General features: G+C 40.5%; 2 protein-coding genes, 2 long non-coding RNA genes and 1 pseudogene across 10 annotated transcripts in view; 2 read left to right on the forward strand and 3 right to left on the reverse strand.

Moving 5' to 3' along the window:
* Positions 1-2,616: 2,616 nt before the first annotated feature.
* On the forward strand, positions 2,617-34,783 carry TFAP2B (transcription factor AP-2 beta). 7 transcript variants are annotated; one of them, XM_054557623.2, is made up of 9 exons: positions 2,617-2,726; positions 3,154-3,290; positions 7,702-8,160; positions 12,893-12,953; positions 20,328-20,547; positions 22,234-22,352; positions 24,414-24,555; positions 27,345-27,604; positions 28,651-29,009. In XM_054557623.2, the coding sequence occupies exons 2-9, from the start codon at positions 3,210-3,212 to the stop codon at positions 28,710-28,712; spliced, it is 1,404 nt and encodes a 467-aa protein (XP_054413598.1). In that variant the 5' UTR covers positions 2,617-2,726; positions 3,154-3,209; the 3' UTR covers positions 28,713-29,009. The 7 variants fall into 7 exon arrangements, with proteins under 7 accessions (XP_054413598.1, XP_054413599.1, XP_054413600.1 ...); XM_054557624.2 differs by lacking the exon at positions 2,617-2,726 and adding an exon at positions 29,959-34,783 and having other exon boundaries at positions 2,802-3,290; positions 28,651-28,713; XM_054557627.2 differs by lacking the exons at positions 2,617-2,726; positions 3,154-3,290 and adding exons at positions 4,195-5,770; positions 6,426-6,452.
* LOC129059954 (uncharacterized) lies at positions 6,280-28,407 on the reverse strand. The gene is made up of 3 exons (XR_008526205.2): positions 28,278-28,407; positions 18,811-18,859; positions 6,280-6,667 (listed from the first exon to the last, which is right to left on the reverse strand). It is a non-coding gene; the product is annotated as an uncharacterized LOC129059954 (long non-coding RNA).
* Positions 34,784-41,420: 6,637 nt separating the features above from the next.
* Positions 41,421-41,855, reverse strand: LOC100440322 (small ribosomal subunit protein eS17-like). Its single transcript, XM_024249012.3, has one exon. It carries the CDS (start codon positions 41,853-41,855, stop codon positions 41,484-41,486), a length of 372 nt encoding a protein of 123 aa, XP_024104780.2. The 3' UTR covers positions 41,421-41,483.
* Positions 41,856-58,821: 16,966 nt separating this feature from the next.
* LOC134761521 (uncharacterized) overlaps positions 58,822-71,686 on the forward strand; it is a 379,933-nt gene continuing 367,068 nt past the window's right edge. The window contains exon 1 of the long non-coding RNA XR_010140221.1: positions 58,822-58,959. This is a non-coding gene — a long non-coding RNA (uncharacterized LOC134761521). The remainder of the gene's footprint in view (positions 58,960-71,686) is intronic.
* The window catches only part of LOC100440690 (transportin-3-like), a 22,004-nt pseudogene continuing 10,133 nt past the window's right edge, over positions 59,816-71,686 (reverse strand).

The following is a 71,686-nucleotide window of genomic DNA, read 5'->3' on the forward strand; positions in this document are numbered from 1 at the left end:
TATTCCCTCTATTTGAGGCTGAAAAAAAAAAAAAAAGAGGGTGTGAATAATTCTTTTCTTTGCTGTTTTAAACTGAAATAAATGCAAATGAAAGAGGAAAGTACGAGTGTTAACTATCTGGGACGTCTCAAGTGCGATTCCACCTAGGATAGCATGTGCGTATACTGAAAAAGAAATATGGACATAAGGCAAGATAAAATAACGAGGAAAATGCATATTTCACTCGTTTAATTTCCTTCATATCCAGAGTTTGTTTTGCCTTTGTGTTTCCATTTATTGAGTTCTTGCGGGAATATTTTCCCTACGTCATGAGATTGAGTGATAACGCGAAAGGCAATAGAAAGTAAAAGCAAGAGAGGTACGTTCAAGTTATGAAAATGTTTCTCCGTAGCGGCTGAGCTTTTATTGTGCGTTTCTTCGGACGTTTGAACTTTTTAGATGCTGGAACGATCGTTTCTAAAATTAGTAAATATCATAAGAAGTGAACTTTAAAAATGTTCCTCTCAGTAACAGGTTTTCAAGAACAGAAAGAAACCTTTGCCGAAAAAGAAATCAAAGAGCCTTGCAGGGTTTGCGTCCATAAAATTCCGACAGAGGGCGCTGTTGCCCGTTCAATAACAGGGAACGCTCCGTGGGAACGGTTTACCTTGCAATGTCTAGGACTTTTCGAATAACGCCCACGTTAAAAAAATTAACTAGGATTTTAATTATGGTTATGTATTTTGAAGGTATTTCTCTATATATATGTGTATATTTTTAGGTTTATGCTTCATTCTTAATAAAACCAGATTTGTTATTTTTCAGGTTTCCTAAAGAACTTAAATTTTAACCAAATATCTCAAGATATTTCCACTTTAAAAAATACCTAATACTAGCATAAAATAAAATTACATATAAAAAGTTTGAAATTATTCATATATAAGGCTATAAAATAGTTATACTAACACAATACATTATATTATTTTAATTTATGTGTAAAATTATCTCTTGCAGGTTTTGTTTTGTTCAATCTCAGAGTTTATTTTAGACTAGGCAATAATATACCAAAAAGATATTAAAAGATGTTAAAAGCATTTAGAGAAAAGAAACTAAGATTTTTCCAAATGCATTTTATTTGGGTTGTAATGATCTTTAGGTAGTAACAATGATAGAATTATTGATTTGAAAGGGAGAAAACAATTATTTCCATTAATTAAATGTCTTGTGTCTGGAGAATCTGAATTTCCAAGTCTATAATATTTATATTTCAGATTATTGATCTGGCACTGATTTTAGTTCTAGAAGTCAGGGGGTGTGAAACCTGTTTCAAGTCCCACCACACAATAAGATTAAGAAAAATCCCTTCTCATCTCCTAACTAGCTCTGGAAGCAAAGAAGAAAATCTTTGCTGATGCTCCTAGTGAAAAATCTGCATAGATTGTGTATGATTTAAGGTTAACATTTAAAGGGGAAGAAAGGAATGGAGAGAGAAAGGAAGGAAGGAAAAGGGAAATGAAGGAAAGAAAAAAGGAAAACAAAAAGGAGGAAGAGGAGAAAAAGACAAAACATAAAAAACCCCACCGGAAATAAAGGGTTTATTTCTGAAGTTCCTTCTGAAGCACCTTCTTTGTGTTCTTTTCCTTTGACTTATCTTTAAAAATTAAATTAAAAATCTGCAGAATTGTTTATTCTGCAGTTCATGAAGCTTCTCCTTGGTTTTGATTGAATCGACGTCCAACACAGTTGTCCGGAGCCCTGTACTCAAACAGCGTCCATCCCTGTTCGCGCAGAGCTGCACACAGCAGTCCTGGATTTAAAGACAATCACCCTTTGCAGATTCACTCTCACCAGGCTTAATAACTTCCACCCCAAATTGCCCCATCCCTCCTTGGTCCCTCCTGGCATTTCTCTTCTGTCCCAGGGGCAGAGATCCTCTTCTGGGCATCTGTTCCGGCTATGAGAAGCTCTCCGCACCCTGAAAGGGAGTAGAAAAACAGAAGGGATGGGAAAAGGGGGAACAGGGGAACAGATGAGTATCCATTTCATGATAAAATTCAGAATCCCTGCGCCTTAAATGGTGCCCATTTTCTAAGTCTGGTTAATATTGTTCTTGTTGCTGATGATGTTTTCCTTTTTAAAAAACTATATGAATCACCGTATTAAGAAAAATTATACAAAAAAAAGAAGAAACTCCACATGCACTAAAATATTTTTCACTATCTCTTTGAAGACATTCTGCTTAAACCTTTTCAAAGATTCGGGTGGCCCTTTCTTGACTCTCCATGATTAAAACCACTTACAAGTCATACACAACAGATGCAAATATAAAATGTCCTTGGCCTCTGCAAAGAAGGCTCAAAATTAACCTTGTCTGAACGTGTGGGTACGTTGCTTCCAACATCTGAAAAAAACTTGATAAAATGGAGACTCCAGCCAAGAGGAATGGTGCATGGAATCCGTTGAAAATGCACACAAACAACACCTAAAATAACAAGCAGCACAAACTGAGGTGTATTTAAGTTTCCAAAGGTTTTAGGCAAAATGACCAGAAAATATTAGAAATGGCCACCAATGGTGGCTAGCTTTTTTGTTCTATGGTGACAGAGATAAAGTTAAAAAAAAAAAAAAAGTTGTGTAGCCATCAACACAGAGAGATAGTCCTTTAAATCCCCCATATCCAGCCTTTCAAAATACTCTCTTCCGGAACATACATGAATAGGAGGGAGCTTTTGCGTTTAAAAATCTTGGTAAGGGTCCCCCTTTAAAATCTACATAGAAAATAGGGGACTGATGGCCCCTGGTTTCTCATTATGAATTGCAAAAGACTTCAGTTAGTGGCTACAATGATTTGTCATTTTCGATACAGAGGTTTTAAAATGTGTATATTATATTAATCACCGTGAACAACTCTTTGTTAAATGCACATTTGGAGTCTGCAGACTGTGTGACCCAGAGGTGCTTATATAACTATATGTGGGTGTCTGGGTGTAAATACGGGTTTATGATTTTTATAATATATATGTCTGTGGGTTGCATCTAACTCCTGTGTGTGCAATAATGTTTTTTCTCTTTGCTGAGGCTTACTTGTCCAGCCTATTGTTTGAGACAACAGATATAAGTTGCGATGGGAGAGGAGCGTCGGATTTGGTGTGTATCCCCCATTTCCAATTATAGATGGATCATTACAGACAGCGGAGTCCTGAGAAGCCAGACATCTGCTCCTCACATGAATGCACTCACCTCCTAGAGACCAGGCTGCCATCATGCTCTGGAAGCTCGTGGAGAATGTCAAGTACGAAGATATCTATGAGGTGAGTCGACACCCCCAGATGCATCTTAGAGCTTTGCAGATAGAGAATTTGAGCTTCTTGATACCCCAACTGATATATATTTTTAAGCTATTTACTCGATTTCCGGTCGGTTTTCTCAGCTTTCTTTAACTTTTAGAAAAGCTGGCTAGGGAAGACTTCGCTGCTCTGAAAAGGGACTTTAAGGTTGAAATCTGACAACTTTAATTTAGGAATGTTTTTATTTATTTTATTTTTCTTTCTCTTTTCCTCGCCTCCCCCCACCCCGCCCCACCCTTTTAAGCGCTGATGGGGAATGTGGTGCTACTGAATGTGGGCACGCTGTCAGAGAAAAGCGAGATTCTGATAAAGGCAGGGGCTTTTCTCGTTTTAAGTGTGGAAGAGAATTGGGTTTTCAAGCCTCATTTGTAACAGACTCGGGCTTTTAATTTTTATTTTCAATAAAATTTCTGAAATTGATAACAAATGGTTCCAGGTAGAGGACAGAGAATTAGCGGGAAAGAGGTAGATGGATGGAGATATGGATGGATAGAGCAAAATCGAAGAAGTCGTAGCAGTTTATTATTTTGTTTTCTTGTGTTTTGCTTCCTTGAGGGTCACTGCGTCTGAACAGAAATCGCAGCCGCCCCCTGTGTGGGCATCTTTCACGGAAATTTCTGCCCACGTTCAATGCGCAGGGGTCTCTAGCACTGAGGCTAGCTCAACTCTTCGGGGCAGGAGAAGTTGCGCCCAGCCCGGAGGACGCCAGCCACCTCCGGGGCCGGGACCGCGCTAGCCAAAGCCCTTTTCCGGTTCGGGCGAGGGCTGACGCGGAGGCCAGGCGGCTCCGCTGCTCGCGGGCGAGGCGGACGAGGCAAGCGAGGCGGGCGAGGCGGGCGAGGCGGGCGAGGCGGGCGAGGCGGGCGAGGCGCGGGGTGCGCGGCGGGCCGGGCTGGGGACCGGGAAGCCCGCGGAGCCTCGCTCTTAAGCGGAATGGTCTGGGACAGCCCCAGGTAGTTGCCAGGGGAAGGGAGGAAGGGAAGGTTCTGCTGAGACGTCGAGGGAGGAAATAAAAACTTCGGAAAGGCGACGCGGAGTTAGAAAAGGGAGGAAGTCGAGGCGGGCGAAGCGGGCCATGGAGACTGCTAAGAGGAAAAGTTGGAGAGAAAAGGAAGGAAGAGAAGCAGACTCCCGGGTGGCGGGCGCGGGCCGCTAGGTCAGATGAAAGGTGGAGGGATGCAGAGGCTCCCCAAAGAGCCGAGAAAGACACGCGACCCCTCCGCATCGGAACAGCTCCTGAAAGCCCGGCGGGGAGCCGCCTCGAAGATCCTAAAAGTGGGCGACTCACAGGCGCGGCCGGCAAGCTCCTGGGGGACTCGGGCTCCGACGAGCGCCCACAGGCAGCGCCTGGCGTCCACACCTCCTGCCCGCCCCGAATCCTAATGTTGGGCTGTGTGTATGTGTGGAGGTGTGTAGGAGAGAGGAGGAGGAGAGAAGAGAGGAGAAGGAGAAAAGCAAGAGAGAGCGCGAGAGCGCAGAGATGAGAGAGATTCGTCTTGTTGCTGAATGATGCTTGGCGTTTTCCTTTCCTCTTTGTGGTTGTGTATCGACTGTAACGAAGAGCCGCGCCTACGCGCCTCGTGGGGATTGTTTCGGTTCGGCCTCCTTTTCTTTCCTTAACAGGCGGGATAATGGTAAAGTCGAAGGCGCTAGAACTGTCCTAAGGAATATTAGCGCCCAAAGTGGGCATGACATTAGCAAGCATGGGGCCATGGTGAAAACAGCTCAAGGTATATGCATGCAGAGGCATTTCAGTGGGTTCTAAAAAGTAACCAGGGTAACACTCGTTCTTTACAGAAAGTAAAGTAGATAAATGGAAAAGGAAGGAGGGAGAGAAGAAAAGAGGGAGGGAGAGAGGAAGAGGGAGGGGTGGAGTGGAAGGGAGGGAAGAGAGAAGAGAAAAGCGGGGAAGGAGAGAGAGAAAGAAACAGGGAGAGAGAGGGAATATTACAGGTGGTCCTGTCTGCCTAAATTTTCTGCTCAAAAAACAGAATCCGCTGCTCGGTGGAAGGAGCGTATTTAAGTCTGCACTAAGGTTGAACTTTAACAGAAATGGCAGTCAGGCCAGTTGAACGGGTTCCTGAAACATCCAAAAAGGTTTTCTGTTGCCCCTGGCTTTGCCTGGAAAGGATAAGTTTAGTGTATTTGAAGATTGATGGCGTATGTTTTAAATTGAGGTAAAAATCGCAAACTATGTGAGCACTAAACAGGAAAATGCTGCACAAGAAATGAAAAGCCTCCATCTCGCTTCTGTCCTTTAACAAATGAGCATAATCTTCCACATTTAGCAAAAGTCTGCAAAAGTCACTGTAAATAACCAGGCCCACCAATTTGCTTTTCTCTCGCCTCCAAATGATGAAGCAACCCTTTTTATTTTGTTTTTGTAATCCTCACACAAAGCACCCAGGGCGACCAAGTCCTCCGGATTAGGAAAGTCTCTCCAGGTAGGAGGACACCTCCATTCTATACAACCTCCCAGCACTGTTCTCCCTCACTGCCTTATCCAAAGGAGCAGAGGCTGCTTTACTCGTGTCCCCGGCACAGTTAATTGAAGTTCTGCCTCTTTCCTGCTAAACTTTTTCCCCAGTCTGCTTTTGCCAGCCCCCTCGTCTGATTACATCTAGTAATTCTCCACTGAATGAACGTCATTTACAATAGTAGGGGAGCTCTGCGCTCGCTGCTGCTTCACGCTCCATTTGTCCTCCATTCTCCCTTTAAAGTACTCGTGTAATATTAATAGTCATGAATATCAATTATTATGAGGCGGTGTAGGCAAGCGGAGGGAGGAAGGGGCGCCGGAGCAGTCTGAGCCCAGCTTCGGGTGGAAGAGGACTGCATCTGGAGCCCCGAAGAACGGCAGAAGAAAAGAGGCCAAAAAGACAGCAAAGAGACAGATGAATAGTTCTGTCTGTGTGTGACAGGCATCGCCAATCTTGTTGGGGTGGGGGGGGCGGGTGTAATTTTTTTTTTTTTTTTGATGGCTTGTCCTGGAAACACATCAAGCTCAACTCCTGTGTCCAGCTCGCTTCTCTGCTGGACTCCTTGATTTTTTTTTAATCATTGTTTGATTTTGAGCAGTAACCAGGCTTTTTTTTCCAGATGTTAGTCCACACCTATTCATCCATGGTGAGTTTGGATTCACGTGTTACCAGAATTGCATGCTCCCTCCTCTCACTGTCTCTCTGTCTCTGCGTCTCTGTGTGTGTGTGTGTCTCACACTGTCTGTCTCTCTCTGTCTTCCTTTGAGCGCCTTTGGCTTGGTAATTTAGCACCATAATTGGACGAGGCTGCAGCTGCTTCTCTCTGCATTGTGTGTTCTCCGTCTGAGCTCCATGAGTCAGCTGGGAGGGGAGAGGCGGAAAAGAAAAACTTTTTATTTGCCATTGCTGTTTGGAAATTTAGGTGACTATTTCTGCAAAAAGAACCATGGGGAGTTTACCCATGGTGTTTCCAGAGAAGAGAGGGAGAAACAAAGTCCACCTCCCTCGTATACACACCTTCCCCTTCTTCTTTCACTTAGTTCACACTCCAGATAGGACCAGGAATAAGTTGTCTGGGCTTTTATTTCCCCCCACCCCAACTTTAGTTCCTTCATTTTCACACCCTGAGTATAACAGCATTAGATATAGAAAAACAGTCTTAGAAATAACTCCTGTGAACCACAACTCAACTTAATTCAACACTGGCTTAGGATATGATTTCGAATGAGATCCATTTCAATGAAACACTATTTAAGTTATTTAATTTCTCCTGGAGAGGGAGAAGTGACTGGGAACTCAGACCAGGCGGATTCCTTGGAGCTCTTGGAATGATCAGGTTGTGTGGAAAGCGCCTCCTAATCAGCCAGCTGCATTTCCAGCAAAGGCAGAACTTGGTTTTTAATCAGGGGGAGCAGCACAGCAAATACTGTGAAGTTTTATTTGTTGTGATTTGTACCTCTGGAAGAGTTAGAAAAAAGTAGTTAAAAACACCCAGAGGAGCAAACACCATATGTAAGACTCCTACAATTTTAATTAAGGCATTTAGAATCTCCCTCCATACACACTGTTCCTGTACCCCTGCCTTTTGCCTGCTTTGCACTCCCCAAAAGGTGGCTAAAATGTTATAGTTAAGTGGGTGATTCCTTTCCCATTTTCTCCCCAAGCCTGGGGTTTGAAATTGCTGAAATCATGTGGCCCTCTGAGTCAACTTGGAGGTCTAAGTTTCAGATCCTTGCTTCCCTTGTCTCGGGAAGAGCGTACAAAAGCAGGGCTTCTCCATTTGTCACTTGTATTTTTTTTTTCTTCCTCTCTGTACTCTCTGTCTCTCTCTGCCTCTGTCTCTCTTTCTCTGTCTCCTTCTCTGGCTCTCTGTCCCTTCCTCTCTCCGCTCCCAGGACCGGCACGATGGTGTCCCGAGCCACAGCTCGCGGCTCTCCCAGCTGGGCTCGGTCTCCCAAGGACCCTACTCGAGCGCCCCGCCGCTGTCCCACACCCCGTCGTCGGACTTCCAGCCGCCCTACTTCCCACCCCCCTACCAGCCGCTCCCCTACCACCAGAGCCAGGACCCCTACTCCCACGTCAACGACCCCTACTCCCTGAACCCACTGCACCAGCCCCAGCAACATCCCTGGGGGCAACGGCAGCGGCAAGAAGTGGGTTCGGAAGCCGGCTCTCTCCTGCCCCAGCCTCGGGCCGCCTTGCCCCAGCTCTCGGGCCTTGACCCCCGGAGGGACTACCACTCGGTCCGCCGGCCGGACGTGCTGCTGCATTCGGCGCACCACGGCCTGGACGCGGGCATGGGTGACAGCCTCTCACTGCACGGCCTCGGCCATCCCGGAATGGAAGACGTCCAGGTAACCACAAACAAACAAACAAACAAAAAAGACCACGAATAAGGAATGCTTCTGGAGGGGGGGAGGGCAGGAGAGGGCAGCTCTGTCTCTTTTTGGGGAGTTTGTTCCCATGTTTAGAACAGGACTAGACAGTCATATAGAACTGTTTATGTGTGTCTGTACGTATGGCTCTATAGTGGCGATTTCCAGAGGACTAATTATGATAATCCAAACCACGAGAAATTAAATCTTGAAGAAGAAAAATAGGTATTTGCTTTGATACCTTAAGATTATTAGAATAAAGGTGAATGCTTTTGTCCTGCCTCAGCTACCATCTCCTGCATATTCTCTAATGCTTTGTGGAAGCAAGCTTGGTACCCCTTCTTTACCAACACACACGCCCCATAGTGGGGCTATCCTGCTGACTTGGCAGGTGAAGAACTGGCTGCCTAGAGGCCAGAGCTTCAGCATGAAGGTCCAGAGGCCTCTGTATGCTCCAGAGGTTGCTGCTGGATTTGCAAAGATTTTGCTAAGCATGACAATGAGCTATGATCATCTAAGCCACGTCTTGCTTTGAATGTCTCATAAGCCACAGAGTTTTTTCCAAGATAGAGTTGCAGTCCTCATCTGAGAAATAGAATATATGTGAAGGAGAAACTCAGAACGCCATAATTCGGGAGTCCATGATGGTAGATACCATTTTGGAAATTCTTTTCACTTTTTGGTTCATTAAGTGACTGTAGTGTAATATTCTCCACCTCCCTCTCCTGGCCTCCGCCTATATTAACACTCTTCTCTCCCCACTGCCATCATCCCAGTTGAGAGGCATCACGTGTTTATTTCTTAAAACAAAAGGCTCAAAACACTCCCCCTACCCACCCACTATCCCATCTGCAGTCTACACAATGGAGCCTGGTTTGGTTGAGAATACTTGGTTAAACTAAACAAAGAAACATCAAAGAAATGATTCCTAAAAACTGTTTGGGTGATTCTGAGCAGGTCTGCTTTTTCACCCTAAGTTAAATAGTCGGCAGAAAAGATAAATATAGTTTACAGGTATGTAATTGACACTTCAGTTTCATTGGCATAGTTGTATTTATTATGCATCATTTGACATACCTCTGAAGCAAAAGAAAATAAAATGGGAAAGAGAAGATGGTGCAGGAGTCATTCTTCTGTACCTTGCTGAAAAAAAAAATAGTTTTAAACAGTTAAAATGTGGTGACAGCATCAAATGCTGTCTGTGTGTGGTCTATGATTGTTTATTGTTTTAAAAGAAATTCAGTTATTTATTTTTTTAAAAAAGACGGAATTACCTGATTTGTGCCTGGATTTACTGATAGTAATAAGAGTGATGATGGTTTTGTTGATTTAACTGAGCTTGACTGTTCCTGTATAGAGATATTGCTCATTTCTGAATATCATATGAGAAAGGAAGTATTTAATAGTTTTTTTTTTAATGCATTGGGGTAATATGTGTCTCGGGGGGAAAAGTTTTTAAATTAACCTTTCTGAGTATGGTTAAAAGTGCTGGATAATGAAAGTGGATCAACTCATCACCGTTACTGTTGGTGATGCTAATGCCGGCCCTGTCACCACCACCCTACAGGCCAAGTGACTCTAGCGAAGGAACTCAGAAATGTTTACCCCGAAAGAAGGAGCAGATTTCTTTAGTTAAATGTTTTTAAAGAAATAATTGAGAGAGTCTTTTTGGGTTTGGTGAAATGCAGTCTGAGAGAAAAACAGGGCCAGATCAGTGCACATTTGGGAGAATAGTCTTGTCAAAGCGTCGGAAAGGATTTAGTGTTTGTGTGAACAGAGCACCTCGGGGCCAAGTTGTTGCTGTCGGGAATACAGACCACAGAGGTGGAGAGCTGAAAGGAGAAAAGCAGCAGGCAGCACAGTGGAGCCACTTGCAGGCTTTCCACTCACCTGACCCCCACCCTGTTCCTCCCCTGCTTTATCTCATTTCATCACCTGCCGGGAGGCCCACGGGACCTTCTTGGGACGACCCCTATAGTGCAAGGGACACACCCTGCTCCTGTCCCTAGAGGGAAACAGCAAAGACAGGGATGGTCTCTGCCTCCGCGGTGATGACAGACCTCCTGAGGCCAGGGTGAAGTTGACTGATGCAGGGCAGGTGACAAAGACCAGGGGTTATGTTTCCAGGACCACAGCCTCGAATCCAAAGGCTTCCAATCATCTGCTCAACACAGAAGGATCCACTTCCGAGTTAGGGATCTGGGGTGCACGGGCTAAAGTTACACAAGCAGGTTGGGATTTCAACGCTCTCCCTGCAGCTATCGAATGGGTGGCCTGCACTGGTCCAGTCTTTAAAAGGACCAGAGAGTATCTAGGCCTGGACCTTAAAGTCACTTGTTCCGATCTCAAGGACCTCGTATGTGTTCCAGATCCCCCTGAGCCAGGGAGCTGGCAGACCCTGAGGGTGCTGCCCTGCCTATGGGTCGAGGGTTTTGTTGTGTGACCCAGATGCACCACACTCAGGGCCACAGCCCCCACCATGAAAGAAGAGAAAGAGGAGAGCTAATTAACCAAATGCTTCTAATATTTTTTTTAAATGAAACTATAAAACCCTGTCAATTTCTATTTCAATTTACTCACAGGGGCTATTAAACTAGCAAATCGCTGTTTGGGTTCTGGGTATGCTACATTTCACCCATTGTGCATGCGCGCGCGTGTGTGTGTGTGTGTGTGTGTGTGTCTGTGTCTGTGTGTCTGGTTGGGGAGGGGGCTACAAGTGTTAAAAACTCAGGAAAACACCTACAGAGAGAGAGACAGAGGGAGTGAAATGACACCTAGTTTGGGATTTGTTTAGTTGCCATGTACACCTCTTTTCTTCTTCCCACCTTTGCTCTTTTACCTCCCATCACCTCTACCACCCATGAATATAAACATATAAGGATGTTAAGTCAATGCCCCCCAAACACATACACACACTCAAACACACCCGAGTGTCTTAAAGCAACCCCTGGTATCACTTTTAACTAAAGAAGTCTAGTAATTACGAGTCTGAGTTGTTTTTCTGCGCTTCCGCATGCAGTCCTAATTAAATCTTTACGATCCTCCCTGTGACGATTAAGCGCCAGCATGCTGCGTGAATATCCTGTACAAAAACCCAGCAGGCAGCCGTAATTAGATAGAAAATCAGACAAGAGCCTTCTCATTAACTACCACAACTACCCCATGTAGCTGATGAGGCGTTTATACACATTTACGTACAACAGTGAGGGTAAGGTGTGAGGGCTCCCGGGTCCAGGCCAGTGTAAGTCAGGGTCTGGCTGCCCAAGGCACAGGAGAATATTTCTGTCCTGCCTGGACACATTGTCACTGTATACACATGACCACAGAAAGGTGTGAATCGTGTGTGTTTGTGTGTGGCAGGGTCCCCTGAGGAGTTATGAAAAAGTTACATGAAATATTTTTAAAACACCTTTTTACTGTTTCTTAAGATGTGCATGGCATGTTGCAGCAAGGATAACAATTCCTATGGAGAATAACAATTTTGCTCACCTTTCTGAGAACAAAAGAGTGACTATTAAAAATGAAAAGAAACAAATTAACGTGCCCCCCTGTATGATTAGATCATCTCATTTCTAAAGTTTTGCTTGTTTGGGGTAGACAGTCTTTCTCTTGTGATGAACTCACACTGTGAGGATGCAGCATGAGTCGGTGTGAATGCTGTGAAAACAGCTCCTCACTCTCAAGCCCTTTGCTTTTTACTTCTCGGTAAAGTGGGTAACAATTTGGTCTCAACTTAGGTTTTGAAGGGTTAAGAAAGCAGTTGTAGATTTTAGAAAGACCGAGCATTTATTTTCTTGGTGGGGAGAGAAAGGGAATCTACTGCTTTTGGACGCCCTGGGATGCACAGCCAGAACTGTTCATGTGTATTCTGACAGTAAGAAACTTGCTTCAACAGCTATTTCCTCTCAGAAGTGCTACCAGTGCTCAGAGTTGAAACTTTCCTTCTCTGGAATGAAACTGTGGCACAGAAGATGAACATTCCTTGCGATTACCTAAGTGCTGACTGGGAGGATCTAGACCTTTGTGTGTGTCTGCTTGTCTGTAGTTACTGCCTTCCTAACAGGTGTGCTCCTTGCTGGGAAGCAGCATCAGCAGGACTGGGAGGAAGGGTAAATTGTGAAGGTTCCTCCAAGATACTGTCATTGTGCAGCAAGAAGCTCATAGTTTACAGGAACGTGTATGGGCTGTAATGGGTGTGCAGTCCTAGAGGCTTGCAAACATGTTCCTATGTGTTGCTGTTCGCATTCCATTCCAAATTGCTCAGACTTTAATTAAAATCCCACAATGTAAACTATTATGTATTTGTAAAATGGCTCTGGGGTTAAGATGCACTGGGATAGAATGGAAAACACAAATTGCTCTTACTAATATTGGTGAAAATCTGTCAGCTGTTGCCAAATTTTTACAATTCATAAGAGCAAATAATATAAAGGTTTATCTGTCTAATATCTATGTTTTATATAATAACTAAACCAATGTTGCATCCCAGATGTCTCTCAAAGTTTTCTTTCTCCACTTCTTCCATTGGAAAAATTTATAATTTGAGTAAATTTCATTTCTATGTCGATTTGGAGGTAGTAATAATAATAAAACAGCCCTTTGTGAATTAATATAAATGGAAATAACAAACTCCAGTTTGGAATAACATGATTTATGTGTGCAATTCTTTAATGTCCTGTCAATTTGAATAGTGATGTTTTTATATTCACAGTCAGTTGAAGATGCCAATAACAGCGGCATGAATCTATTGGACCAGTCTGTCATTAAAAAAGGTATGGATAATTCCCCCAAAAAGTAAGCAAAGTTTTCTCATGCATTAACGTCTTTATGATGAGTTTTCACTTTGGGGGAATTCATTATTTGACAAGACATAAATGTTTGTTCACAATCATAGGACAATGGCTGTCAGATTAGGGGAAGGGCATGTTGGGAAGACGGAAGTTGAGCAAGGGAGAATGAAAACCTCAGACACAAATTCAGACGAGTGAGACAGACTGTTGCAATTTTTCTCATGGCATATTTGGTAGCCATTCTCGATACATCTTAAATAATTGAGCTATCATCATGTGTGGAATTGGCTGGTAAACACTGATTTCAAGAAGGTGCTACAATTATTTCAATGATAACTGGAGTTTGCTGAGTTAAATCCTATGTTGTTGAGATAGCTCTTTCTTCGTTTTGTATTTGATTTTTTTGGTGATAATTTTGTTCCCAGTTCTCTATGTTTTATGAGTTGTTTTTACTGTCTTTATTTATTTTTTCATTGTGCCAAATGTGTTGCTAAATATGCGCATCCTGAGAAGCTGAGACAGCCTATGCACATTTCTAAATCTTCCTACATATGCATTCATGATTTAGTGTGACTGTGGAATCACCCCATACTGTTAAAGGGCATGTGATATTAACAAATGTTTGCAGTCTCTTGTACAGCTGTAAGCAAAATAATTAACTAATTAAACTAATTAAATGTAATTACAATAACTCATTTTGGGCGTATTGCAGCTGCTTAATTTTTTCTCCTTTTCTCTGACAGTCACTAAGAGAATGCCTGGCGATTAGTGTAGCTGCTGAAAGGCCTGAATGTCACTCACATGCCACAAATTTAGGAGCTTAAATGTGTAAACAGTGCAATCTTTAATTATCACAGGAACTGGCATTTGAAGATACAATTTTAATACTGTAACCCTTTCTTATGGATGTTGAAGAAATTCTGTCCCTATATTTAGTGTCAACAATCCCCAGCTTTCAATCATTTATGATTCACTTGAGCCACTTGACATTCAACACAAACAATTAAAAGAAAAAATGCTTTGGGAAGTAATTCATCCAGACTCAAATGGGATAGTAGGAGGGTTGTGGAATAAGGATTCCAAACAGGGTGAGGTATTCTAAATTGTCTTATTTTACAAAGGCAGGAAGAGTAGCTTTGAAAGGTGGGTGGGGGAAGCTGTACTTGCAATGATGCCATTTGGTCTTGGAATGAATATCCTAAAGTATAGTAAGGTTTGGGGCATAACTATTTATTTTAGTGGTTGCTTCAAACATCTCTCTCTCTCTCGTCTTTAAATAATATTGTTTTGGCTTTTAATGCCAGCTTTTGGGTTTGCTAGGATACCCAGGCTTGGTGCTTAAATTTGCAACTACGCTGACTGACAGCTCACTTTTCCCGTTTTCTCTTGGGTCTCCTCTTTTGGTTAATTGCTGGTTGATTAGGGTGGGGTCGGGGAGGAGCTTCTCCATTGGCTTTTTTCGGTTTGTTTTAGTTCCTCCTCCCTTTTCATGGAAAGCTAGAACCACTTAGCTCAGGGTTCTGTATCCTAGCAACATCATTTGGGCTGGCAGGGGAACATGCCCAACAGATGACCAATCAGAAATGTTATTAATAGCCGGTCCAATAAAAATATTTGTAACTTAGCTTGCCTAGCAAAACAGAGCTGAAGATTTTCTTAGATGTGGGATGCTTTGGTTTCAGAGCTTGTATATGTTTGTCAGCGAAATGTGAATATTTATGTGCAAGGTTGTCTCCAGGAATAAGAAAAGGAGAATAATGACTAAAGTTGATGGTTCTGTTTTTGGAAACAGAAGAGTACATTTTATGTCCCCCCAAATGTACAGCTTTTTTAAAAATGTGCTGCTTAAAATATTTAAGTAGCATCCCAGTTACTTTAATTGATTCAGGGGGTGTGGTATGAATATGATGAAATGGTAGATCAATTGCATTATTTAGTGTTTGACATATTTGCTTTATTACATGAAGAACAGATCCTATGTCTTTTTTCTTTAGAGAGCCATAGGCAAAATAAGAATACGAGGTTGATTTACTTTTCTAACTCACTATAAGCCACTTAAAGTTGTGGTGGGTTCATTAGCCCCTTCCCTGCACCCTAGTCTCTTTGTCACCATCTCCCCAATTATGAGAGATGTTTCCAAGAGATTAATTTTGTAAAAGAGGTGAGAAAGTCTTGTGAACTAAATATTCTAAATTTCAACACCTGGAAGAAGGCTTAGTTTCTTAATATATTTTCTAATGGGCTTTTAGGCAGATAAAAAAAATTCTACCTCATTAGTAAAAGATTGGGAAGTGGTCTAGGTTTGGGGGTCTCTGACTCTGTGTTTATGAAGCTAGAAGACTTAGGCATAAATGATACATGTCTCTATCTCTATGTCTCTTTCTCCAGTTACGGTAAGGCCCCTTCTAAAATTTAACCAGTCTAATTTTTCACCTGTGTTTATGTCACCCCATAGATTATGGGCTCCCTCTCTTGTTATGTTTGCTATCTGGGCTTAGCTGACATTTCTGAAGTAATTTAGTTAAGAGGAAATGAGTTGTTCCCAGTAGAGAGAGCAAATGAGTGGAGTGAAGGTAGCCAGCGTGATAAATGGCTCTTTCATTTGAAGATCTCCAGAGCTCGTTTACGGCTAATTTTCTGTATTGGCCCCCTTTGAGCTATTAATGCAATCGGCAGGGACCGTGGCCCCTCTCCTCTTAGCTGCCCCATTAGAGCTCCCATTAAGCTGCCTAGTCTCAACTCCATGGCGGGGGTGGGCGGGGGGAGTAATGAAAGGTGCTTTTTAAACTCTCCTAATCTAAACCGGCAGAGGGTGGTTAATACGATTTGAAGGGGGCTGGTCAATGAGCAATCAATAAAGTAATAATGAGAAGGATTCGGTACATTAACAGTCTAAAAATCCAACGAGACATTAAAAAATCATTCTTAACTCTCAGTTCCACTAAGATTAGAAATCTGGGGGGAGGAAGAGGGTGTATCCAGCTAATGAAAATGATCACTGCCACCATCATGTTGCTTAACTCAAAAAAAGGCTCACCTAAACTTTAAGAAAAAGTTTTTGGTGCAATAAGAGGGCAATATGCAATCTGTTTAACACCTTAGACAGCAGAAAATATGCTGGGATTTCTTGGAAAGGCTAGCGTGGCTGGAATCCAAGGTTCAAATGTTGTGACTGTGGGGCATTTTCATTGGTCTTAGGGATATCCTGTTTGGTTAGTTTCAGTTCAATCTCCATTCTCTCCCATTTTCTTTCTCGTTAGTTCTGGCCCCTTCCCCACATAAACACTTTGATTGGTGTGGATTTTCTTTCACGGGAAATAAAGAAATTGCCAAATTTCTATTACAATTGATTCTGTTGGGATTCTTCTGACCTAGAAGGTAAAATGCTCTGAAAGTCTGTCAGAGTCTCTGAACAGTATGAGTTTCCTCTCAAAAGGAAGAAGTTCCCATTTCCAGGTTGGACTTGGATCCCAATAGCTATTTATCAACTAGAGACCCTGAGAAACACTGCAGCCACTCTTTCAAAGTCAGGCAGGTTAGACATTCTTCTTCAACACTCCAAGTGCTGAAACTGAGAGAGACAATAAATGACTTTCTTAAGGTCCTATACACCATGTAAGTGATGAGACCCAACTCAGTTTCCAGCCTTTTAGCCTTTTAGACTCTGTCCCTATAAGATGCCAATACTGGATGTTTGAGTTTTTTAATATCCCTGCTTTATTTGTGGAAATTATTTAATTTTTTTTCCCACAATTTCAGTCCCCACACTTATACATGCACTATAGTTGTGGAATAAAATTTTACACTCAGGTACATGAGGAAGTGTTTAGATCTGAGGAAAGAGTGCTTTGCTGGTGCGAAAAAGAGTGCTAACTTTTAGGGGCCACTTTGAGTCAATGCTAAGCCTCCTGGTTGTTTCCCAATATCATTTACATCTTTAGGTCAAGAGTGCCTTTCGAAGGGACTTACCCCATGAATCTATAAGATAGGTTCATTTCTTCCATTCTCCTCACCAGCAGATTGAATCAAACACAAAGTTCTCAAAACTATAATTTCACACTTAAGTTTAAAGAGTAGAGATTAAAAGCTAGCCTATTAACACTTTAGCTCTTCTATAGTCCACTAATGAATAATATTTTCTCTAATCATTTTTCTTTCCTCTCTCTTAAATAAAACTCCAGCCATGTTAATGAAATATTGATCTGTTTTTAGCCTTTTTTTTTTACTTCTCCTCAGCATAATGCAGCAAAAAAGAGAGGAGAATGAGTTTTGTGGGTGTTACATCCAGAACTTGGCCTTGACACCCAACTGGGAACTGAAGAGGAAAAAAACACTTTTAATGTATGCACAGAAAATTGTAAACATGTAAAGAACTGAAAGCTTCATGCTGAGTTTTGCCATGCCCCATTTCCTTACTATTTCCTGCTGTCGTTTTAAACCTATCTCAGTCATCTCTGGGTTCCATGAGCAGGAACAGTGTGCTCATAATTACTAACAAATCAACCAGGCCCTGTTGAGCTCTGGGTTTACTGATAAACTGGAAGAAAGCAGAAGGGAAAAGACAAAGAAAGTAAAATATGGGGTTAATCAGGTGAGCTAAGCAGGTGTGAAAGTGGAAGGGAAAGTAGATGATGATGGAGTTATGGACCTAAAGGAAAGTTGGGACAAGAAATGTGTCAGATCTAGTCTAGTGGACCAATACTAAGGAGAGAGGTTTAGAACATGAGGATAGGAGGCTGGGAACACAATTGTGATACTTAAATTAGAAAATGGAAATATAGTCCGAAGCACATCTTCTGACATTGTCCATGCTTTGACTGGAGGGGGTAAAAACAAAAACAAAAACAGAAACCTTCCCAGAGAGGGCAGTATACTGACAGAAGCTGATTGGATTGGGGGTACGCAGGTGATGATGTATATGCAGAAAGGTACTCAACCCATGGCAGGGAGCAATATACATTCCTCAAAGGAAATAGCTGTCGGGTGAATCAGGCAATTAACAATAGTGAAATTACAGGGTGGTTTATAACATTTCTTTAAAGGCCTGGCTTTTCCAGAGGTTTAGCTTCTGGGACAGGGAGAAGCAGGTAAGATTCCAATACTCAGTGGGTATTTGGTTATCCACGGTAGGAAGCAGGAACTGAATTTAGTACTTTCAGCTTAGTGGAGTTGGTTGTTATTTAAAAAAATATTCTAAATAGTATTTAGAGATAAATATGTTGCTGAGTATAGAGGTGAGATTTTTATATAATTTATTTCTATAATTCATATCATGTTAAAATTACAAAGGGCCATCTATATTTTGGAAAATAAGTTTTTCCAAGTTTTCATAATGCCAACCCCCATGATTGTCAATTATTTGTTTATAATGCCTTCACTATGAGTCTGAATTATGGAAATCAGCACTGTTGTGAAGAATAAGATAGATTGAAATAGATGCCCCCACCAATCACCTGTCTATTAAGTGACTTTAACTTCACATCTTACTCAAATCTGATTAACATTCACACTTCAATTTTTCATTGATTCATTCTTAAATGGGAAGCAGATTCACTGATGAGAAAATGAGGGAAATCAAAAAGAAGGAACACTTCTCTATATCCCCTGTCCCCACCCCATGACAGTGCAGAATATTTACTCTGTTGCCAACATCATTCATCCATCTGGGACAAGGTCTTGGGCTCTGTGGACAGATCCATAGATCCTAAAATGCTTACCAGGTAGTAGCAGAAGGGAATGCTTTAGTCTCCTCATCCACTCTTGTAATAAAGCTCTTTTCCACAAGGTGTTTGTAAAGGATCTAATGAAATTCATAGTAAATAAAAGATTTGGGACCCACCTGGTTTTTAGGAGTCTCTAAACAACTATGGAGGTTTGTATACTGGAATCTGTGGTAGAGAGAATAAACTGTTAGAGAAATACACAGTATTGGTTAGTCTGTTCCACAGAAGGGAGGTTACGCATCTTGTTTGATATATAGGGTTCTAGGCTCCAGATGACAGAAACAGCATATCTTTCCCCCAAAACAATTACAAAGTGAGATAGACTTTATCAAATAGGTAGGGTTGGAAACCTCTTTTTTCACACCAGATGCATGTTTCCATAGATTTTTTGGACTGGTGATCGACGAATACCATGAAGATTTGGAGGCCTCATATCCCAGTGGAAGAAGCAGAGTTATAGGGGAAGTCAGGAGGTATAGTCACCTGTTCAGGGGCCTGTAAAACCTATGTAAAGAAAATGGGCTTAAGCAGTGAAGTCCAAGGGACAATACTGCCAGGGAACTGGGAGATTGACTGTTCCTCATTCCCAGCCTTCTGGTTCCACTGAGCCTAGCCTCTTTCTGACATGCGGATGACACTGAAACACAATTAAGCAGAAACACAGGCTGGAAAGGCTGAATGCACCAGGGTAGCAATGGCAACCAGCTGTCAACTCTTATTAACTTCCGCATAAAACATACCTTGAGTGCGGTTTGTTATCAATTACTTGCCGAAAAGAAACAACTGGGGCAAGGCAAGACTGCCGCTCATATGAATTAGAGTGATTGGTTGATTGATCAGGGCACCTGTTGTAAATCATAACTGTTCCAAACAATCACTAGCCGGTGCTTTAATTTGTAAACAAAATTCATGTCACTGCAGAATTGCTTTCACTGAAGATGAGCATTTGGGTTCCTTTCTAAATGAATCTGTTGTTATTATGTAGGGAAGAATGGGGCCCACTTTAAAGAGATGAGCAGCTCTTTTGGGCCCAGCTCCCCAGCTCAATGGTATTATTTGTCTGTTCTTGGGCATAGTATCTGATGGGGTCCACCCTCATTATCCTTTCTAGTGATGACCATAGATCTGGGTCCAATAGGAAAGGAGGAAGGGGTTTCCATTGGAATTACCATTTTATATCACTGCATGGTGATAATCACCGTCAGGCTTCAGCACCAAATGAGATAGGCATTATTATCCTCAGGAGACAGATAAGGAAACTGAGGAGGTTCAGACAGAGTCAATCAGGTGTCTAAGGTCACAGAGTTAGCACACGATGGAATAAGATTTGCCTGGTTCCCAGCACAGTCCAAACTCTGGGTTGTTTGATTTCTTGATTTGGGTAGTGAGCAGGACTGTAGCAAATGACACTTATATGTCTACAGACGAAGTACGTTTCCAGAGGAGGTATGGCTTTGCCGTCTGTTTGTTTACAGCGCTCTGAACGCACTGCAGCCCCACTGGAACAAACACTTCCTCCCTCAGCTTTCCACTTGGTGTCTGTCCTGTGGCCTCACACAGAGACACATTCTATCAGCCGGTCACTAGGATCGAAACTTGGTCACCTTTATGGCAATTTTTTCTCTCTTTCTAGTTCCAGTTCCTCCCAAATCGGTGACTTCTCTAATGATGAATAAAGACGGCTTCCTGGGAGGCATGTCTGTCAACACCGGCGAGGTGTTTTGCTCTGTCCCAGGCCGTTTGTCTCTGCTCAGTTCAACTTCGAAGTACAAAGTAACTGTGGGAGAAGTTCAGAGACGGCTGTCGCCCCCTGAATGCCTCAATGCATCTCTCCTCGGCGGAGTCCTCAGAAGGTAACCCCACCACGAAAAACAAAAACAAAACAAAAAACAAAAACCCACCAGTTTTTATTTATTGGACAGTGAGGAGAAGGTTCCAGCAAAACCCAATCTGCAGTCTGACACAGTTGCCTAGCAACCGGGTGGCCCGAGAATTGCTTTCGCGAAGCTCTTGCCAGGATCCCCGTCCGCCACGTGCTCGTCCACAAACTCTGGTGCCCTTGCACCCAGGCCTGCCCGCACCGCGCACGTCCTACCGCAGATTTTGCCGCCCTGGGAATCTTTCACTTTCCTGGCCCTGCCCCTGGCGCCTCTCTTCCTCTCATCCCTAGAACATCTCAGGGGGCATTCTCCAGCCTGAGTACAACGAGGAACTAATACCCCCCGCCCCCCCCCAAAAAAAACCCATAAGTTTCATGAAGCAACTCTCTTCATACCTTCAGTGTACTCTTTCTCTTTTATTGCATGTTTTAAATGCAGTTGGCACCCAGTGAAATTGGTCTTTCAACCTGCTGATGCACTGTAACCCAGTTTGATAAAGTCTTTTTCTAAATTTGTGACATCCCTCCTTCAATAACACCACCACCAATAATAGCAATAATACCACTTTAGAAGTATTTATAGGTATTCCTGGGAGCCATTCAGGTGCTTCACAGTATTCCACAGCCCAGAGACTGACTTCTCCTCGTGGAAATGGGAGAGAATGTGGCCTTTATCTTAAGATGCAATGCCTCCCTTGAAGTCCCTGCCAATGCCTGAACACTTTGGCAGTGTCCCTGATATGAAAGTGACTTTGTATGAGACAAAACTTTCCAAGATAACCGGTTTTGGGGGTTGACAGTCCTTTTCTTTCCTAAAAGTGACTGTATGAATTGTACAGCAAAAGAGATTACAGTAACTGAGGATTTTTACTTGTACTTTTGTCCATACTTTAGCACATACAAGGAGAATCTTGGGAGAAATTAAGGGTGTGACCCAGGAACTTTCTCATTTTGAATCCTCTTGCTCTGCCCTCCTTTGATTCAGTTTTCAAGTGAGTGCTTTGAGCCTTAGCGTGTGGAAGTATTCAATCACCCCCTGAACATTAAGCCTGTATATATAAATTTGCTGAGATGAAGTAAAATAATCAATATAAAGTGCTTATCACATAACTACACTTCCAAAAGTGTTAGTTTTACTGTTATTATGATCATCACCATTTCTATTTCAGTCTGCCCTCTCCTTTTAACATAACACCATATACAGCAACTCTTGACCCCTTCCTCACAAAGCCCACCTGTTGCAGCAAGTGCGCTCTCCTCTCTAAGCCACCTGGCTCTTTCCCTCTTTCCAGCAAGGTTGTGCTTGCTCAGTTTCTGCTCACCTCACTGACTCCATGACAAAGAAGGAACATGCACGTGTGTGTGCAGCTACTACCTTCTCTAGACCCATAACCTACACCTAATTGTTCCCATCTGGTATCCTTTTTTTTTCTTTTCTCACAAGATAAAAAAAGAAAACTCAGTTAAAAAAATTCTCTGTATTGCAGAAATTAAGCAAACCTCAGCAAACTATCAGCAAATAACCAAAAGGAAGGGGGAAAAATGTGCTAACCTCAAATTAAAACCTCTTCAAGCTCCACTGGGCTTTAGATTGCTAAGTCTAAACTTTGTTTCAGGAACACTCTAAGGTTAATCAGAATGTTAATTCTTGCAATTTCAGAGCCAAATCGAAAAATGGGGGGAGATCTTTGCGAGAAAGGCTAGAAAAAATCGGTTTGAATTTACCCGCGGGCAGGCGCAAAGCAGCAAATGTCACGTTACTCACCTCCCTGGTGGAAGGTAAGCAAGACGTGTGGCCATTTCACGAAGTGGCTGAGCTTAACTGTCGGCTGGAGGCTGACATTTTACACATTTCATGATTAACTGGAAATCATTGTGATTGTTGTGCTCTTATGAGCTGGATGTCAAGCGGCTGCTTGAGAGAGGTTCAAAGGTCCTTTTACTTAGAGGAAGCCAGCAGTTGTAGACAGGGCAAGGGAAGTATTCGAGGGTTCCTATGCTCTGAAAAGTGCTCTGGTCCAGCCTCCAAGACAAAGCAGGGGTCACTTCTGCTGTCACGTGCAGGACATCCTCTATGTGAACTCTTGCAAGAGTAATTCTTTAAGCAATAATTCATTCTATACCCCTTCACCTTGCCAGATTTGAATTGTCAGTAGTAGAAAACACATTGCATTCATGACCCCTAATGGTTATTTTAAAACTTTTGTCACTCCTAGGGCCAAATCTGCAGATTACCTGGGACATGTTCTTATTGAAATATTGATAGCTTAGTAAGGCCAATGATAGCTAGGGGAAGATTGGGAAGGAGGGGTGAAGAAATACGTAGGGGAGTCCGGTATTATCTTCAATGTGGATTCATCAATTGTGAATTAAAGGGTGATAATTGCAATAAGCACCTTATAATTTGCTCATCAGTTTGGGTTTGGGGATGATATTTACGGTATGTAATAAACAAAATCATCTACACAGTCTAGAACAAGAGGACCTGCAGTTGAATTTGTGGGAAATAATATGAAATACAGTCAGATGGTCCTAATGGAGGAAGATGCAGAATTTTCTCTAGTATCTAGCTTGTAGGTCTTGTGTTTTAATTCCATTTGTATGGGTGTAATATTATGATGCTCCTGTAGAGAGTTGGTTTTAGAAGATGGACTATTAAAATATTTAAGCAGCAACCATTAATCATCACAGTTACAGACCTTACACTTGGCCATTTTTAAGGCAAACTTGCTTGGCCCGAACACCCTCCAGAGGCAGGAATCACTAAAATTTCCAGACCACACTTACTAGTGGTTGACTCTCAGCCTGGAAGTTTCACATTTTACCCTTCAGGGAATTGCCAATATCGTAGTCCTCATTTTGAAAAGCAATCAGGGTAACCTTAGCTCAAGACAGGGATTTTAGTGGAGAAGGGAGGAAACTGGAAACCCCACTAAAATTCCAATATTTGTTTGGCAGTTTTTGATTTTGTGACTCCTTGTAAGCACCATGCCCGAAGTCTTTTGTTGTTATGATAATAATGATTAAAAGTAAGTCATCCTCCTTAAAAATAATGTAGCTATGGGGTATTTCAACATATCTGTTTTTCATGTATGGAATCTTTCCTTGAACCCCAAAAGGTTGTATTTAAAGGGTAATAATGCTTTACTTGAAAGGGGCTTTCACATAAGCTGAGTAATACCTTAGATACCCCAGTTTTCTGTAGCTGCTGTGTCATCTTTGTACAGTGAAAAGTCCTGAAGTAGGAGGATGATGACAGGAACCTCTGAAGGGGAGAAATCTGAAACTTGACCAGCAGGAAAAGTGACAAGGAGAACTATTATTTCATTGCAGATAGAAATACCCTTTCCATATACATTTTACATGTAGTCTTTAATATATGTGGACATATATACAATGGGCTTGTTTTTATATATTTGTTGGAATACAATTGTAGCAAGATGATGGTGACTTTTAATTTTTTTTTAAAGCAAGTGTGACAGATGCTTTAAAAAGAAAGAGGAATCTGGCTTAAATGTCCAGCCAAATGTCCAAATTCAATTATAAGGTGGCTCTTGACAAAAAGATTAGGGTGTAGGAGACCCCGTAGCTATTCAGGAGATGTCTAGCTAGGAGTTGGCTCAGGGAGAGGCAGGAAAAAGAGACAGCAGCAAAGTTGGTCCCACCAATTTTAATTATAGCTTGAGAATCATTTTTCCTTTAGGCATCTCTCACCTTTGCTTTTGGCTCCAACAGCTGGCCTTCTCTGGAAATACTAACAAAGCTGACAAGGGAATGTCTGCGCCTTGAGATATTTAGGGCCTGGGTGCTGATTATTACCTTTACTGCTGTCTTTTTCAGGAGAAGCTGTTCACTTAGCTCGGGATTTTGGGTACATTTGCGAAACGGAGTTTCCCGCCAAAGCCGTCTCTGAGTATTTGAACCGGCAGCACACAGACCCGAGTGACCTGCACTCCCGAAAGAATATGCTGTTGGCCACCAAGTGAGTTTATTAGACTCTGGGCCCTCATCTCACTCCCAGCTGGCTAGACCGCCCGACTTTGGAGTAGGTGGTGGGGAGGGCAAAGAAAGAATCCAGAGGGTTGTCTAGAAGTAGCATTGGCAGCCTCTGGCAAGCAAGGTGCGCAGAGTTGATGGGCTATAGGTTTATCTCAGGTGTCCTCTCTGGGGAAAATGGCTTTGTTAATCCGAATCCAGGCTTCTTACAATTCTCTTCTATCACTCTGGGGATGTCAGGCAGATCTTTTCTGAGTGAGTTCTTGTTCCAGCTCTTCCCTGGATCCGAAGGTGCATATTTCTGCCTGAGTTTCACATCTATCTCTCTGTCGTAGCCACATAGCCATGTGTGCTCGCTCAGGGTGTCTATAAAACCCAAGTGTACCCATCTCTACCCACAGCTCTAATTACTCCGTTTCCAACGTTGCTGTTTGTCATCTTCCACAGACTTGTAAAATTTACTACAACTCCAGAGGGGAAAATAGTAAATCTCTGTCTAAATTTAGGTCTAGAGCTCATTTGAACTTTTACAGTGGGTTTTCTATTTATTTGATTTACTCCTGTCTTTGGCTTCGGTGTTATATTGTTGGTGTTTTATGGTCGGCTTAGGCCTGCAGTGGGCGGCGCTGCGTGCGCCCGCACGTTTCTCTTGCAGGCGCGGCCCAAACAGCGGCGCTCATTTATTTAGTGCTGGAGGACGCGGTTTGTCCCGTTGACAGCGTAATTTAAAGAAATATATGGAAGGCTGAAAAATCATTTGCTCAAATTTGTCCAGATGTTTTTGAGACGTGATTGGAATTTGATTGCCCCTTTCCGCAGGGTCAAAAAATATTAATGTCCCAGAACTTTAATTGCTTACAGACCCTAGTTTGGGCTTTGAAGATTTAAAATGTTTGACTCTAAGCATTTGTTCTCCCCAGTTCAGAATATCTTTTTTGGCACTTTGGTAATGAGTACAAACTTAAGGAAAGACTTTACCCATCTCTCCCAATGATCAAAACCTGGCATCCACCCTCTTTTTTGAAGGTTTTCATCTGCTGTATCAACCAGCAGTATAATAGATATTTGTCAGTAGATTGCCCTCCTACCACTTGCGCTGGTGTCTGGTGAAGCGTGGGGTGTTGGGGGGGATCAGTTGTGCTTTATAAAAGAGGAAGGGTACTTTAGGGAAAAGAATAAAACCAAACTGTATAAATCAGATAGGACCCACAAATGACTCTCATTTTTCTAAGGTATGCATCTAACTACCCCCTGTCCAAGCACTGTGGCTTCTCTTAGGCCAGCACTTCTGAACCTAGGGTATCAGAATCAGCTGGTGAGCTTTTTCAAGATATTTCTGTATGGGGCTATCCTCAAATCTTCTAAATTGGAATTACTGGCGGTGGGGGCCTGGGAGTGTGTGTTTAAACCCCACAGGTGTTTCTAAGGTGTAACACTTAAGAGATTAAAAACTGCCCCACTTTGGTCAGAACCCTTATCTATTTCTTCCTGGTTGTGAGGATGTATGTGTGTATTTCAAAGGGAGAATCAAGGGTGTCTGTTAGTGTTCTCTATCCACCCACCTTAAAACCAGCAACTGTTTAGCTTCTGTGACTGGGTGGTATTCCTCATCAGATTTAGCCACTATCCCAAAGTGGCAGCACCCTAGGAAAGGATGCCCCAGGATTCTTTGAGTCCAATCACCTGCCCTGTTTACCTGTTGGCTAGGCCAGGTGTGGCCAGGTATCTGTCAGTCGGACCAACCCATTGTGTGTCTAGGACTGGAGTGCTGTAGGTTTGTTTTTTTTCTAAACCCCACAGACCCATAGGCTGGGTACAGGCAGGTGGACATGAGAAATCTGCCCATCTGTGAAAAGCTGTGGCCTTTGGGATGCTGTGTGTCTGCCTGCCAGCCATTTGACCTTCAGGGCTAGAACCATCCCATCCAGCTCCTATATTAAAATTTCTCAAATAAGCTCAATCCATAGGTAGGCACGCAGGATTTCTAAGGCTGGGAGATTCCTCTAAATTGTAGGTGGCTTGAGGAAATAAAAACCTTCAACAAATAAAAATCTATCCTCCCTAGTGTCTTAACGGCCTACCTTTAGGTTTTATTTAAACTATATGGGAATCCTTTTTTATTGACAACAGTCTGGTTATACAAAGATTTTCAGTGCCCTACACTTAGAAGAAAGAAAGCGGGGAAAGGCAGAAACTATCTCCCTCCCCCAATACTGCAGGTAAACAGGTTTTTGCTTTGAATGGAATCAGCATTCTCTAGAATAAACAGTTTCTTGCCCTGGGCCATGGAAGGCTCCAGCAATCTGCTTCAGTGCCAGGGACAGGCTTGTGGCCGAGGGGCCTAAATCTTTCAGGGCTTTTTGCGCCTGATCACCAAGAGGTTGGAGAGGTGGGAGGGGCGCGGGGGAAATAGCTCAAAAGAAATGCCAGGTAAGAGCTCAACATTATGAAGCATTCAAAATCAACCGCTAAAGCCTAGCGAATGTCCCAAAGCAGAGTCCACGGGGTCCTGGAATGGAGGGGAAGAAGGCTGAAGTCGGGGGAAGGCAAGGCTTTGGGGTGGAAGGGGTGCATTACCTCCCTACTCCCGCTTTCCTTTCAGTCCCAGCTGCTCGAGAAGGGAGAGCGCTGGGAAAGGAAACAGAGCGGAATCGCCCACATTAGCCTCGCTCTTCGGTGACCCGGCGCCTCTGGGCTTGTGTGAGCGTCTCCTTTCTAATGCCAATGACAACGACACTGAGGGTGATTTTCTGTGCCTCGCCCACCCCTTTGCAGGCAACTTTGTAAAGAATTCACGGATCTACTGGCGCAGGACCGGACACCGATAGGGAACAGCCGACCCAGCCCCATCCTGGAGCCGGGGATCCAGAGCTGCCTCACGCACTTCAGCCTCATCACGCACGGCTTCGGCGCCCCGGCCATTTGCGCCGCGCTCACGGCCCTGCAGAACTATCTCACCGAGGCGCTCAAAGGCATGGACAAGATGTTCTTGAACAACACCACCACTAACAGGCACACGTCTGGGGAAGGCCCAGGTAGTAAAACTGGCGACAAGGAGGAGAAACACAGGAAATGAAAAATTTTTAAAAAAAGAAGGAAAAATGTTTTAAATACAAAAGGAAAAACAGACAAAAATTTAATTTTAGCTTTAAAATATTGGATTGGCTTTGGAAGAATTATATTAGGTAGAATACACATACAATCAAAATTTTAAAAAAGAGCTAAATAACTTTAAAAAAAACTGAGGCGTACAACGGAGCAACAATATCGGTTCTCAGTGTCTATTTCAAGATACACTTGGAGACAACCGTCCGGATTTTCCACTTCGGTTCTTTCGAGTTTAGTAATACTGATAATAAAAGAAAACCATGATTTCCCCTTCCCTTTGGAAAATAAACATAAGACTAAACATGAGAAAAACGCTAACTTATTGGAAGAAAATCGGAGAAACGTTGGTGTCAATGCTTTGAGAGCTGGTTGACTGAGACGCACGAACTTTTTAATTTTAAATATATTTTTAGGAAACTCTCTCGCAGTCCCCGCCCTCCATCTCACCTCACCCGTCTCCCAACCACCCTTTTCCATGTTACCCTCCCTTCCTCACATTGTTACGGAAATCTTCTGGGATGAAAATGAGTGTGGTTGGCCCTTTTGCGTTGTTTCAGTCCTCTGGGTACCCCCCCGCCCAGCCCTGCGATCTTAACTCACCGGGCCCGGCTCCCCGGCCGCTTGCATAATTAGGGAGGGCGAGGGCGGGGCGGGAGGCCTGCGGAGACCAGGCGGAGGCTGCAGTTTTTGGTGCCGGCCGGCAGAGCAGGTTCTGGCGGCTGAGGAAAATCCGGACCAATAAGTTGATTCAGACTCATCATCAGTTCCTTTCAGAAATGTTACTAGCTCCCAGCCTTGCCAGCATCTGCATAGAGAGAATCTCACATTTATTATATTTGTGTCATCTACTAATTTTATGAACTATAGTAAACACACACACACACACACACACACACACAATATGAATACGTTGATTAGTATGTAATTCCTTCGGAGGGGTATGTACCATTTCATTCTCTTCTGTTTTCCAAAGCTTTGCCCGCATGGTTTATGAGCTTCTTCAAAGAGGACTTGGGCTTCCTACACAATCTATAAGGTACAGAGAAAAAAAAAATCCGATCCCTTTTTAATCAAAGCCTGTGTGTCAGAATTCTGCAGGTGCACTTCTTTAAAGAAGCTCAAAGGGAATAATTTAGAAAGTGGCCAATATGATGGAAGCAGCTTTGAATCTACGTGCTAACATTCCTCAACACTCCAATTCCGGTGGAGGTGGCAGGGGAGGGGGTCTGCAAAATGACTTTTAAGGGAAAAGAGTAAGGATTCTTAGAGCCCTATATTCTAATAGTATTGCCCTGCATTTAAAATTGATTTGATTTCCCTGGGTTCTTTGGTGATTGCTGTTTAAGCGAGGAAAGAAGCAGATTTACGAGTGGAGGTGGGGAGGAGGGCGGCACAAGCGCCCACATTTCTGTAACAATTGCTTTCTTACAAGATGCTTTATGAATGAGGCATTTTCCCCCCCAGACGTGCACTTGTTTTGGCATATAATGGCAAAATAATGCAAAGTGAAGGGAGATGTATTTCAGCTTTGATTTTTACCGTCTGGATACATTGGGACTATTCCCAGTGGATAAAGTTTCATGCATTTAATATTTCTCACTTCTGGCAGCCCAGCTCCCTTCTTGGGCTCCATCTTAGCATTATCATGAAATAAGATCTGGAATCCATTGTCTGCACCTCCGCAAAAGCAGTGAGAAATTATCCCGGGATAGGGGTGAATGAGAGAGGTCTCTAAATATAGTGTAGATACACTCACCTATTTAACAAAGTAGACAAGATCGTTTCAATACCCCTTAAAGATAACGATATAGATGTTGTTCTGCAGGATTTATAGTTAGGACCCACTCAATTTTCCAGGACTCCCGGTTTTGCGCCCCTCCAGGTTTGCCTTTGTGGGGTGGGGATTGGGGGGGTGGGGATTGGGTTGGGGTTTTAGGAACCTGCTGAGAGCTTTGCCCATTTTTATTAAAAGAGGAAGGGGAAGTTAGGAAGCTGATCTCAGGTCACCAAAAGGGCCCAAGCAACTGTTAGGGCCACACTGCAGCCCATCTCCAACCCCTAGCTTCGTTTAGCACTTCTGATCTTCAGGGCCCAGCCCTAGAACTGTTGAGAGGAATACAATGGCCAAGAACCAGACGTTACAGAGAGTGTAGTCACTCTCTTTTCCCAGCTCAGAGGCCTGCGCCTTCGTCCGAGAGCCTGGCCTATCGCATTAGATGTGTTCTGATTGCACAAGGCCAGGAGAGACCACACTGAAAACGATCGTCTCCTTTCCTTGCAGGGCAACGCGCCCCACGCGTGTGACGTGCGAGAGACGCGATGGACGCGCCTTGCTCTTACTGTGCAGGTCCTGAGAGCGTGTGGGCCACAGGCGCCCAGTCGTGTTGAGGACATAGAATCAGCCGCTGGAGGGGCTGCCGACTGCGCGGGCCCTTCCCGCTCTCGGTCTCACCCTAAGGGCTAAGGCGACCGAGAAAGCCCCATTCTCCAGTAGGTAATGGGGAGGCGCCCGGTGGGCTGCAGGTGGGGAGGGCTCCCAGCGCCGCCAGCGGCCACCCGGGGCGCCCGCTCCTGGAGGGAGAGTGGCCTAGAAATATCCAAGGAATCCGAAGCTTCCCCTCCTCCACGTCTGCCAGTACGGAAACACCCCACCGTCACAATCCTAAAGCGGGGAGATGGGATGGGAATTGTCTTACGTGGCAAGGCAGGGTACCTTCATTGCCAGACGCCCTCATTTATGTGTTCCTCCTTGCTCCAGCGAGATAGAACCTTTTGCGCCCCCAACCCCGTTTCGTGGAGTGAGCCCATTACCCCTTCTCCCTCCCTCACTTCTCCTTTCATGTAGGACCCCCGCCCCCTTGCTTTCCTTAGCCAGGCCCGCTACATTTATCTGATAATTGAATTATTAAAAGATTTGGTTTCCTTGGGCCTATAAATCAATAAACAGTAGGATTAACGCAATAGTTTGCCTTTTAAGTCAAGGGAAACGTTTAAGGCAAGCCCCTTTGAGCTTTGTTTTCAAACCAAACAGGTGAGTTGCAGCTCTCCCCCCTGGCCCCTGAACTCTTCAGACATTTGGTCCCTGCCCGCTCCTAAACGCTCAGTCCCAAAACAAAACAGCGAAAGACAGGAGGTGTCAGGATGTGGCAGTGCTGCCTTCGCACTTTCCACTTCGCAAGTTCTTTTAAAAGTTCCAAAGATCTCCAGACCATTCTCTGCCCAACCTGCCGCCTCCTGCACGTTTTGTAGGTCTCTGGGGAGCAAGAAATGTCCTGTGTGGGTGAGGATTCCGTCATCTAAAAAGACCTTTAATTCTCCCCCAAAGTGGGAAGGTAACTTTCTCCCCCTTTCCCCACCACATTCACTCCTACACCCCAAATTACCTTGCATTTTCTTTCCTTCTTTCTGGCCTCCACACCCATAGCTTTCTCCACCCCCACTTAAAGAACCGAAGAGGCTTTCAAAGACCTGTCTGCTTTGTTTTCCTTGGCCAAGGAAGCCACTTTCTCTCCAGCAATTGTTTCATATCCTATGAAAACTTTGGTCGAATGGAAAACTCGAAACCTCAAGCTTATCTACACACTGTTCCTCTGCTACAATGGGTTCCTAGTTAAGAGTGTTTATAGAGAATTTGTCATCACATCTGATATCCTGTACTTGTAATACATTATGTGGAAAGGAAATAACCTTAAACCATCTGATGTTGCCTCAAGAGCCCAAACGGTGTTTCCCCCACCTTTGATGATGTATGTGAAATTACTGGCTAAAAAAAAAAAGTATCAATTTTTTTTTTTAATAGAATGAACACTATCCTTCTTTAAATGCCAAAATCGACTCCACTTTTGAGTTGGTCTCTAATTATCTAACATTGTTTTTGCCACACAATCAAGAAATATCAATCTATTGACTCTTCACGAGAAGAGCTCTGGAGGGTATTCATGTTAAGTTTGTATATATTTATTTATGCTTAATTTAATGGGAATGTGTAAATATGGCGAGCAAGTAGTTTGGGATTATTTATCTGTGAATCTATACCTCTGTGAATGGGTGGTTAAAAAACCGCTTGACCCTAGATAGAATCCTATCTGAATTTTTCTGTTCTTTATAAACAAGCTGTTATGGTAATGGGTAGAAATTGGTTTATTGTCCAGTGTTAATCTGATTTACATAAATAAAAAGATTGTTGTGTTTTTGTTGTGTTTTCATCTTCAGTTTCTTAAATGTGGACAATGTTAATTCTACCGACAGAGGAAAAGTATAAGAAGAAGATTTTACTTTTTGTCCTCCCCCATCGAAGCACCCACAGCGTTTTTGTTACAACAGAAATATAATAAATTTTGCTTCTCAGAAAAATGAACACTTTTTTTCACTAGGAAGTGTTTTTGATTTTTTTAAATTCCAAATTTACATTCTTCTCTCCTTTTTCTAACCAGATTTGCAATAAAAGCTAATGTTAACTGAATCTTTTGGTTTCTTCCGCCCTTTACAAATCGAGGAGTCAAATTTGCTTCCCAGGTTACTAGAGGACTCTGGGTCGCTGTCAGAGATGATGCTCCCTTCCCACTGCTCGTGGGTTGGCATTCTGGCATGGTGTTCTAAGAAGGAGATGGTGCACGGTGCAGGAGAAGTCTTCAGGGCTGGGTGTGGGCTCCTGCACCCCTCAACTTGGGATATGAAAGAGTTAACCCCCATTTCAGGATTTAACCCGACCCTGACCTCATTAGCAGTGCAAGGCCTTCCATAAACAATGGAGGAAAAAGCTCCCTCAACTGAGAAGAGGAAGAAAGTGTACATGTCTTAGGAATTTGGGGGCTCCTACACTAGGCTTAGAGGCTGCCTAGAGAAGCCAGAGCTTTTCACACCTGGGTTAATAGGCTTCAGCCCGGGCCCTAATGGGCTGCAGTGATCAAACGTCGTCTCAATCTGTATTTTATTCCAAGGCTTAGGTGTCTTCCTTGAGGCCAGGAAAGCAAAATCATCCACGATGTTATACAGTTTGGATGAGTCACTGTTCCTTTTTGCGCCTCAAGGTCTTTATCTGTAAAAATAAATATGGACCTCCTAAGGTCCTTTACTTCATCAATATTGCCTATAGTTTAATTATAAAAAGCAGAAACAGCAAACTGTATATGAGTTTAAGGAGAATTGGAAACGTTAAATCATGATGATCCCAGATTTATATATAAGAATGCTTAGCATATAGTTTGTTTTCAGTTAATAATATGCCTCCCATACCAATTTTCTGTTTTTAAACGTGAATCTTTTTCAATTGGACTTCCTTATAGGGAAAAGCAGAAGGAACAATGGAATCTGCTTTATTTGAGATTTCCCCTTTCCTGTCCTATTAATTAAAAGCGGGGAGATCATGGCTAGAACTATAAATAGTGGAATCAAAGAAAAGTAAAAAAAAAAAAAAATGGGGGATAAAAGGAAACAAGGAAGCAGAGAAAACCAAGGGATGTGTGCTTATGAGGACATACATTTATCTAGAAAAAAATAGATATGTCTTATTCTCTGGTTCAATTGTTACATCGAGTGTTCTTTTCATTTGCTTTACAGAAGATGGGACTTGGTTACCACTGGGATTATACAAAGCAGGTGGTGGGTAATTTCCATATCTTATGGCAATTTTTCCTGCTCAAGGTTAGCACGAGCCCTTGATAAACCGACCTGCAATCTATTATCCCACAGGTAAGCTCCAGGCTACTCCTGCCCACCACCGCCACTTGGCAAAGAGAGGGTCTGAAACAATCACCTTTAGTAAGTAAGACCCAAGATTTTGAGGAGCCTGAAAATAACTGAAGGAAAGACCTGGCAAGAAGAACCAAAAAGGGAAAGAAAAGGGGTTGGAAGCTGGAGACAGCCTTGACTAAGACAGCCCTAGGCTGCGTGTCACAGCTCCCCGGCCCCTTTGTTACAGTGTTAGGAGGCTGTAGAGGGAGTAAGGAAAGAGCAGTAGCTAGAACCTCTAGGTCGTTGACCGGCCCAGCGCGGGGACCCTGAGACCGCAAGATCCGGTGGGCGGCTTACGGTGCCCCAGAACGCACCCGCCGGCTCGTGTTAGCGGGTTAAGGGCTTGATTAAAAATAGTGCTGGAAGGAAGACCCGATTTTTTTTTATGAAGCCACATTCTTTTTCTTCATTTGCAAATAACAGTTTCGTAGGGTCCCTCCCCAGGGACCCTGGGCGCCGGAGTTAGGGGCCACCTGAGAGTTGTTGGCCCGGTGGGAAGTGTCCCTTCCTGAGGGCGCTCACGGCTTCTTGGGGCAAGCTGCCTTCCACGCTTGGACTTCGAGGGCGGTTGTCTGTCATGTTGAAGCCTCAGAAATTAAACATGCAGCTCACAAGTCCATTAATTTTAGCTTCCCATTAATCTATTTATAAGTGAGCCAGCGCTTGCTCTATAAATACAGTCCTATAAAATTGAACTCCTTCCCATAAATCTTCCAAGTTGTTTATTTACATGTATTCCCTGGCTTTCTAACGATCCTGGTGTAAACTTGGGGAAGACTCGGGCACACCCGACCCACGACGGGGGGAGGTGCGCTCTCCTCCCGTTCCTCCCCGCCGGGATCGCGGTCTCCTAGGGGAGGGAGGAACTGCGCGCGGTCGGAGGGAGTGGATAAAAAAGAGAGGGCGAAAACTCATTTTTCCTTCTTGACTTTGTTTCCTTGTTTCTATCCTAAACTCGCAGTCTCCATATTTCCCATCACACGCTCCACGGTGATTTATATAGTCATAAACAGCATTCTTGCGACTGTAGCTCCTCTCATAGCTTGAGGTGAGCTCCTTTTTCACTTTCCTGGCAGCCACTACTTTAAATCAGGCCTCATAAATAACCCCATGGGCTTACTCAGGATGAGGTCAGTCAAACATCTCCCCGGGTCTACTTTCCCGGCTTGGGTCCCGCCATGCCCCTCCCCTGGGTCACATGCTGGCGCACTCCCACTGTCTTTCCTTCAGGTTTCTAGAGCTCAGTCACCGACACCAGTTGGGAGACTGGGTAATAACACACGCTCTGGGCACAGGGACCGCGGGCCAACGAACCGCGCGTGCGCCGCGCCAGCCTGCGTCGAGCCGCGCACACTGCGCCGGGAGCCCGCGTCTAGGCACGCTCTCCAGGTTGCCAAGCAGGGTGTCAACAAGCGCGCACGCGCGGACGCCCACGCAGGCGCAAGCGCCGTGGCGCCCCCGAGCTAACCCCAGCTGCTGGGACTGGCCAGGGCTCGCAGCTCGCCTGCTAGAGTTTGTGGCGCGCCCTCGGGATCAGGGCACTGGGGTTTGAAGGGGCTGCAGCGTGGGAAGCCTTTAATTTTTTTTTTTTTTTTTGTAAGCTGTGTGTGCCTAGATTGAGGAAGCAGTTTTGTCACACAAGTTCAACACGTTCCACGCTGGTCACAAGCTAGCAAGGTCAGGTAGTGATTTTTCGCCCACTTGTTCGAAAACCTATTAGTTCCTGCCCACCCTGCTCTTCGCTTTTCCTCCTTTCTCCTAAGAGCTGCAGCCTTCTGGAGCTGACTCAGGCGAGAGGCGTCCAGAGCCCAAATAGGGGTCACACCTGCTGTCGAGAGAGTCCTCTGCATAAAAATGCTCTTTAAAATTTTTAAAATCAGCATAATGGCCAATGGACTTAACAAAGCGTGACTTGCCCAGGCTGCACGGAGGGCAACTCTGGCAGTCATCTGTAACTCGACCAGTTAACGTCCCGAACGTGCCTGTTCGCGGAGATATTAGCAAACGTTTCAAGGATGTGGCTGTCAGATGTCATTAGCCAACGCTTGTTCACCCAACCATTTGCCTAACTGGGAGGAGGGCATGGCCACGGCGTATAGGCGTAGAATTTGGGGGGAGGGAGGGGTGTCACAGTTTGTTCCCCGTAACAGCCACATGTCCCGAACTGTGCAGACATTTATCAAATGACTGGAGAAAAACTGGCACATGAATGCTGGGGTACAGAGACGTGGAAAGGGGAGCTTCTCTAAGACTGAGACTGAACATGCAAGTCATTCAAGTCTTCTCTAGTGTGGAAACTCCCCAAACCAGACAGGTCTACTGCATAGAATAGGGTGGAGGATCGAGTCCAGTCACTGAGCCTTAGCACTTGCCATGTGAACCATAAGGCCCTGAACACTGGAAATTCAGCGTCCGGACTCTCAATCAGATGCCCTATAGGTCAGAAGCACCTGATTGCGCGGAAGGCTGGTGGTGGTTACTTGGGCAAAGAGAGTGCGACTCGAAACTCGAGTTTCTCGGATTTAGGAAATCCGATCTTTAGACAGTTTCTAGACAGCGTTGGATTTTACTTCTAAACGGTCAGCTGCTTGTTCTAAGTTTGAAAAGGGTCAGGTAGGTGTTGTACAGAATGGCTGAGAAAGTACTAGGCAACGCAACGAAAACAAGTATAAAACCAAATCAAACCTCAGTGCTCCATTAGCTAGTCCTCGCCAAACAAATAAAAAACATACAAAAAATGCCAGTACTAACTTTTGAGATTAAAGCATCAATCTTGGGAAGAATTTTGGGTAAATGTTATCCTCTCTGATACATGATTTGCCAAGTGACTAGGTGAAAGGCCCTTTTGGGGGACTGTATTTAGAGCTACTTACTCTCATACACACAATATCACAATATGGGAACTCCCCAATATCAGGACTAAATAAAACTCATCCACAACAAAGTAGTGTTTGCCAATGTGAATTTTATGAGAGACGCATATGTTAAGCAGAAGGAATTTTTGTTGTTGTTGTTGTTTTTGTTTTTCTCATTGCTTAGGTTTTAAGGCTCTTGCTTCTCTTGCTTTCAATATAGAATTCTTTTGGCCAGGGATTCCTAAAGATGGGGAACTATCAAGATTGAGGCAAAAGCAAGGCTTTTTGAAAATAGGTTGTTTCACATACTTTTCCTTTTGCTATGTTTAGGGAGGCAGGAGAGGGGGCCACAGGCATGAGCCCTCCCAGTGAAATGAGACCCCTGAATGATGCGTTCACTTTTATGTTCAATCTAAATATTCTTTTCTTCTTCAAAGATGAAGACCATTCAAGACAATGGGGCCAAATAATCTAAAGAAGGATCAAGCTGATCTCGGTCCCTGTGACCTTTTACCCTTCCTTTAATTCTCAGGAGTGAACATCTGTGTTTGGAGCCAATGTCTGAAAGTAATAAAGACAATTAGAGCATTTTATTTTTTCTTGGGAGGGGGAGTTGGGTGCCAGTGTGCAGAGGTTAAATCTTTGTCTATAACACTACTTTTCAGGATGAAACTAGTGGAATAACATCAACTAAGCCTTGCTGCTTCTCAGGCCCTGAGGAATGGAGTGTACTAATTATGTACTCTGAAGCTATAGGTAATTCATGTGTTTCTTCCCCATCTTTATTAGTCTGTAGGCATTTAAAAACGATCCTATCATATGTCACCTATACACAGGAACAGAAGACAGTCTGCCTCTCTTCAACCTTGTTTGGGGTTTACTTTCAGATGTGAGGACTATTAAATTAGGTTCCGGAATACATTTTCACTCTCTTATCAGTTTTGTGAAGGCACTTCCCTCTTTCATCCACCTAAAAACAAATTAAGTCAAACCAAACCCCAACCTTGACAAAACACTAATACCGACTACATGTTTGTCAATTTTTTGAAAAGTGCTTCAACCTTTAGTGTGTAAAACTGCAAAGTCCACTAATCTCAAGCCCATTTGAAAGGGTCAAACATCTGAAAGAATAAGATATTCCAGAGATAACCAACTAGAAAAACGTATCTCCAAAACAAATGTCAACAGTGAAATAACACATTTTCTCAGTACATGTTGTCCTTATGGCACTCTGTTGTGGGTTTTTGATGATCCAAAGCTTGTCTCTTGGAAAGGATATATCTGCGATCTTGAATGAGCAAACCTATTACATATGCATGCAGAAAACTCCATAACAACTTAAAACTTCTGGGTGCAGTTAAGGTTGAAAAGTGACAAAATATATCTCTATATCTCTATTACTCTGTATGTATCTCCTGGAATCACAATTGCAGTGAAACTTTTTTCCTAATGGATGTCATTTGGAAAAGCCATCCTATTTTTAATGTTCTAAAATTTGTAGAAGGGGATATGTCTAGTAACCAGAGTCTGAAACCTTAAAATGAGGGTAGAGTTTTCCTGTCAACTGGATACTGGATAGCTTCCCTGCATGTCATCACTCTAACATGGACACAGAAACATGAGTTTGCAGTTGAATCATTCTACATTTAATCACATATGTGCATACATAGAAGACTGTTATCACTCATCATTTCTCCTTGATGTTAAACATGTGTTGGGAATTTTGGAACTCTGACTTCTCCAGGTCATATTTGTGACTTTGTTCTTACAGATGCAGTTTACAAACCTACAAGGTGATAACTAGGTTATTCTTCCTCTGTCCCGTTTTTTTTTTTTTTTGCTGTGAATAACTCTGTCCTTCCTTTCCTCTCCCTCACCGACCCCCCTCCCCAGCATTCTGTCAAGCAATAGGCTGTAAAATAGTTATCCAGACCAGCAGCCAGGCAAGTGCCGTTTGAGAGTAATTTCTGCCCCAAGCATTTAGCCCAGGGCAAAGCAAGCGTGCTCTCTAACTGATCAACCTGGATATTTCATTATTCATTAATTTACTGTTTAACCAAATCCCACTCATTATCAGAGGCAACGCTTGGCAGAGCCCAGCGAACAGTAGCAGTTGGTGTCAGGCGTGGAGAATTGGCCCATTTGATCCTGGGCTGTTTTATTATTCAACACCACTGACTGAGAAAAAGGTCCATGAATAATAAAGAGCCAAAGCGTGTTTGAACTGAGAAGCATGACACAGCCTTACAAAACAGCAGTTAGAAAATTAAAGGCAAGGTGGCCCAGACTTTGCATTTTTTATCTTGGCTGTGGGCGCAGACATTTATATCTCTACATTGTTTTCAATGATTTTTTTTTTCAAGTCTTTAAGACAGAGACATTTGTTTCAGTTGCACCCTTTCAAAACAGGCCATTGAAGAACTCAGGAGCAAACTTACACAGCAAGAAACAAACATGCCTCCAGATGGGAACTTGAAAATGTAATTTCTAACCTTATAACCAGTTAGGTCCTTTGTGGCCCTTCTCAGCTATAGGGAAGATTTGGGTGATTTTGATTCTCCTTTGGACTTGCCATCATCCATACCCTGGGTTGTTTTAATAATATAATTCATCATGCCAGTCAAACACATGTTATATTCCTTTTCTATCCAGCTGATTCCTTGACAAGTCTTTGGGTCGGTAAGCACCTGGCAACACAGGGCATATAGCAAGGGGTTTATGGGACCCTATAGGTAATATTTAAGGTGTCATTAATACGAAAGAAGAACTTATGAAATATATATGGATGGGGGGAGTAGAAGCACCTTTTCTGAATCTATGCAGGCAACAGTGGTCATGAGTTCTCAGGCTCTGGTTAGGTCTGTAAGTGTACAGTTGAATTGAATACACTTGTTGGATCTATTAGTGGCAGGCCTGAAAGTATGGTGTCTCTAGAACTGATCTGTCCTGTCATTTATTCTAGTCATGCATCTTTTTAATCCATTGCTTTATAGTCCTTGAATATGACGGAACTTAAAACTGTAATGATAACAGTACCCTTTTAATGTTTCCTTCTACTGCCTAGTAACATTTTCTCCACACACAGCCTTACTTAAGCAGAAAAAATAGAGTGCAGGAGCTATGGCTCTTTTATTTAGATAAGCAATAGCTGTGTAGGAAAAAGTTTCTGACTACCAACAAAGTCCACATGGTCTACCTATACCCATCAAAAGTAATATATAGCTGGGCATGGTGACACACACCTGTAATCCTAGCTACTCTGGACTCTGGAGGCTGAGGCAAGAGGGTTGCTTGAGCCCAAGAGTGCAAGACCAGCCTGGGCAACGTGGTAATACCCCTGTCTCAAAAAAAAAAAAAAAAGATAATGTATATAATCTTTGTTACTCAGCCAGGTAGAAAGGCCAGGGTGCTAAATACTTAGAATGAGATGTAAAAGCTCCTGTTCAAAGGTGGTAGTGGTGAAACCACATTTCAAGTGATTTTTAATATTGGCATCTGTAAACCAATGCCGAAAACACTGGAGGGATGTTAACTTTTTTACCTCAGGACATTCACTTGCTTGCTAATATGGTTTGGCTGTGTCCACACCCAAATCTCACCTTGAATTATAATAGTCCACACATGTCAAGGGCAGGGCCAGGTAGAGATAATTGAATCATGGGGGCAGTTTTCCCCATACTGTTCTGGTGGTAGTGAATAAGTCTCACAAGATCTGATGATCTTATAAATGGGAATCCCCCTGCACAAGCTCTCTTGCCTGTGCCATGTAAGACATGCCTTTGCTTCTCCTTTGCCTTCTGCCATGATTGTGAGGTCTCCCCAGCCACACTGAACTGAATCCATTTATACCTCTTTCCTTTATAAATTACCCAGTCTTGGGTATGTCTTTATTAGCAGTTTGAGAACGGACTAATACACTTGCCTTGGATGCATTTGGAAACTGTTGTTAGTTGAATTTAAAATAGGATACAACATTACCTTGGAAAGAGTTCTTTTAACATCATAAGATGTTAAAGAATGGCTTGTCCAACCTCATGCATGTAACTCTTGACAGAACTGCAAATACAACTTTGGTTTCAAAGTGCTCTTTCCTCTACAATAGATGTTAGAGCTTAGGTTTCTCTTTTAGATATTAGTGCCAATTTTTTTCTACATATCTTTCTATGGTTTTGAAGGAAGAGAGCTTAAAAAAATTCTGATCCAATTGGACTGGAGTACAATATTTTTAAACTTATAACTTTTTACTTTTTTATTTTTAAAATTTCAACTTTTATTTTAGATTACGAGCTACATGCACAGATTTTTTACATGGGTATATTGCAAGATGCTGGGTTATGACTGAACCCATCATCCAGGTAGTAAGCATAGTTCCCAGTAGGTAGTTTTTCAACCTTTACCTCCCCACTCCATTTTATTTATTTATTTATTTATTTATTTATTTATTTGATTTTGAGTGTCACTCTGTCACCCAGGCCAGAGTGCAGTGGTGTGATCTCAGCTCACTGCAACCTCTGTCTCCTTGGTTCAAGTGATTCCACTGCTTGAGCCTCCTGAGTAGTGGAGATTATAGGTGCCCTCCTCCATGCTTGGCTAATTTTTGTCTTTTTAGTAGAGGCAGGCTTCCACATGTTGGCTAGGCTGGTCTCAAACTCCTAACCTCAAGTGATCCACCTTATACTCATCAAAAGTAACATATAGCCAGGAGCCACTGTGCCCTGCCTTCCCTCCCTCCCCCGTCTTGTTGTCTTCAGAGTTTATTGTTCTCATCTTTATGTAAATGTATACCCAATGTTTAGCTCTCACTTGTGAGAATATGAAGTGTATTTGGTTTTCTGTTTCTGTATTAATTCAGTTAGAATAATGGCCTCCAGGTGCATCCATGTTGATGCAAAGGACATGATTTCGTTCCTTTTTATGGCGGCATAGTATTCCGCAGTGTATATGTACCACATTTTCTTTATTCAATTCACTGTTGATGGGCATCTAGGTTGATTCCATGTCTTTGCTATTGTGATTAATGCTTCAATGAACATACAGGGGCATGTGTATTTTTCATAGAATGATTTATTTTTCTTTTGGGTACATATATCCGGTAATGAGATTGCTTGGTCAAATGGTACTTCTGTTTTTAGTTCTTTTTTGTTGTTGTCCCAGATTTATTGAAAATAATACAGCATTGCAGAAAAGATTCAAACAGTTCCCCGAGGCATTTTGAAATTCATCCCAACTGTAGGCTGAGTGACCTGGACAGACTGCTGAAGTCCAAAAGCTTCAGCATTTCTTTAGTGTCAGGATCTACTTCAATGATCTCCTGATCTAGGGCTGAGATCTCAGGAACATAGTTGTCTCTCCTTTCTCTCACCTCTTCCTGCAGCTTGATGGAGATACCTCTTACTGGGCCTCTCTGAATCTGCTTCTTCAGACGGGTGACATAGCCTGCTGTCTTGTTGTGGAGCTTCTTGCTGGGGATAATGGCGATCTCCTTGCACATGCACTTGTTCATGTGGAAGTTGTTGCCCAGGTGCATGTAGTACTTTTCTATGATGACCCAGGCAGCCTTCTTCATGGTTTTGGTGCAAACGCGGCCCATGTTGGCGAGTCCTTGGTAAAAGAGGTAGTTCTTTGAGAAATCTCCAAACTGCTTTCCACAGAGGCTGAACTAACTTAAATTCTCACCAACAGTGTATAAGTGTTTTCTTTTCTCCATAGCCTCACCAACATCTGTTATTGTTTGACTTTTTCATAACAGTCATTCTGACTGGTATGAGATGATATCTCATTTTGGTTTTGATTTGCGTGTCCCTGATGTGCTTTCGAGCATTTTTTTCATATGTACATTGACTGCTTGTATGTCTTCTTTGAGAAGTGTCTATTCATGTCCTTTGCTCACTTTTTAATGAGGTTATCTATTTTTTGCTTATTAAATTGTTTAAGTTCCTCATAGATTCTGAATATTGGACCTTTGTTGGATATTTGTGAATATTTTCTCCCATTCTGTAGATTGTCTGTTTACTCCTGAGTAATTATTTTTAAAAACAGATCCTTTACAATGGATACTCTTTTGGTACACAATTTTTGGCATTACTTGCAAGAAGAGGGAAAAATTTTTCCTCCAACTTGGTTGGTATTGGAAAGTCAGAGCAATAAGATAAAGAACCCTGTTGTTTCCCTTCTCAATATGGGGTCCAAGTCATTCGCCTATTATTATAAATAAAAATGAGTGTAAGTTATTATAACTAACTATGAACATGATTGAAACTTATGACAGATAAAGATAATGCTTTGACTTCTCAAGTCATACTAGCCCTGATTAAATCCACATCCTTGGGTTTGCCCAAATGTGAAGAACTCTTGAAGTGAAGAAAATTAGATAAATATCAAACATTCATCCACTTGAGAATCACAAGGTCCTTGTTCTCCTTTTGTTTTCCTAACCTTACTCTAAGTTGAATTGAATCTCTATCAATTCAGTATCTTGAATTGATCCAGACATGGAATCTTTTTCCGAAGTGAGATGTGGTCTAGGACTTTTAAGATTCTCAGGTACCACTTTAAGTCTTTGGGATTTAGAACTTCAAAGGGTTGGGAAGAACAGTGCACGGGAGGAATTCGTCTTCATAATCCGTTTCTCTTCTAAGAGAAGATCTGTTGAAAATTTGGAAGGAGAAAAATTTGGCATTTTTTCTGGACTTCATGAATCATAAAGACAAACAGACTTAGTATAAATATTACTTCACCTGAGAAAATGTCCTTTCCTAACTCCTCTACTTGTTATAATTACTCCTTTTTAACTTCTCTGTCAACTATTCTATTGCTGGCTGCACATTAGAATCACCTAATTAAAAAAAAAAAAAAATACTAGTGCTCGGCTGGGTGTGGTGGCTCACACCTGTAATCCCAACACTTTGGGAAGCCGAGGCGGGCAGATCATGAGGTCAGAAGATTGAGACCATCCTGGCTCACATGGTGAAACCCCATCTCTACTAAAAATACAAAAAATTAGCTAGGTGTAGTGGCGGGCGCCTGTAGACCCAGCTACTCGGGGGGCTGAGGCAGGAGAATGGCGTGAACCCAGGAGGTGGAGTTTGCAGTGAGCCGAAATTGCGCCACTGCACTCCAGCCTGGGTGACAGAGCGAGACTTCATCTCCAAAAAAAAACATACCAGTATCCTAGTGCCCAAGCCCCATCCTCTGTTTTAATTGATCTGGAACACTGATAGTGCTTCAAAAAAATCCCTAGATGATTTTAATGTGCAACCGGCATAGCAAAACAGTGCTGTATGTTCCCAGAGCACTTTATTTCATAACTTGACACTTACTCTTTTGTTCCATTCTGTCTCCCTGGTCACTTCATATAATAAACTGAGTATAAAGACCACATCTTAGTCAACTTACATAAGACATAACCTCTAGGAGTTGCTTGCTCATTAAGTGAGTTCTCCTCCTCTTCCTCCTCCTCCCCGCCTACCTCCTCCTCCCCCCCACAACCTCCTCCTCCTCCTCTCCTTCTCCTTCTTCTTGTGATGGAGTCTCACTCTGTTGTCCAGGCTGGAGTACAGTGGCATGATCTTGGCTCACTGCAACCTCCACCTCCCAGGTTCAAGCAATCCTCCAGCCTCAGCCCCCGCTAGTATCTGGGATTACAGGCACATGCCACCATGCCCAGCTAATTTTTGTATTTTTAGTAGAGACGGAGTTTCACCATGTTGGCCAGGCTGGTCTTGAACTCCTGACCTCAGGTGATCCACCTGCCTCTGCTTCCCAAAGTGCTGAGATTACAGGCATGAGTCACTGCGCCCGGCCTAAATAAGTTCTTCTTTTTAAAAATCCCCAACACATTCTACTGAACAATCAACAAGTTCTACAATCTGGGGCTACATCAGAAAATAAGACAGACCTAGTCCTTTACCTTATGAAATTTACAGTTATTTTGTCCTTGAGGGCAAGTATATTGTCCTTGCATTTGCAAATCTATCTAGGGTTTGCTAATAGCTCACCAAGAGGCATCACGGTAGAACAAATAATTGTTAAGTGTGTGCTAGCCACTGTGCTAGGTGTTGGCTACAAGAGGGCAGATGAACCAAGCTACAGAGGTCTTGATTTGGACATACTGTTTTATCTGCCCTTAGGACTGACCCATTCTGTGTTTTCTAAAACTTGTATGTTTGTGAGATTTTCATTTAAACTCTGCTTACTTGACACATTAAATCACAAAGATTTTTAAAATCTAAAATATTCCTACAAATTGCTAAAAAAAATCTTATGGTTTCAATGCCTACCCCTGCACTCTAAATGGTAAATAGAATGAATAGATGTTTGTAGATTGCTTCAATTTCAGTTTTACGCCAAGTGGGACACAGTACACTTTTTGGTAATAATGAACATAAAATATATATCTGGTTATTTCAATATGATATGTGTCATCTTCATTTCCTTCTAAATCAAAGAGAAGTATCCATCGCAGAGAAAATAATTAGAACATATTTGCCTTTCACTTTATGAAGTACTTTCATTACTTTAAATAACATCATCTGATCCTTGCACCAAGTCTGAGATGTAGGATGGTTACCAAAGCACTTCTCTTGATTTTACAGGTGAGGAAACCTAGGCTTAAGTTGACACTCAAGCTCACCTTGCAAGATAGTGGCAGAGCTGATAAGTTCAGTGCTCTTTCTGTCATCCCATACTGCTATAAATATAAGTATGCATCCATAGGCATCACGTAAATATGGAAATACCAAATTTTGCTAAAATACTTGAAAAGCAAAAACAAAAAATCTAGTACATTAATGTATTATAGCACAATATATGTTTTAGCAGCTTATTAATTTGCATTAGCTAGAGAAAGATGTGCTTCTCACATTTGTGGGAAATTTGAACTATGGAATTTTTTAAAAGGATGAAGATTTACCTCTTTCAAGTATATAAAAGAAGTGGACCTGCAATAATTAAAGATTCATTTTAGAGGTCCTTAGAGTGCCTACTTTGGTTAATACTTAAGAATGCTTTGCAATTATACTCTCAATTATCTGTGTGTAAATGGGTGTTCCTGAAGTACTTGAGGATGCTAACAACAGTGTATTCTCTTAAGCAGTCTACATATGCTCCCTATAAACTTTATTTACACTACAGATTTGTTCAGCAAGTCTTTTGTCCATTGATATGGTAAAGGAAAACTTCTGCTTAGCCAGACTTTCAGTAGATCAGAAATTCCGATTTAAGTGAGTCTGAATTAATGAGATTTTACTTTATTTGCAGTTTAATAGGTGTTGCCCCATATATCTGTCTTTACATACATGTGTAACTTTATTAATATATATGTTTTTATACATTTAACAGTACTCTGCAGAGCTACTGACTTGATTTATCAATGAACCTAAGACATTTCAAATTATTTTATAGCTTCTTAGCATAGATTTGCCTCAGTCCATCTGTAGCTGTGGAGGAAAAATTCTGTTTCCTTAAGTCCTTTTATGAGGGTGCCAAAAGGTATAAAAATATGAAGCCATTTAATGGCCAGGCTCTTTCAAACTACCAAGCACACACAGTGTGCGTGCTAAGTTTAATCACAGTGATAGATTTACATGTAATGTCTCAATTCCAGACTCCCTCATTAGTGCAGTCAATCTTGAAGTTCTCCCCGGTGAGAAGGGTGAAGGTGACTTCAGCACCCCTGAGAGGACGGCTGGATATTGACAAGACCCAGAAAAAGACAGTGGGAAAAATCTTTACCATATGAGGCTATAATCCTAGCTGTGGTCAATGTGTTGAAAGCTTTATATTTCCTGACCACAGGATCTTTCTATAAAATGATCAGGGAGGAGGGATATTCCTAGGATTAGCCAGCTGGCTATTCCTATATGCTTATTAAAATTTCTGGAAGAAATGGTGGGGCCTTTAAACCCTTTTACAATAAGATGACTATATCCATTTGAGAAATCATAAGCTTTTCCCTCCTCCAACTATTTCATGCAAGAGGGCAGAATAGAATATTTTCAAACTTAAAATTTGACAGTTGCAGCAAAGAAATGGGAATATAGAAAATGGTGGTAAAAACAGCAGTAGCAGCAGAAGCAAGAAGAGAATCCAGATGTCACCTTGCAGGAAGTCTTTTTCTCCTCTGAGGACCCGGAGGTCAGGCTTTTAAATTGTGGACAAAACACAGTTTTATTCCATGCCATGCAGAGTGTGGAGACAGCCTTGTCTTTTGGAGGCTGCATTTGGAAACTGCTGCCTCTTTGTATTCAACACCCACATGTTATTCCTCTAGCTTGCTGAGTGAATCCCTGCACAATAGTGGCATTAAAGAAAGCAAAGCACTGGCAATGCATTTGGCCTCTTTGTTTAGGAGAAAAAAACCAAGCAACTTAACACAACATTCATCAGAAGACACTGGGTCATCAGGAACACCGTAGAAGTAGCATTAGAATTGGGTCCCTTTTACAAGAAATCCTCAGAGTGTTTAGTCAATAGTATCAGATGCAGGGATATTGTGTTTTATAGTCTTCTTTCTCCTCTTCCTTCTCCCCCTCCTCTTCTTCTTTTGGATAGAGATTTAGTAAGTGGAGCCAAGATGCACACACACACACACACACACACACACTCTCTTTCTCTCTCCCTCTATGTGTGTGTGTCTCTGAATATATAGGTAGATCTCCATTTCCTTCTTCCTCTCCCTCTCCTTTAAATAGATCACTGTGTCAACCAGATCTTCATTTTCAGATGAGGACTCCCGGGATATACATAGAGGATATCCAGTGAACCTTCAGTATCTTGACATTTTATCATTCCATTTGAGACTGTGTATTTTCTTCTAATTGATATTTTCAGAATTCGACTGGGGCCTTGAATGAACTTGAAGGAAAAGATTTGTTGAAAAGTATAATTAAAACAATAATTAATATTTGTTTAGCTTTTGTACAGTTTATAGTATGCCTTCATATATTTTATTTAATTCCCCACAACAGTTCATCTAATATATTATGAACTACTTAGAATTAGTTAAGCAGAGGGCTGTTGAGGAAAGTTAATAGGCTTGTTCAGCAATAAGCAACTAAAGAGATTTAACCTGACCTTCTGGAAGTCTTCTAGTTGCCATTGGACATCCTGCCACACCAGAGTCCTCCAAATCATAATAGAAAATCAATTTGACTTATCAATTTGACTACAATAATTTAGGTGGATCATGAAAGAATGAATTAGCATATTTTGAAGGGTTGTGTATATCTGAATTAGCATATTTTTAAAGGGATGTGTATAAGGGACCCAATTCTAATGCTACTTCTACAGTGTTCCTGATGACCCAGTATCTTCTGATGAATGTTAAGTGTGTTTCCAACCCTCTAGTTTCTGGGGGTGGGGTGTATATATACAAGTCAGGGGTGGTAGTGCAGGAAGAGAGGGCACTGAATTTTAGAAAGATCTCTGCTTTCTGGCATTTAATCATCAGGATTTAAGAGCATAAAAAGACAAAGAATATGTTAAATGATTGTCCAAAGGGGGAATGAGGAAGGGAATATAAGGATGGAAAAGAAAGCAAGATAGGACAGAATGGAGAAATAAAGGAAAGAATAGATTAACAAGTGAGAAAGTAAGTGAAACAGCTGGTAATACCACTGTTCTTTCTGACTCAAGGCTAATTTTGAGACCCTCAAAGATTATGTTAAAATTGACTCAGCCACATATTTAACATGAGTTTGAGACAAGAAAAGGCTTCCTTCACTCTAAATATTTCTTCTACCCGATTCTTGAATGCCAGAAATTCTCTTAACATGAGGCAAATTTTTCAGTTCTCTATTACAAATTAAAGATTTTTAAAGCACAAATCTACAGGTAAAACAGTACATTAGTATGAATGATTTTCTGTCAAAATATAAAGATTAATTTCAGCTTATTTTTTGTTCGGATATATGGGATGTATTCACAATAGAATATTCTCTGTGTTTTCAATAATGAGATGGAGTTACCACTACACAAAAAATGAATGGAGTTACTGGAGACTCTAAAGAGATATTTTACAATTTGCACCTGGTTATATCCATGCAATTGCATATGGACAAACAAGTTATTTATAGAGATGTCTTAGTAAATGTGATGTGTATGATAAGACAGTTTACTTTGAAGTAGCCTTTCTGACCTTCTCTCAAAGATATGCATCTCAGATATATAGTCAGATGATGGATTTAGAGAGCAATGGTTTTTCTAAGCAAAAGAGAAATTCCAAACCCTAGAGAAAGATTTAGAAAACTTTGTCTTGCTGGTAAATATTTTTATAAGCCTGAGCAAATGATTCAATTAATTTCAACATAGTAAAATCTACTATATAGAGGGCAATGCACTAGCTTCTGTAGAGGATAACAAGGTGAAGAGACACAGCTTTCTAGATCCAAAAGAACATAAAGATGAGCTAAGGAGGCAATGCTATTTCTTAAGTTGGATAAGTTGAAGAGAAATAAAAAAAAATGTATAATTTAAAGCTGAGTTGACTTTCCCTTCCCTTCTGTTTCCTTCTCTTCTCTTTACCTTCTATCCTTTCATCCATCCTGTTTTTTTTTTATTTCTTCTTACATGTTTGTTTCCTTGAGTGCCCAGCTTTGTTTTTACTCAAAGCAAGTTAGCAAGTCTGGCATTTATCAGTTTAGCAGAGATAATCCTTAGTTCCTAGAAAGGCTCATTTTTTTGTTGTTGTAGTGAAATCATGAAAACAAAGGCCTAGCATTCTAGGTTTATACATGCCAATGTATCCAAGTAATAGAGGGGAAAGGCATGAATCTTCATGTAAGAAGTACTAGGTAATTAGAGATAGGTGACTTTAATATAAATTCAATTACTAGCTACTTGTGGCTTTAAGGGACTGTATCTTAGTTTATTCATTTATAAAATGGAAATATCATTTTATACTTGCCTCCTAGAGTTGCTATGATGGTTAATATAATTAATATATGAAAAAGTGTTCTGTTTCAGTGCTACAAATGTTAGTTTACTAGGAGCCCGGATTTTTTCATTCACTAACATAGCACCTCACGTGAAATGAAAAATAAAAAGGAACCCTATTCTGTATTTTGTATGTGAAAGAAGAGGGACATAAATTGCTTTGGTTAAGTTTGCACATAAAGCCAATGACAGGAAAGCAAATCACCTTTACGTGTTTTATTGTATTAGCTGGAGTGGGTTGAATTTTGTCCTTCAAAATATATGCTTAAGTCCTAACCCTTGGCACCTGTGAAGGTGAACTGATTTTTTTTTTTTTAAAGAATCTTGCAGATATAATTAAGGTAAGGATCTTGAGATGAGATCATCTGGGATTAGGGTGGGCCCTAAACTCCATGGTGGGTAGCCTTAAAAGAGACAGAAAAGAAGATGCAAAGAGACCCAAAAAGAGAAGCCATGAGAAGACAGAGGCAGAAATTAAACTGCTGTGTCTTCAAGCCAAGGAATGACAGAAATTGAGGAGAGTCACCAGAAGCTAGGGGAGAGCCATAGAATAGGTTCTCTTCCAGAACCTCCAAAACGAATCACCCTACCAACATCTTATTTTCAGACTTCTGGATTTCAGAATGGTGAGAGACTAAATTTCTGTTGTTTTAAGCCACCCAAAATATTCTAATGCGAACTAAGTTTCAGACCTACTACTTGAGCATTGAGGGAAACAAATTTACCAAACTAGAACTCATTATTTCTACTTAATGTCTGGCAGGTTGTTTTATAGGAAACTCTCACCTTACCTGTAGGCATGATTGATACCAACTTAGCTTCAGATAATGCTAAGAAAACTTTCATTTCAATGTCCTTTCAAGGCAATTAGCTCTAGAAATCACATAATTTTATTGATAGGGTAATAAATACGTACTATGGGCAGTTTCTGGTTTAATTTGAGAATGTCCATCTAAGAAAATATATTAGATTTAGACCAAAATGTGTTACTTTTAGTTTACTCTCTAAACCAGAACTTGTTGGAAGTAAGAATATTCTTTTCAGATTTAACTAATTTATCATTAATAAGCTGTGTTCTTAAGTATATGGTCCTGCCAAATGCTACATTAGGAAAAGTTTCCTATGACTTGAAACCATTATCAGGATATTCGTCTTTTACAGCTTTAAGATACATGTTAGCATAGTAAATGCTCGGAGAAATCTTGCAATAAAAAAACTATTTATCCCTGTTTAAGAATTACTGAAATTTCTTTGAAAATAGAAGGCTGTTTTCCTTCTCTCATATAATATCAATGGATAATACACAAAATAAGTGATCTCCAGAAAACTGTTTTTTAAAAATATATATTATTAGAATTTTGTCTGGTTAAAAGAGACGGTTAAAGAAGACAGCTTGAGGGGTTCGCATTGGACAAATCTGGGAAAATTTGCCATCAAAATGAGTAAGGATAGTAATGGGTTATAACCCATGGATAATACAAAAATTGATAATTCCATACTAACAATCAAGTAATTGATAATTAAGTAGAAGAAAAAGAGAAGAAAGCTCTTCCTGGTTGTAGGGTGCCAAGTAATAAATGTAGAGGGAATGATAAGAATTTTAAAAAATCACCATTTTGCAACCATCATTGTAAAAATTGATTTGGACAAGAGTCATCAATAGATCCTAAAACTAATGAGTACATTTTGATGGATGTCAAGTTATTTATATAATTTCAAGGCATGTCCCCAACTGATTACTTATTAATTGTAAGAGAAAAAATCTTATCAGTAGAAAACATCGGCTACCACTGTTTCAACAAGTACCATGTGCCTCCCCATGTGATACCCGGAGAAGAAGCCACATACTTTGACACTCTGCTGTTTGAAACTTGGAAAAAAATGCATAACTTGAATTTTATCACAAAGAAACATCAGGTAAACCCAAATTTAGGCACAGTGTAAAAAGCAAGTGGCTTTCACTCTTCAAAAATATGAATGCCGTGATAGAGACTGGCCAGGGAACTCTTTCTTTCAGATTTTAAAATACTTGAAACTAAATGCAATTTATAATCCCAGAATAGAAGCTGGATCCAAGAAAAAATTGCTGTAAGGATTTATTGGAGAAATTGATGAAATTTAAATATAATGAATATATTAGAAAATAATGTTGCACACATGTTTTCTGGTTTTGATAATTGTACCTTGATAAAGTGACATGATATGTGCAACTTATTCTTTTTTAAAATTATTATTATTTTTGAGACTGGATCTCATTCTGTTGCCCAGGCTGGAGTACAGTAGTATGATCATAGCTCACTGCAGTCTCGATCTCCAGGGCTCAACCATCCTCCCACCTTAGCCTGCCAAGTGGCTGGGACTACAGGCCTGTACTACCACACCTGGCTAATTTTTCAAATTTTTAGTAGAGATGACGTCTTGCTATGTTGCCCAGGTTGGTCTTGAACCCCTGAGCTCAAGCCATTATCCTGCCTTGGCTTTTCAAATTGTTGGGGTTACAGGTGTGAGCCACTGCACCTGGCAAAATTAATATTACTTTGATTGACAAATCATACTCATATGTATTTATAAGGTAAAATGTAATGCATATATATACATATATACACACACACACACACACACACACACACAGGGTAGAGCTTATTTTTAAATATTTTAGGAGAACATGAGAGAAGGAGAAAGAAAGGAAGGAAGGTAACAAAATGAGGTAAAATGGTGAATCTGTGTGAATATGGGAATGATTTCTTCTGAAATCACTTGTGTAAGTTTGATAATGTTTCTACATAAAAATGTTGTAAAAAGTGGAAAAAGCATTGTTTTTGTCAGAGAGAATTTCCTGCTGCTAAAGAGAGGAAAATCGAATTGTGCATTTGGACTGTGTTTCTACAACTAATAACTTTTCATCTCTCACTAGTGAATAAGAGTAACAGGCTTAGATGCTGTCATATTTATTTACATTAAATATAAAAAACTAGCAGTGTTGAAGGTTCAGATTGGTCAAACAACATAGCTCACACATTTGTAATATGTAATATCGTGTTCTCAGCATAAACATATAATGCAAGATACTCTACAATGGGCTAGGCCTAGGTCAGATATCATTTTGTTTAACATGCAAACAAACACAAAAATATTGATAGAAAACCTAATTTGTGGCCTTTTGGTAGAATTTTTTCTCTTTAAAAATGATCAAATGGAATTATTTGAAATATATATAAAGACACTTTATAAAGATACAAAAATATTAAGAACAATTAAATGCTCATAATAGAATGAAATAGATGTACTTACTAAATCATGAAATTACACACAGCTGTAGACAAAATGAACTTTAAGTAATATTTGGGAACAGTGATATTATAGTTCTGTGTTATCTCTTAATTTCTTCCCACGAAAGCCAGCAGCAGATGTGCCTAGAAAAACATCTCTGCTGTTGTTCAGGTCCAGACACTCAAGTTTTCTATTACCGCTGGAGTCCACATCAGTCCATACCCATGTGCCCATGTTGATGTGTTGCATCTTACAGTGGTCCATAGAGGCCTTGTCACACTTCTGTCATACTTATATGTGAATTACGTAGAATTCTTTGTCTCTCTGCCTGTGACAACAGAGTTTAGCATTTGCAGTGCAAAATCCTTATCTACTGGTATCTGTTTACTGGTAAATAAAGCCTTATCTGCTGGCTTTAGCTATTTGCTTCCTATCTCCTACTACATGGATTCATGTTAATAGCGGAAATATGATTAGCCTCCCATTTGGTACTTGTTTGGTTATTCTATAGCTGCCTAGAAACACTTTCTTTTTCTTTTTTTCTTTTTTTTTTTTTTTTTCTGTAGCTATGGAGAGACTTTGAAGATACTCCTGGATTTTAGGGGTGGGAAACAAAACAAATTTCAGGCTGAGCACTAGTTAAAAAAGTGTCTCCCCCATTACTCAGAAGTAATTTACTTTATTGTTACTTCCTGTGTTTTGCTATCAACAACCCCCCATGACATCAGCAGCCCTTGGTTAAAAGCTGTTCATGGATTCCTTGACAGGCTTTTGCTGTTTAACTGTTTCAGGCTCACTTAAATATGTCATATACAGATGCCTCCCAGTGATTTCATTGGGTTTTCCCATGAAAAAGGTCCTAGATCTAAACTAAAATCTTCAAAGACACACCTGTTTTAAAAAGTAGCAGGTTTAGAATTTAGCTAGAGGAAAAAATGTGAAAATGCACAGAACCCATGGGGCTGTCTTGAAATTCTTTACTGTCAAGATTTCATCATAACATAGGACACAGCTGGGTAGTACAGTGGGACTAGGAAATTTAGGATTGAGAAGGGGGAACATGGGGTTTTTTCTGCCTCTATATAAACGTTCTGATCCCTGTCTTATTCTCTGACAACTAACGATTGTACATTTGTCCAAGCCTCCACCAAAGAGTGATTTCTGCCGTATCTGAGTCAGTGCTGTAGCAGCATCAGTCAGAACATAGCCATTAGCAGGAACTGTCACAAATGTGGAGGCAGCAACATGGTAAGAGAGAGTCTCCCTTCAGCAGCAGTAGTTCCTTGGGGTCTCCATAAACATAGCCTCCTATCAGGTTGTCTTACAGATTGCCATAGTGTTTACAGATTGTCCTGAAAATGAAATGTCATGTGAGGGGGATCCTGGGGTGCAGCTCTTAAAATGAATTCAATATGAAAAATTAAAGTGATATAAGATCTTAGTATAAGTCAAAAACCTATGCAGAATTGCAGATGAAAGGATGTTAGTACTGTAAATTATGTTATCACAGATGGGGAACATTTATATCAATCATTAGGGCTAGAGGATGAATTTATATAGGGTTAATTGATGAGCCACATTAAAAAAAAAAAAACTAATGTAGATAATAGATGAGTAGAGAATAGTACCCCTGGTGTTTGGGCCTGCAGCTGTCCTCTGGGTCACAGTAGGTAACAGTGAGGAAATTATTTTTAACTGCGTGTGTAAGAAAATGCTGAGTACCTTTTCCTCTAGACATCCCTGAACATCCTAAGTCATTACAGGTGCCAAAGCCATGTACGGATTTTAAAGCACTGCTTACAGATTCCAGAGGAGAAGGCCTGTGTGGTCTGTTTTACTGCAAGCACAGTAAAAATTAGTGGGCCCTATTTATTCATTATTAATCTGGTGGCAGAGATGTATCTTAATTCCTGATGGGTTTTACATGCTGTTGCTATTATTTGTTGGGAAATTTTCCTTTTTCTTTCCTATTAAATCTTCATGCCAGGAGTTGTGTTTATTTGGCACTAAGTTAAAAGGAGAGGATGTTGTTAAAAGAAGGGACCACTTTACTGTTCCTTTTAACACAGCATCTCAGTACCTACTGCTACTAAAATCCAATTGATTCAGTCTCTGAAGTCTGTCATCAAAGGTTAATTCAGAAACTATTAGAATTTGCAGATGTAATTTTTTAATCTAAAAATATATATCAGGGTCAAATCGTTGGAGTTTTGTACAACAAATTTCCGTTCTGTAGGTTTTGGTAATAGGGTAGTTGCCATATTGTATTTTGATTTCATTATTTTTCAGTGGTATTCATAGAGTACTTTAGACTTCCCATCCTAGAGGTATAAGGAATTTAGAAAAGAAACAAAACTTCTTCCAATAAAGAGTTCTGTCTACACTAATATGTACAAATAAGAGCATTTCAAATTGGTGCAGCTGATGAGCAATGTCTGAAGTATTAGAAGATTGAAGTATCCAGACATTGGCCAGAGTATATCTATCTGCTCTAAAATTGAAGTATGGTACACAAACAGAAATTTAATAAAATCCAAAGAGATAACAAATAGTACATTCTCTTCCAGAAGAGTAATAATTTAATTCCTAAGATTTTCCCTTTTCCCCAAAGAATTCAAGGAACTAGTAATGTTAAGTTCATTTGAAACATTTGTACACTTCATATTATATAGGCATGACTGAGTGAACACTCCCTAAGATAACCCCGTTTCCTTTTAAACCCAGAACCCAAATAGACGTTTCTTTCTCGTATGTGCAAATATGTATTAGGACATGGTATCCTATGTGCCTTGTACCTAACTCCCTGTTCCTTTAAGGGACTCAGAAAGACAGTCTGTGGTATTGACATATTTTGATTTCAGTTGAAGATTCAGATGTCCTAGGAATACTGGAGTTTAGACCTGGAACTATATTGAGGGTACCTGGAGAGTCAGGTCAATACTATAGTGAGCTGGCTTTCCCCTCTTGTTACAGGTATTCTGGAGGTGGGGGGCAATGGCCACTCAATGTGCCCAGGACAACTCTGGATAGAGAAGCATTTTATGACTCTCTAGAGTAAAAAGCTAATTTTTACTTAAGTTTGGGTACACCCCACATTGATTTGACTTTCAGCTCTTTTACTATTATTATTATTATTGTTTTGCAAAGAATTTCGATGGTAGTGCAAAGCAGTATAGATTGTGTTAACTCATAGTTTTTCTTTCATTCAGCCATCTTCATTTTGGTTTTGCTTCTGGTTTGCCTGAAATAGACCCCCCAAATTGGGCTGCTCTGAAACTTCATGTAAGGGCTGCTGAACTCATGGGTACTCCAAAGACTTTTATGGCTCTGTTGTTTGCCCCTTCCTGTCTATCCCGATATTTAAACATTCAAGAATACTCAAATGTTCTTGAATATAAGGCTTTGTTTTTGTTGCCATCTAGGTAAGTCTTGTATAAGAATTCAATTTAATCCAACAGAAAAAGAATGCCTGTTACAGGTCAAGGGCTATGCATGAAAGTGAGGATCTGATAAAAGCAAGAGGAGCATGCTGTAACTCATGAGAAAATCAGAGAAAAATAGAAAGCAATGAAAACTAGATACCGTTATGGTCTGATAAGTAGTTCCATTTCCTTATTGTGAGAATTTTTGAGAGAGTATACACTAAGCCTTATGATTATCATATCAACTTTTCCTCCTCAGGAAAATGGGACCACAACATTTTATTTTATTTTTATTTGTTTTGTGGAGAAAGGGTCTTGTTATGTTGCCTGGGCTCATCTCAAACTTCTGGCCTCAAGCAATCCTCCAGCCCTGGCCTCCTGAAGTGCTGGGATTACAGGCCACAACACATATATTTTGATGACATTACAGTTGTTTCAGTAGATATCTGAAAGAATAATGATATGTGATTAGTAGGTATAATTAAGCTCTTGAGAAAAATAAAGCACTATATTAAATTTCTAAGCTATGAAAACAATGGAATAGCATATTATAGATTATTTTTATCAATGTGAGAAGGACTCCAGATCTGTGTTCATGATACTTGGGTTCCAGTGCTGGATCTACCACTAAGTAGCCACATGACCTTGAAATTAGTTAATTCTCTTGACCTCCTTGGGACTTAGTTTCTTTGCCTATAAAATGAGGGGGCTTTTGTAGACAGTTGAACTTTATAGACTCTGTCAGCTCTTTAACTCCATGCCTTTTGAAGGCATTTTGAGAAATAATAATCAATTAGCCTTCTTTATTTTTTACAAAAATCTCCTGTAGGGGTATGTACCCAGGTGACAGCTGGGGGCTCTATTTAGTCAACTTATTAGTGAAAATATTCCTGAGTTTGTTCAGAAGATCTACAGATATGCTAATTGGCAGCTGCTCCATTCTTCTCAGGGAGCAATTCCAGGTGAAATATTTGGAATTGGATTTGAAATAGTTTTTCCTTATTTCTGCCTGGGAGATTTATGTAAGAGAATAAAAAATTTACCCTAAGTCAGAAAATTCTCTGGTCTGATCCACCTCTTCTAGGGCTTTATGAGCAGAAGGGAAGGTTATGGCAGTTTTTCATTTTCTATAAGAATGTCAGAGCTTGGAACAGTAATGGAGTCTGGAATTGCTCTTCATAAAAGTATATGAAATTATAAGCAGAATGGGAGGGAAATGCAACAGGTGAGATCAGAGATATAAAAATAATTTTCCTATTACAAAGTACTTTTCTTTCTCCAAATGGCATTCAGGGATAATCCTCCCTGATATCCATGATGGGTATTTATCTGGGTATTAATATATTTCATTGCAAATAACTTCATACTATATTATTATTGTGATAAACTCTCCTCTATCTGGAGCTTTCCCAAGTGGTGTAACACCCTAAGCAAAGCTGCTTCTGTCAACAATGCAGGTGGCTGTTGAGTTCTTTAGAATTCCAGACCATGGATGAGGCATTCCATGAAACATGACATCCAAAGCCTAATAAAAATCGTGAATTTTAAGTCTTGACTAAGTTTGCAAAGAAATGAGGATAAGGCAACTCAAGTATCCCAAGACAAGCCAACCACGGTACCTCTAAGGAACTGGCATTCATATAACCCTAAGAATGTAAATTGAATAACAATTTTGTAGACTTTAAACCCACAGCAGATGCCTGAGGTCAATATTAAATGCACAAAAGAAGATACTGTGCTTAAAATTCAGCTATAGAAACTTGAAGACTTTGTCAGATGTCCAAGGCTTTCTCTAAGTAGAAAAAAACATATTCTGTTGAGCACATGCATGATACATTATACATGCAGACATTCTAAGGGTTTATGAGTGGTGGTAGAGAGAGTAATTATGGACTACTATTCACAGAAAAGGCAAGAGGAAAGACAGAATTGCATTTTAATGTCACAAATAGTTCAAAGACAAGCCTGAGACATTTTTAGACAGGGAAGAATTTGAGCAGGAAGGAAGATACAGAGCCGTCCCCAAAGAGACTTGCTCAGAGCAGAGAGCCCTACAGATCATTCTCTGGAGAATGGTCTTAGAGTTAGAAGGAGTCATTGAAGACCTGGAGCTTAAATTTCCTTTCTGCTGAATGTCTGTGTGGAAATACTGCTTCTTTTTTTCTGTGTTTGCTTTTTCTCTTTTAAAAGAAAAATATCAGTCCTGGCTATTCATTCCTCGTTAGAGTTGTTTTAATATATAATGCCCACCAAAATTATTTGTATTCCACGGTTCTTAAGTCAAACCTATTTCAGTCAATTTCTATGTAATCAATTCCATTCCAAAACAAGGTCTACATTTCTAAATGCAAGCATCAATATTGGAACAAAAAAATTGCTCTTCTTGTTATTAAGCTAGTGAGATGCTTCTGTCAATTCTGGCATCCTTGTAGGGAAAACACATTACTTTTCCATGAATGAAAGCTGTGATGTAAATTAATAGCTTGGTAATTAGTTGTCTTGACTCATACAAAAAGGATGATGAGCAGCCTAGTGTTGTAAAAAGAACAGCAGCTTTGGAGTCAGGAAGGTCTGTCTATCTCTACCACTTACTAATTTGTTTGGTCTTGGGAAAGTTGCTTAAAATCTAAGCTTCAGTTTTCTCATCTAAAAAGTGCAGTTATAATATTTGCTTTATAGAAATGTTCCAAATGTTAAAGTGAGTAGGGAGTGTAAATCACTTAGCACAAAGCCTGGCAAATTACATAATTCAAGTCAATATTAGTTTAGCAAATCCCCCCTGCTCCAATTCTGGGAGTTATTTTCTTTAGCTATGCTTGACTCAGACAGTGTATTGGCAATGCAGCTGTATTGGGCATTGAACTGTTGTGCTCCCATCTTGATGGGCAGGGCTCCTAACATCTCCAGTCTTTTTTTTTTTTTTTCAGCACCTGCTTCTTCCATTTCTCTTGCCTCAAGACAATGGATCTCTATCCCGACGAGTTGTAAACTACTTCCACTCCATTTGTTGTGGAATGAAGAATCATGAACCATTCTTTCCAGGTGGCCTTCAGTTAGAGCTTCAGAAGGGTAACTTAGAACCCTTAGACCATACCCTTTCTCTACCTCTTTTTCTACTTTTTTTGCCCTTAAACTTTAATTTTACTGTCATATTCTCTATTGTCTAGATCACTTACTTAAATATTTTATTAGCTTTTTATATACTTTTGACATTAATAATTATAAAATATGAGACTATATATAAACTTTAATATCTATGGAATTACATTAATACCAATGTTTTTCATAGTTATGCGTCCTGTTTCCTCCATTTAAACATGGCTTCTGGGTAAGGATTTGATTTAGTAATAGGTAGGATATATACTATGTCACTGAGGTTAGGGGTCTTCCAAACTAATGTCACTGATGACAAAACTTTTTTTTTAAAAAAACTTTGGTCAACAACCTAAAATAGCTGAAGACTGGAGGTCTTTGATGTAAATTTGACTGATGTAACTATTATAATATGATAATGCAGCGGTTTGACTATAGCACCAGTGCTGTGTTGGAAATATAAGTATGCTGACTTTTTGCTATGTATTTTAAAGGGGTAGCGACACCTTGTGACCCTGGACATCTCAGGCCTGGAAGGCCTGGCCACTTGTGATGAGAGTTAGGGCTTTATCCAGTTGACTAGAGGGCCAGCTCTCTGGAACAGCCTGAGGCCACAACATGCTCCCAGGATATATTTGTTATACTCTGTAACCTGCTAACATTTTCTTAGCCTAGGTGCCCCTAAAAGAAGAGGCTGAGACAAGGGTTTGATATGGTTATTTTGGGAAGAAAGTCCACAGAACAGGGGTGAAGGACTAGAAAAAGTGAAATCAAGAACAATTTAAAAGCAATCAAAATGTGCATTATGGAACTGATCAATACTTTGCGAAATTTAGATCAAGGAACGAAATGTATATCCTTCAGCTTCTAAGCTCCAGAATTGGTTCAGAATTGCTCCTGGAACATTTTGCCTTATACTTCCAAGTGTGCTCATCATCTGGCTGGCTTTGTGCTTCTGCAGCACCGCTTGTGGGGACAGGGTGTGGAAAGCAAATGGAATTTGGTGCAGTTGGAAAGAGCTCTTTCTGGACGCCTTGGAAACACCTGGAGAAAACAAAATGTCCCATAAGTGTAATAAGTATTTAATACAGAAGTGCTCTTTTCCTTCAAGCCAGTCAAGGAACGACCCAGTTTCCTTCGGCATCTGTCTGGAGTAGTGAAAAACCTAAACTTGGGACTTGACTCTGTAGTTAAAGTCCACAGCCAGAGACTTTCATGTGCTATCTTAGTTGGGTTCCCCTGAAAGCAGAGCCTGCGATGAAAGTGTGGATGGAGGTAGTTTATTTGGGCATTTCCATTCCAGGGAGCCAGAGTTCAGGAGGAGGGGTTGATATAAGGAATGAGGGAGAGAAAATTAAAAGATATAAGAATGTATGTTATTGATTAGGCCACCCTGCGGGGACTGGGGCTTGGTCTTGCCTGGACTTTTGAGGAGTAGTATGTAATATGTCTCTTTCATTGTCCCTCAGGCTTAGGGAAGTTAAGTACATCTCCTTAGGTCACAGAGCTAATAAGTGGCAGAAGACAGATTTTTAATTCAGATCTGTGTGACTCTCAAAACCTTCTATTTAACTACTAAGCTGTAACGTTTGCCTATGTGGCACATTTTTCTTATGATAATCTCATGTCTATTTAAAATCCCCCAGTCTAGAAGATAGAAGTCAGGTAAGAACAAAATTATCACACATCCTTAGTGATCAGGCATAATCTGATGTCCAACTGACTGATTTTTAAAGATTATGTCATTATGTCATTTAATTCTATGTCCATAAGACTATCACTAGAATTTGAGATGATAAAAAATAGATTTGCCTACCACTATTCCCAGAATAGTAGACAGGAAATTTAACAGTTAAAATGTCTTGAAGGAAAGTATTACATGTTACATACACTAACATTGTTTTCCTTTATTTGTTTATTTACATGGAAAATGTCCAGGGGATCTAATACTCATGGTATAGTATAGAGGGGTATATGAGATATCATACAACTTGGACAATTTTTTGTGATAACAAGGAATAGAGCAGTTAAAACAATAATTTGATTACTCAATAATATTTTGATTAATCATAATATTAATGATATTTTTGAAATTGTCTAAGAGTGTGTTTGTGGCTTCATTGTTTATGTTGTAGGCAAGCTTAATTGTCTGTGGATGGCTTTTTGATGTTAAAGGGGCAGTTGTTTGTCTGTCTCTGCTTAGGACCTACCTAACCAAAATTACAAAGGAGCAATGTTTGCCATTAATGTCTTAAGGCTTCGTTTTGGTCATGGTTTTCCCTTTCTCCACACTCTCCAATGGCAAGTACGTCTATTTTAGCAGGGGAGGCTTTGTGATCCATCATATATAGTTTGCTATGAACTTAAATAGGTGTATTTGTTTTTATTACCCCTTGCCACATTCCTTATGCTGCAACAACCCTAAATTATCTTCAGTAGCCTAAAAACAGTGTGGCTCTGACATTGGCTCGATTCATGCATCCCCCTTTTTCTGTAAGGCCCTCCTTCTTCCTCTTGGCTTGGCTATCTCCTTATCTTTTGAGACTCAGCTCAGGAATAACTACTTCAAAAAGTCACCCTTGGTACTCTTGTCCTTTCCAGAGGTAGGAGACCCTCTTTTCTGGTCCCATAATGTTCTGTGTAGATACCTATTATTATACTTATCACATTATTTCACAGCTATTGTTTTAATTACATAGTGATTTTCTTGAGGGCAACAACTGTGTTCTCACATTTGTCAACTCAGGACCTAGTAAATAGAAGGCACTTTATATATGTCTGCTAAATTAAATATGAACTGAATTTAATATTTTAGGGGCAAGAATTCTTTCTCTAGCTCCTAAAACAATATCATAAAAAGGCTACTTCTACTTGCCCCGGTGGAATATCAATATTTCCATTCTATAACTCTTGCACTCAGGGTTTATAACTCAGTGAAGAGTTAAATTTGATCTACATAGTTTCATTTGATTAAAATAATTTTACATAATAGTGGGGGAGTTCAATGAGTTGGAATGGAGTAGAAAATATGTTTCTGAATTTTAACTGACACAAGAAACCAATTTTCAAACCAAATAATATCCTTTGGTTTTAGTGACATTTTGTGCCAATTCTGAGTCATTGCATAGCTAACTAGAAGCTTCAGAATATTTAAAAAATATGCATGCTGTATGGATGGTGGAATGTCCAGAAAGTTGTTACCTTGAACTTCTGTACTCACTGCTTCTTTCCCTGCTTTTTGCAATTCCTTCATATATGGGAAGATTACCATACATATGTAATCGTTTATATTTGTAAGTTTGAACCTAGTGCTTAGGCAACCTACATAATTCTAAATTTTAAAGACTGCATAAATACATGCTCATGGATATTGAGGGAATTTTCAGCTCCCATTTCATACATAATCATGTCATGCATTCTAAAAGCACAGTGTTGGGGGAAAATCGCAAATCGAAGTCATTTATATCTAACGCCATTACTGAGAAAACTTTAATATTAAAATGGTAAACATCAATTATTGCTATCACTGTGACAGCTTGGTAGAATGAACTTAAAAGATGGGGGAACCTAGACAGTTAAAATACATGTTTTGTTGCATTTTAATTATTGGAGCTCTATATGTTGAAAAAAATGTTCAAACAAATATGCAGGTATACATATGGTTTACTGAGTATTTGTACTGCCACTATTTTAGAAATATTTTCCTCTTTCTTCCTCCACTGTTATGTAGACTCTACTAATCTACATTCAACACTTAAGACTGCATTTCAAACATTTTTCTATTCAAAAGTCTTCCATGATTTATACTAGCTTGCTCTAATAATTTCTTTTTTTCTATTTCTCAGCATTTATTTATCTAATTTATCCTGCATATTTTTCCAAACATATAATACTTTTTCACAATTTTATCTTTTATTCAATGATATTAACTGTGAGCGTTTGTGTCTGTGTGTGTTAGTATGATAGGAGTTTCAAAAAGAAAAAATGGTTCTTTTCACTTACTGTGTATCAGTCAGGTTTCAACCAGAGAACCTGTAGGATGGGGGTGTGTGTGTGTATGTGTGTGTGTGTGTGTGTGTGTGTGTGTGTGTGTGAAAAACAAGAATTGCTTTGCATTTTCAGAGCTGGGAAAACAAATTCAAAGTCTATGGGTCAAGCAGTCAGGAAAGGAAAATTATGAGCAGGATGAAACTCCACAGGTGAAATTTCTTTCTCTCTGTCTCTCAAGCCTCAGCTCTACTTGTAAAGCCTCCGACAGGTAATTCAGGACATTTTCCTTTCCTTCAACTCAATTGATGATGAGAGGCCCCCAAATACATCTGCAAAATATCTTTACAGTAACATTTAGATTAGTATTTGATTGAATAACTAGACCGTGGTCTAGTTATTGTGGCATATCACAAATGCCGTCAACCACATTTACACTCTGATGGAGAGTCAGGAGGGTTATAAGGTGTGCATTAATGAAGCCAGCGAGTAAAATGATAATCCAAAAACTATGCGGTACTGTTGGAATTCAAGACATATGCAAGGTTATTAAAGTACTGAGGTTAATCTGAGAAGGTTTTAAGCTGGGCCTTGAGCAAGAATTGAGTATGGCAGTTTAATCTGGAAAAGAGGTCGTGGAAAATATTCCAGATTATGAGAGAGGTATAAGTATGGGCAGATGGGTAAGACAAAAAGGTAAAGGACAGGAATTAAATTAGGTTGATTGACAGGAGTTATGAACTTACATTCCTTTATGGGCTAGGCAGGCAATGTAAATTATCAAAGTAGGAAAACATCTAAGACAACCAGGAGTGGTGGGAACTGGGCTGACCAGGAGAGCTTGTACCCACCTTAAAGTCATCAAATTAAAACAAGCAGACAAAAAGCACTGTTTCAGCCAAACAAAATATACTGGGAGCTTCAACAAAGGATACCCACATAGAAAATGCTACTTAGTAGCTCTGTGACCTTGGGTAAATTATTTAATTACTCTGAACCTCAGTTTTCTCATTTTTAAACTAGTGGTAATAATAGTACCCCCTCGATAGGGTAAAATACTAGTATATGAAAGTGCTTAAAAAGGGCATGGAACATATTAAGTGTTAGTCGTTTAATTTTTTAGTAAGTGCTAGTTGTTTTTGGCCTCTCTCCCCATCCCCCAGCCCCTCCACCCTCAGGGTATACTATCTGTATCTATATATCTATCTATGTCTATATCTATAGCCAACTAGTTTAGTAAACTATGTTAAATTGATAGAGGTACAAATAGAAAAAAAGTTTTTTTTCCTTCTAACCATTGTTTTCAAACATGCTCTGATAAATCTTCTTTCTTTACACCTTGTCTGTCACTTGAACAGACCCATTTCTTTCCTAGTCACTCATAGGCATTAAAGCATCTAATTTTCAGGTATTTAAAAGTTCATTCCAATCTAAAACTTAAGTTCCATTCAATTTCCCTCCCTACTCCCCTCCCTTTTTTTCCTGCTTTCCTTCCTCCCTTCCATTCTTCTCCTGTCCCCTTCCCTTCCCTCCTCCCTTCCTGTCCCCTTTTGTCTCCTCCTTTCCCCTCCTCTCTCCTTCCTGTACAGGTATTTTTTGAGTGCTTAGTCTGTGCTAAGCTCGCAGGAAGTTTTTAGAGGAGGATAAGGGTGGGGTTTCAGTGCTGGGAATACTGAGATAATGATAAGTACTTGCTGTCTATCGGGATACATAGGAGTTGTATGTAGATCAATACTGAGGCATCAGGGATGTCTTTCTGTATGAAGTAATGTCTAATATAAAACCTGAATCATAAATAAACATTAGCTAAGTGGGTGAGGAGGGACAATAAGGGTACAGAGAGAATTTCTGGCAATGGGAATAGTAGATGTAACAATAAAAATTAGAACATGCTGTTTTCTGGGAACTACAAGTATTTCACTATGGCTAGAAGAAAAGTGCAGGCAGTTAAATAAGAGGCATGAAAAAAATGCGGCATTACACATACCTTAATTTTTTTTAAAAAAAGGAGGCTTAAAGTGTTTTATGTCACTTTCCTGTGGCCGAGTAGGCAGTATAGCTAGAACCAGGTTCTCCTTTGTCTCCTTCCTGCTTCACTGAGCTCACATCACGCCATACCCCAGGACCATCCTGCCTCCTCTTTATTAATACTAATGAAAGAGAGAGGCAAATGAAGAGTCTGATTCCACTCATCCCTTCATTTAGAGAATCCATGGGAAAAGAGCATTTTCCTAAGTCATAGCTTTCAGAGGGAATGTTCTGCAGACGAAGCCATTCAGAGGGGGACGTTCTGACTGTGTGGATACAACCCATTTTTTTTGGTCTTCTATTTTTTTTTAATGTTATTTAATTCTTTTGATCATTGGATTCTTTTGTTTCTTTAAACTTTTAGGAGCTTTGCTTTTTAGTTCTCCATTATTTTGAAACTGGCCTATCTAGGGGAGAGGGGCAAAAATATTTTTCCTCACTGGTTCGTTACTGGTGGCCTGTAGTGCAGGCATTTTTCAAGAGCCATTCTCTCATGCCTGACTTGGACTGTGTTCTATGGGGATCTTGCTGCATTTTAGCATTTTAATTTCAATTTCTGCAGCATAATACTATTGATTCATTCAAAACCTTGTTCTCTGTATAATATTTTATATGTTGGTTATATACATTTTAGAGGTTTAAAATATATGGTCACAACCTAGTAATACAAATAATGACATGATCCATACTTGTACTTTGGTCCAAATTGCCTTTATATACTAAAGAAAAAAAAGTTCTGTTCGCAAAATAATTTTTTTTTTTTTTTTGAGACAAAGTCTTGCTCTGTCTCCCAGGCTGGAGTGCAGTGGTGCGATCTTGGCTCTCTGCAGCCTCTGTCTGCGAGGTTCAAGCAATTCTCCTGCCTCAGCCTCCCGAGTAGTTGGGATTACAGGCACGTGCCACCATGCTCTGCTAATTTTTGTATTGTTACTGGAGACAATAATCACCATATTGGCCAGGCTGGTCTCGAACTCCTAATCTCAAGTGATCCACCCATCTTGGCCTCCCAAAGTGCTGGGATTACAGGTGTGAGCTTAAAAATAAGCCAGTTTCTTGTAATATAAGTGTGGTTTCAGCTGTAGAGTTTGCATATTGCAGAAAAGTTGGCTTTAGTGGTTTTGGAGAGCTGTCATATTTGCAAAAGTATTTTAAATCAGAATATCAATACTATTATCTAGAAGTGGGATGACTGAATTATACGATAGTTCTATTTCTAATTTTTTCTTCAAAAGTATTCTTAATGCATTAATCTTTATAGGATTCCACACCAGACAGTAAGTAAAGATATACACTGTACCAACCACAATGACTACTTGAATCTTCACATTCACTTGCAAATTGGCCAACTCATTTATTTGCAGAAATCTTTTAGACCTATGGAGTTTAAATCTATAGAATGAGAATTTCTAGGGCTTAGCATAATTATTTATTAAATATTGGCTTAATTGAATTTACTTGAATTCAGAAGTGGTGTCAGGAACCAATAGTTCCATTTTTGGAGAGAAGCAGCAGTAAAACTTATGAAACAGAGAAGAAAAAGTAGGCTGATGAAAACTATGCCTGAATTGTTTGAATTTTATAAGTCTGTGTTAACTATAAATAGTGAAAAATTCTTTAGAGAATGAAGTATGTTCATAGAGTAAATAAAAGAAGATAAATATACTTAAACATCCTAGAAATTTATAAACTGGGACAAGACCCATTCTCTTTGAGCCTTAGAGCCTCTTCTGTAGGATTGATAATTTTTTAAAATTCTAGATAATTTCATGGGACCCTTTCTGCCTAAAAAATCTTGGATTTTGTGATTTTAAATTTTCTCTTCATCAAATAGACAACCAAAGATCATTTATTTATCATTAAACAAAGATCACGTGTGTGTGTGTGTGTGTGTGTGTGTGTGTGTGTGTGTGTGTGGTGTCTTCCTGTTAAGATCTTCTTATCCTGAAGTGAAATTGTACAGCCAAAGTATAACCCTCCAAGGAATCTGTGGAAATACTGACAGATTTAGCAGCAGGAATAAATTCTAGGGGTTCATCTTGGAGTTCACATGAAGACATTGAAAACCCTGGGGCAACTCCAAGAGAGATTATATTATTAAAGGAATTTGGATAGAATATAAAGTATTGCAAAGCAGCATCTCCTGTGCAGAGGAACTGTTTGGAAGATATAGTGAGGAGTGCTCAGTGTCACAAGGGAGTGCTCTCTGAGATCTCTGCTAGGGACTTTGGAGGAGGGCAGTGTAGAACCATGAATCAGACAGCACACGTGTGCAATGGTTGTTAATTATGTACCCTCTTGAATAGTTAGGAGAAACTTAATCTAAGTCCTATATTCCAACCAAAATAAATGCTTTTGTTTGAGGCATAGTTGTAGTACACTCCCACGGTACTTAGCACGGAGCACATACTAGGTGCCCAATAGCTACTTGTGGAGTGATGATGTGAATGACTACTGGAAATCAATCAAGGGGGCCATATGTCTTGACCTGCAGCAGTGAGAAATAAGAGGGAAGTGAAAAGAGAGTGAGGAGAAGGGCTGAGCTATTAATGTTAGGTTCTGTGAACAGACGCAGTGGCTATGAACCAAACAATTATGTTAGTGAAGAGCCAACCTGAGAAGAATTAAAGTGTGTCTCTGTGCCATACAGGTAGCTGATACAGGTAGTAGCTGCCTCCCACCTGATGGGCAAGTCAGAAAGCTAGAAGAAACAGTTTAAGTCTGAGGTCATTTGCTCTATTCTTCTTATGGAGCTGAAAATTCATTAATATTTGTGCCAGAGACTCAAGTAACAAACCTGGATAATTTTTTAAAAGAAGATACATGTTCTTGGATTTCTAACAAAATAGACCAAACCTGAAAGGCACTGTCTTAATACCAATGATCCAATTAGACATTGATCATTGCAAAGGGGCTTGGATGTTGCAGATTGCTAGGAACCGGCTTCCTCGAAATGGCCAGAAATTGAATGGTATTGGTCTTCATGTAGCTTGTTGTTTCTGAATGCTTTGTGGTTGCTCCCTAGGACCAAGCGTTGTATGCTTGTGTATGTATGTGTGGTTATTCAGAAATGATTTTCCTACCAAGTCAAGTAATAGACAAAGTAAACACAGAATATTCTGTTCTTGTTGAACTAAATAGTGTGGTTTTTCAAAGGAACAACAATCAAAAGTGGTGGAAATCACTCATTTGCACATTTGCTTCTGATGAAATTAGAAACATTGAAACAAATATCTGTGGGACTTTTCAACCTTCTGGAATTCTAGTCTATTGTGTTTGAAATAATAGTTCCTGGAACATAATCAGTACTTGAAAAATATTTGTTAAATGATTGAATGAGTGTTTCCTCCAACTGCATTTTTGAAAGCTTAATAATTCTCCCTCTATATTTAAAAACGGGAAAGCCCTTATTTCTACAACAAGAGGAAAGGATTTGGGTATCTATGGAGGGCTTGTCTATGCCAGGAACTTTGCCAAGAACTTTATATTATTTCAATTAGTTCCTACAACAACACTGTGAGGCAGGTATTTTCACCATATTTTACAAAAGAAAATTAAAGTTCTGCATGATCAAATAGCACAGAGTCCCAGAATGGTGGACTTAAGATTTCCTTTTGAGTTAAAGGATATACATCTCCAATGGACTGGTTCTCTGGGAATCAAACTCAGGCCACACAATGAAAGTGCAGAGCCTTAACTACAAGACTACAAAGTGGAGTAGCAGAATGATGATTTAGCTTGTTTGCTCTGGAGGGCTGTTTCCATTTAAACTGCAGTTCGCTATTTTTCTTTATTGCCTCTGTGAATTAAGATGAAAACAATAGGAATATCTCTTCCATTTTCTCTTTCTAGAACTTCCTTCATTATTTCTCATTTCCAAAAATCAGTCTGGTAAAAGCTGTAGAAGTACTTGTCATAGATTTAGAGAAGACTATGAAAATTATTTTTGAGAAACAATAGCACTTTTCTCAGAATGCTCTGTAAATATTTGAAAAAGTCATGAGAAAGCATGATTCCAGGACTGAGATTAGGTTCAGGAAATTAAGTGATGCTTCTAGTTTTCATTGGAAATGAAATGTTTTCCACTTTTCGTATTATCTTATTGACATTTAAATCATCTTGTTGAGATGTGAGAATATAGACGCTAGAGCCGCACTGCTGGGATTTGCATCGCAACTCCTCCACTTATTGGCTGGTGACCTTCAGAGAGTTACTTAACCTCTGTTTCTCAGTCTCCTTCTCTGTAAGATGGAGATACTCATAGAAACACATGGGACTGTTAGAAGAATTAAATAAGTTAAGTTTCATAAAGCACTTAGAATACCATCTGGCACAGAGTATGCTCTATCTAATATTTGTTAAATAATTACATAAAACTATCTGTCCCTAAAAATATATTGAAAAAAAAACTCCTTCATACAAACTAATCTCCCAAATTTAATTTATTTTCTGTTCTTAGAGTGAAAGTAAGATAGAATCAGACTTCAAATGAAGACCCTATATGCTTTCAACATAAAATAATTAAAATATTTGATTATCAGTATGTCTTACTGTTTCATTTGCCTGATTAAAATTGAGACAGAGAGAGTTTATTCTTTTGAGTTTGTTTATCACCTGTCTACTTGCAGACAAGCGTCACAGTGACCAGTACCAAGCTTTAATTTTACTGAGTACGGATTAGGAGGTAGGGATTTGGCAAGACCAAAGTACTGGACAACACTGAATTACAAAAGATAAAATAGTCTCTGAAGTTTGAACTATATACAAAATGGTTACATTAACATAATTGACATGATAATCTCCACTGAAATATATGTTTTAAAAAACTTGAATTTCTTTGTGTTAGGCAGTTACATTTTCTAGATGACTGTATTTCAACTCAGGAAAGAAATGGCTGAAAGGCCTGAGTTGATACCTGGGCAAGATATCAAGAAATATATTATTTTCAACACTCTTCTCCCACACACAGTCTAGCAATAGCATTTATTCAGAATCTGTTCCTAGTGCAGATTTAGATTGTATACATTTTAGAAAATGTGCAGAAGATAGACAAGATGGGGGCAAAGGACATGGACATTGTCTGGGCTGAATTACCTGTGTTACTTCTTTGGAATCCAGGCTTCTGTATTCTGTGGTAATCATGTCATATCATTTAAAATAGCCTGACTTTTTTTCTCAGTGTTCCATTGAGGGCTAGAGACACTCCAAGTTAAAAGTACACATATTCACTTTTAGGAGGTATGCTCTTAGTTTGCTAACCAGTCCAGGGAGACTTCCAAGTATACATATCAAATGGTGATGTCAGTATATTTAGCATTCAGAGGGGAAGAGAAGAAAGCTAATATTGAGATACTTCTGGCCTAGATTCCTGCCTGCCAGTGGTGACTATCACTATCAAATACAGAGACATTGGAGCATCAGTCTGTGCTTTCTCTGTGGCCCATTTGGTGCTTCAATGAACACCTGATTCCTTTAAGTATGAATTTTGGCAATTTAAACTAGTTTATCTGTCAGAGAGCCAAATGTATTTAATGTTTTACCAATTCATACCGGGGGTCAGATTATTAACTGAATCAGATACAATTATTAAAAACTGTCTCACAAGGTCAGGAGATCGAGACCATCCTGGCTAACATGGTGAAACCCCATCTCTACTAAAAATATAAAAAATTAGCTGGGCGTGGTGGCAGGCACCTGTAGTCCCAGCTACTCAGAAGTCTGAGGCAGGAGAATGACGTGAACCCAGGAGGCGGAGCTTGCAGTGAGCCGAGATGGTGCCACTGCACTCCAGCCTGGGGGACAGAGGGAGACTCTGTCTTGAAAAAAAAAAATTGTCTTTTTCCTATGGAATATTTTGTGTTTTTTCATGTAAATTTTGAAAAGATAAGGATCGGGTTCGATATTCCTCTGCTAAGCCACCGCATATTATTGGAAAAATCACTGAATCTTTCTGGGCTTCAGAATTTTTATTTCAGAATCGTGGAGAGTATGCCATTTCTTGGCCACTTGCATATGTTAGAATGGTGTAAGAAGTCTTATCTAAAAATGTTCTTTAAAGACTGGGTAGGTTAAAGGTTTGAACACTAAAATAACAAAAAATTTATCTAGTTTATTTTAAAATTCATTTTTAGAATATTGGAGTTGACATTGATGTTAGAGATCTTGCAGTCTCTGCCTCTCCCAATTAAAGATGAGGAAACTCATGACTTGCCTTCTATATTTAGCAGAAGCAAAACTAGAACCCAGGGCTCCTGACAGAGCCACACACAGCCTCAGAAAGGGTGCTGCTTAAAATTCTGACTCAGAAAGGGCACTGCTTAAAATATTTGATTTGGGCTTTAAAAATGTCATGGTGGAATCTGGAAGCAAGCCAGTTGCTTTATGCTTTTTATCCTTTTTGGTTTGAATTATTAGCTCTAATTCTGCGCAGGTCGCTGTGTTATGGAAGGGGGCTATTAGAAGACAGCAAGATTCATGGGTTTTAGACCTTATACTGCAATAAAGCAATGCAAGAAGAGGAGGGGCTTTGGGGGCACATGGTGACAAATGTAATACATCACAACACAAACTTCTTTCAGCCCCAGCAGCAATATGTGAGATGACCAAAGCCTGTAAAATTAAGCATAAGAGGAAGAATGTTTGATATGAAGATTCCTCCAGAGTAATCTAGCTCTCACCAACTCCCAATTTA

Source organism: Pongo abelii, chromosome 5 (genome assembly GCF_028885655.2).
Source record: "Pongo abelii isolate AG06213 chromosome 5, NHGRI_mPonAbe1-v2.0_pri, whole genome shotgun sequence".
Taxonomy (NCBI): domain Eukaryota; kingdom Metazoa; phylum Chordata; class Mammalia; order Primates; family Hominidae; genus Pongo; species Pongo abelii.

Bases quoted from the DNA above. Each gene is read 5' to 3' on its own strand.
- TFAP2B (XM_054557623.2), top strand. From the start codon at position 3,210: ATGCACTCACCTCCTAGAGACCAGGCTGCCATCATGCTCTGGAAGCTC. The intron at 8,161-12,892 runs GTAACCACAAAC...TTATATTCACAG, and splicing joins CCGGAATGGAAGACGTCCAG to TCAGTTGAAGATGCCAATAA. The intron at 24,556-27,344 runs GTGAGTTTATTA...ACCCCTTTGCAG, and splicing joins AATATGCTGTTGGCCACCAA to GCAACTTTGTAAAGAATTCA.
- LOC100440322 (XM_024249012.3), bottom strand. From the start codon at position 41,855: ATGGGCCGCGTTTGCACCAAAACCATGAAGAAGGCTGCCTGGGTCATC.